Source organism: Spea bombifrons, chromosome 1, assembly GCF_027358695.1.
Source record: "Spea bombifrons isolate aSpeBom1 chromosome 1, aSpeBom1.2.pri, whole genome shotgun sequence".
Lineage (NCBI taxonomy): Eukaryota > Metazoa > Chordata > Amphibia > Anura > Pelobatidae > Spea > Spea bombifrons.
In genome coordinates this window covers 33,724,022-33,796,110 of record NC_071087.1, presented here as the reverse complement: position 1 = coordinate 33,796,110, position 72,089 = coordinate 33,724,022, and the positions used below count along the sequence as shown (strand labels likewise).

Here is a 72,089-nt window from a genome sequence, read left to right as displayed (position 1 = left end):
CAAACTATATATGGGCCACAATAGATGTCTCTTCTTTGTACACAGTGATTCCCCATGAAAAAGGACTACAGACTATTGAAAAAGTATTAAAAAAAGATGAAAAAATGGACCCTCTACAACGAGTTTTTATTTTAAAATGTATACAATTCATTCTCACTCATAATTACTTTTGGTTTCAATCGAATTTTTTCTTACAATTATGCGGTACCGCCATGGGGACCAGATTCGCACCCAGTTACGCTAATCTATATGTGGCGGACTGGGAACAAGAACATATTTGGTCTCAAAATCCTTTTTTTGCGAATCTGGTCCTCTGGCGTAGATATATCGATGATATACTTATAATTTGGAATGGTCCTTTGGAACAGCTAAATTCCTTTATGACGTATGTAAATCACAATAACTACAATTTACATTTTACCTCGTGCATACATAAAAAAGAAATCAACTTCTTAGACCTCACCCTCTACATCAAAGGAGAAGAGATTCATACTAAAACGTATTTTAAGCCAACCGATAGAAACAGCTATATTAACTATACCAGCTGTCATCACCCGAATTGGCTACGTAACATCCCAAGAGGACAGATTGGTCGTATTCGTAGAAATTGCACGGAGGATAAGGAATTTATGGCCCAAAGTCAAAAATTAATATTAAAGTTCAAAGACAAAAACTACCCACAAGATTTATTACAAGATAGTTTTAAACTCATTAAAAGAAAGAAGAGAGATGAATTTTTTAAAAATCAACAACATCCCAAGAAGAATTTCGAGTTTTCTTTCTGCACCAGGTATAACGATAAAGCATTCGAAATTAAGAGAGCCATCAAAAAGTGCTGGCCTATCCTGAGAGAGGACAATATTTTGAAAGATTGCTTACCTGCAAATCCAGACATTATATATAAAAAAACAGAAAACTTAAAGCTATTATTGGCACCTAGTGCATTACCAGAGACGGATAAGAAAAACTCAAATTTTCTCTCTATAAAAACTCCTGGGTATCACAAGTGCGGGAGATGTAAATTGTGTAGAATATGTGGCCCACAAGAGAAAAAAAGTTCGACTTTTAAGTGCACAAATACGGGGAGAGAGTATAAAATCAAACATTTTATTAATTGTAACACTACTAATGTGATCTATATGTTGGAATGTCAATGTGGAGCACAGTACATAGGGCGAACCTCCAGAAAATTAAAAATTAGGGCTCTTGAACATATAGGAGGCATTAGGAACAATAACCCTAAACATAGCGTGCCTAGACACGCAAACAACTGTAAAGATTTCTCTCTTGAAAATTTTAATATCCTAGGGATAGACATTGTCACCCCACATTGGCGGGGAGGAAATATTAAAGAAATGTTGGCTAAACGAGAGACTGAATGGATCTATAAGTTCCAGACACATAAAAAAGGGGGACTTAATATGGAACTGGATATTTTAGCATTTATGGATTAATCTACAAACCATTACATTATAGTTCCCTTCTATCCACCAGTCTTTTATTCATGTTATATACCTCTCATTTATATTATACAAAATATATTTTTAACTTTGTATTTTACATGATATATTTTAAATAATATTTTAAATAAGTTTATCCTATTTCTAATTAATTTTTTCTATTTTTATAATATTATATTTACATTGACGTAAAAAACATTACATCATATATTGGGGTAATATTTATTTATAACTTCCATATCCAATACACATACACCATACACTATAATATAGATTATAACAAATATTGTATATTAAATATCTAAAAAAAAAATTCATATTTTTATATTTATTTTAAATTTTATTTTGGCTATTTATAATATTGGATTAATCACAATATTTTATCTCAATATTGTAATATATAGTAATATAGTATATATTCCTTTATCTTTTAGTAGGAAAATACTAAATCCTCACTATCTTAATCTCTATATATATGTATAATACTTCCTCTATTCTTATTTAATATTCTTATTATTTAAATATATGTTTCATTTTTATCCAAAATATGTTCCATTTCTATTTCCATCCTTCTTCTGTTTCCATGATATTTTATTTCATCTTCTCCATGATATTGAACATCCAATTTATTCTGGATAATGATTTGGTCCTTTTAGAGGTAACACACATTTATATAAATATTCATAAATTTAGACACTTTATTTATTTATCAATTATTTATTTATTATATATACATAAAATATACGTAGACACTTCACTTTATTTCATTTGACTTTATTTTATCTGTATTACATCAGAGTCACTAATCATAGTAACAATTTAAAAAAAAAAAAAAAAAAAAAAAAAAAAAAAAAAAAAAAAAAAAAAAAAAAAAAAAAAAAAAAAAAAAGCATCACACTCTATGATATCTTTACATAAATAAATCAAATTAATCACATAATCCCTTTGAATAATAGCTATAAATACACGTAATTTTTTCAATTTAAAAGGGCTACAACATATCCAGGATATCCGTTCTTCTTCTGTATCTTTAAGTTACTTCTTTCCGTCCCGTTTTTTTCTTCAAATCGACCCGTTTTTTCGACACAGTGGTTAATTCACTTACCTGTTAGGTCACCTTTAACCATTTGCATCCTTTTATCCCCCACGCATGGAGAGAACCACTATGCGATCTTCCCAAACGAGGGCAAAATACATGAGACGTGATGGTCACTACAGAAAAGGAACGAGGGGTGCGTGATGACGCACACAACGTACGACGGAGCGTGATGACGAGACGTGATTAGACGGGTGGTGCGCGATGACAAATACAAGCGGCGGCGTAACGTGATGACGTGTACGGAAATTAGAGTATACACGACACAACTACTTTTAAAGAAAAGAAAAAACGGACGATACGTAGTACGCGATGACGTACACAACACGATGTTGTACTATTGGACGAGAGAAGGACGACGTGAGACAACACCTACCCGGATATACCGATATAAGAACTTTAGAGAAACAGGAGAAAACTACTTATTGAATTGAAAACTTCTACTGAAGAAGCCAACTGGCGAAACGCGTTTGGAAGGACTCATTCGAACTCTATCTATTCTGGAACCAGTGGTCTCGTTTTACATTTATGCACTAATGCACTTTGGGTGCTTGGACTTAATGTAAGTTCTTCTGCTGGTCAGATCAAGTTTTATTTTATTTATACTACAGATACTTTTATAACTATGTATATTTATATCTATTAAAGACACTATATTCACTTCAAGTTTTTTTCCCATATATATTTTTGCGCCCCATAACTTTTGTGTTCATTTGGATTATTTACACTTTAAGGAAGAGTGTATTTTATGTGGATAGCTGCATTTTTATTTGGGAAACACATATTTACTTTTCACTTTAAACACGTTCACGTGACTTTAGGTCTTCCTTTTTTCCATGGATTCTCTAACAGACTCGTCTAAACACAGATAAATAGAGAGTCTTATGGTTACCTGAATGCAGCCGCTTAGTCTATTATATATGTGTGTTTGTAATACATATTTTTTACTATTCTGTTATTTATTGCATACCATCTTCTGCTAATAAGTAATAAAAGCATCAAAGAAATGTTAGCACTCAGTGTCATTATGGTGGGGAATTTTCTTCTAAATGTTTTGAATACTATAAATATGTTCAAGATTGTACTACTATATAGGAATAAATACAAACTAATGGTAACTATGGAAACTGTGCTTAAAACTCTATAGACTTTAGAATTTCATCCCCAATAGTATTCAATTAATTAAAGTATCAGTTTAAGTCACCCAGTGTTAATCCACACTGGTTACACTAATAAACATTAATAAAAGTTATTATATATATATATATACACACAATAAGATAATAATACTCTCTGGCATAAGAAAAAAGTACTCAAAGTAAACTGTTTATTAGTTATTAGTAAATGTCTTCCTTCAGTAAAGTAGGAAGTAGGACATCCATAATGTTTACACACATGTTAGCAATTATCAGACATGGGAAATTATGTGGGAAGCAGTCAAAGGGATTTAAAAAAAAATACCTACAATAATCAAAATAAAACATGACCTTTAAAACTAAATGATATCACAAACTATGAACAGCACATGTATAATTCATGTACTGCTTAAATTAACCGTATTTGTAATGAAATCCAATTTTTTCATTTAACGTATAACAAGCCAGATGGGCACAATTTCTGAGATTTCCACTTAAGCTTTTTCTGAATTTGGAAAGGCGAACTAGCATTAAAACGTAATGATTTGTTCAACTTAAAAGTCATGTTATTTTTTTGACACAAATGTTCCTACATGTTATATCTGTACCAAGCCTTTCCATGATCGGGAGAGACATACCAATCAACATTTCCGATGGCCAAAAAAGTTACTTATATTAAGAAAACATTCATTTAGATAGAAAGAAGAAATATCTTCATTTAAATACTTTCATGTAAAACCAGACTATTTGGGAGATGATCTACCCCATACCGTTGCCTCTCTTAAGTATCTTAAGTATACAGCCATCTGTACTAGTGAAGGAGGCATGAGTACTAATGTTAGGTAAACCTGTCATCGCCATTGTAATAGCCATAATGTAAAGTCAGCACTAGAAGCTGATGATTTAGTAGAAGAGAAGGTTTCTCCCCAACTGAACATCAAATGACTGTGCCGGAATGAGTGAGGAGATGCTATAGTAGATAATGTACTAGCCACAACATATACTGACATGGTACTGCTATGTCTGTATTGTCTACCATTCAAGCATACAATTTATTGTTGTATAATTAGCTCAGGAAGATTAACATTTTTTGTGTACTTTAGTCTCAATTTGAAAAATTCAATTATCATTTTACACTTTTAAAATTAAATAAATCCCTGATAAAATATAATTATATGTGAATAATAGTGAGAAAATAAATGTTCACAGCCACCAAGGTTTTGGGTAGAATGCGAAATTGTTCATTTCATGTAAATATGTTTGTTGAAATAATTCTTATAAATATCGGAATAAGTTATGATAGTGTTTGTACCATGTCGTTTTGGTGCTCACTTATCTATGGTTAAAATGTGTAATAAATGAATGCATGGTACCCCAAAAAATAAACTGTACTGGCTTCCTCAGACAAGAGGGAGACCCCCTGCCACCTGCCAACAGTCACCACTGTGGAGATGAGGGAGACCTCCTTTCCAGCAGCAGCAGCAGCCACAAAAGAAGAGGGGGATACCTCTTTTCAGACCCCAGCAGCCACCAATGAGACCCCGATTCAAACCACAGCAGCCATCATGAAGGAAAGGGAGACCCCCAGCCGACACGTAGCAGCCGCTAAAGCAGCCATGGAGAAGAGGGAGACCCCCAACCTGCACTCAGTGCAGAGGTCCTCTTCTGACCTCACGTGCCCTCTAGTTGCCATGCCCTTTCAACAAGACCCCCATACTTAGATTCTTTTCCCCTCACAGGAAGGAACCAACATGATGCTTCAGCTATCTTAGTTAATGTTCCAAGATGAAGATGACCAATGCAGGGCTATGCTCAGACCAAGTTTCTCCTTTAGCCATCAAAGCACATATAACATTTATATTGCAGAGCTACATTATCAGAATTGCCCATGTGATACATCACTAATGAGACAGTGTATCAAGTAGCTCTAAATATCTTTTTATGTTTTTTTTTCACATATTAACTTTGTAATTCCCACTAAAGAGTAGAAAAGCAATGTTTTAATGAGTATGACGTAAAATTATATCAAGGGGCTATTCTCTAAATTACTGTTTCTGTTACACTAATTTCTCAGTGTGGTCCTGGAAGCAATCATGTGAACCAGCTGTTATTTTGGTTGTCAGACGCAATCACGAGAAAAAAAAAATACTGTAGTATTGTAAGATATCTAATGTAACTCTCTAAGGCGATCAAGTATTTATTTCTCCCAGGGCACTTGCTTCTTGAATATAGCAAACATTAGATCATGTAAATAACAACTGCAGATAAATGATTGGAGAAAGTCCTAACATAATAATAATAATATAGCGTATCAAGGATTTGGCTTCTCGAATGTCATTAATCCAATACATGCACACCAATGTTTTTCTTTTACATTTGACTCATATTTATTATAATATATTTCATATTTTCAAAGGTGGACTTTCATATAACTGCATGTATATAATATATGGACAAAAGTATTGGGACACCTGACCATTACACCACCAGAGACTTTTATGATTCTAAATACATAGACATTAATATGTAGTTGGTCCCGCCTTTGCAGCTATAACATCTTGCACTCTTCTAGGAAGGCTTTCCACAAGATTTTGGAGTGTTTCTGTAGGATTTTTGCCCTTCATCCAGTAGAGCATAAAAACAAATTGTTTAATTGGGGCATTACATATAGTAATGAGATGATGTATTCAAGAACAGTGCACTTTCTTTCATATTTTGTTATATAGTGTTACATCTTTACCGAGAGGGTGGTAGATAAGTGAAACAGCCTCCAGGCAAAAGTTGTAGTGGTTAATACAGTAATGGAATTTGTATTGTATATGCAAGTATTATATATATATATATATATATAGATATAGATATATATACATCCAAATATGGTCTAACAAAATCAGCATGACCCGATTATCCATTTAATTTGAGAGGTCTATTTGATGTAGATCACCTGCATACATTTTCCATAAGTAAGCGTGCAAGGTTGAGGTAGAAATTAATCACCACTGACGTGTTAAAAGTAGAATTTCGGTAGCTGACTCCATATTTCTTTTGTAAAAAATATTTCAAAATAAAAACGGGGGACCAGAAGTCATAAAATATAACGAAGCCTGGGAAATATCCTCTGTTCTAGTTTGTTTACATAGCCTTCATCACTTTTATTCTATGTTTGAGCTGCTAAACGAAGATGGTATTTTTAGAGCTTTCCAAGAAAACACAGTTTGTGTAATATCACAATGTTTGCAAAAAAAGTAGGATTAAAGGAGACGTAGTAATCATGGAGATATAGCTGTTGTCATATTTTATTGCGAAAAACATTTACCCTTTAAATCCCATGTCAAATTTTTCTTGTACAAACCTCCATTAGAATTCACTGAAATACAAAGCAGAAATGTGTCTTTCTGAGTAGCAGAATACAAGGAAGCAGGGGTGAGTGAGAGGACTGTAACAGGGATCAAGGTGTCAAGCTCAGTGTCCCGCAGACTGCCTCAGTAGTCTGCATGTAGTTCCCGTATGTCTTGCGCTAGTTTGTTTTTCTCTGTTCTTTGTATTTATCCTGCCCACCCGATAACTCTATTTGCTACAGGTAATCACCCTGGTACTGTTTTCCCTAATTTAGTTTTGGTGTTATGTTTTCTCAATTTCACGGATAGTGTTAGGAATTGCCTAATGTGAAGTACTGTGACATGGCGGTAAGCTTCCATCTTAAACATAAGCAAAATAAACCAATATCGGATGCATCGTGTGCATTCTTTGAAAACAGAAAGAACACATTTTACATGTACTTTGATGCATGTGAATTTGACAACAAAAAATGATTTTGCACGAGACAATGGTTGGATTCAATAATGGAGATAAAACTGCAACTAGTAATTTAAATAGGATTCTTTACACAGAGTGCATGAGATCAGTGGCTTACCTAGTGGAGGTCAGGGCGGTCCACCTCTGGTGCCACCAGGGCCACACTCGAGTATGCTCCACTCCAGAGACAAACTCTACTGTGCGCCACTGGAGGAGCAGTGCTAATTGGGGAGATCATGGATCTCCCCATAACTGGCCGAAAAACAAAGAAGCGTGAGGTCTGTTAATACAAATCTCAGTATCCTGCTCCCTTGCGATGGCCACAGGCTTCTGGTGCCGTGAGGCAGGATATGATGTCATATACTGGCCCCCAGCAGTGAAGCCCTGCCCACTGCCAGTTTGGAAGGCTTTGTTAACTCAGACAAAGACAAAAGAAGAGGAGAAAGGGCTGCAGGAAGAGAGACAGGGACTCGGGGGGAGATAGGGAGACAGGAAGTTTAACACTTAACACGAGAGAGAGTGTAAGTAAGTATGTAAAAAAGTGTGATAGGAGTTATGCTATACCACCGTCAATGTCTGTTTCAGTATATAGTTGTCACAAATCTCAACGATTTTCTTCACCGGAGTACCCATTTCTAGAAGGTACCTAGCCATGTTCACTGCCAGCTGCCCAAACCTCCTTTACTGTATCACCACTCTGTCTGCCCACATCTAAACGCGTACGCGCTATACCAGTTACCTTTATTGCATCCCCAGTGAATGCGAAGGCACATTACATTACATTTATTTATAAAGTGCCTGCAGATTCCGCAGCACTGTTACAGTCAGTAAGTGTGTGAATCTTTGTGTGTAAGCATGAATGTGTATGTGTGAGCATGGATGTGTGTGTAAGCATGTGTGTTTAATTGTGTGTGAGCATGGATATGTGTGTGAGCTTGGATGTGTAAATGCGTGTAACCATGAGGGTGTTGTAAATGTGTGATAGTATGTATGTGTGTTGGTGAGTGTGCAATGTGCAAATTTGAGAGTGTTTGTAAAAATTTTGCCAGTGCATACGTGAGTTACTAGAGGGGCAAGGGGTCTATGGGGGTTGCCAAATATAGGATCCTCCCCGGGTATCAAATACCCTAGGTACACCACAAATGGAGAGAAGAACCAATCAAAGTTCAGATTTTCTGAAAAGACAAATACATTTCATTGACATTTGTGAAAAAAATTGGTTTAGGAATCATCCCCCTTATGAATCATGTTATTGGGAATGAAAAGGGTTGCGTCGCCTTATGGGCCTGATGGTCAGCTGTGATACCTAGGGTGTCTGTGGCAAAAGTACCTGGGAAAGTGATCTTACCTGATACATTGTAATTATGTATAAAACCTAATAATCATGATGTACCGGACTATTCTATGCTCAACAAAACGATATGCATGTCTAATATTAATCTTAATATCAATGACTTGGAATTTTTTTGGATTGTTCATTTGACTAAATTTGGCTGCTCACTAAGATAAAATATTCCTTACAAAGTTCTCTTTAATGTACTCCTGTTTTCACTCAATGTCACGGTTATCTTTTCTTGTCTTTTTTGACATTCTTATGTCATACTTTCTGGCAATGTAACTTTATTGTAATGTTTATATAATCTTCAAAGAGTTGGGTGCACAGAGGCATAAATGACCAACTGGCTCAAGGCTGTCCATTTTCCTGTTCTCTCCCAAACAAGTTATTTAATACTTGGCGTTATTTCATGAGAAAAACGAACAAAGGAAGTGGCACTCTGAAAATAGCAAAAAGAAAAAAAAGTCTTGTCGTTTATGTAACACAGCTGAATGTGATCAAGGCTTTGGATACAACAGCATAGTAAAAATGCATGCTGAAATTTTATTTAAAAACATTAGATTTGTTAATATTTAATTTTAATACCTAAATCTAAGTAAAATCTACAGTATGTAACATTAAACTCTTAAACAGACATTGTGCCACAGATCCCTTTCTACCTTATGTTAGATATATTTCTTGCAACTCCACTTAGGATTTCTTGTACATAGTAGATGCAACTGCTGAACAATGACCCAATTTATGTCTGACAACATTAGTAGTTGGAGTACAACACATATGATTTGTTTTTTTTTTTACTTTTACAGTGCGAGATGAGTAGAAATACCATTAAATATCCCTCTTACATACAGTATATGACCAGTATATTTACCTTTGGCATTGCTCTAGGCCTAACCCACAGAAACACCACCAGCCACCCCCTTCATGCTGCCACCCCTGCTCCTGAGCGCCAGGATATGACACTTTGCCGGTGATTGATGTTGAGCGCCAGCATATGACACTGTGCCGGTGATCGATGTTGAGTGCTGGAATATGGCATCAGTGAAGCCGTGCACAGCGGGACAGAGCAGGGAGACAGATGCCCAGAGAAATCTGCAAGCCCTATGTGTGCAATCAGGATGCTGGTCAAGTCTTATTTGGGACGTGTGGCCTTTGGGGTGTGTGATCTGTGATCTATGCCTGTAATTTAGGGTTTCTATTGATTGTCTATTTGACCTATACCTTCCTACCTGACTCAGGGTTGCTTGGTACCTTCAAGTAATTTATACCCCAAATGTTGTTTACAAACACATTTTTGAAATACAAAAACAATCGCATCCTGTCCACTGTGTCCGCAGAACCACTGGCTACATTGTCTAGTATATAATATGGAAATGTCTGTGCTGCAACAATTCAAAAAACTTCTGTGGTTTGGTAATTCATTTTGAGCTGGTTCACATGAGGTTCTCATCCTAATTTGTCTCTCAAGCTGCCACAGTACGTGCACATGCTGTTTATATAAAATTTAATTGTCTTAGAGCCAAACAGACAGTAATCTATAAGCATTGGTTTTACATTATTTCTGGGTCATATGTGGTCCTATTGAATGTGTTTGCCTTATTGGATGTTAAATAGATGCTCACAATAATTCTCTTTAAAAGAACTGTGCTCAGTCAGAGTAGTTAATGACAGAGAGCAGTAGGGCCACTGGTAGTCCTCAAGCTCAACTGCACCTTCGATGATCCTCAGCCAGCATCAGGAAGCCAAAGGCTAACTATGAATGGTGTGACTGGTAGCTCATGAAAGCTTGCTGGCTAAAACCAGTAGCGGTGTTACTTTATGAGTTCTCTCACTGTAGCAAAACAATATATTTTTCATGACTAAAACAAGCAATGTACTCATATTATAGCAAGACTGAGAGATTCTGGTAATCCTGATCTCAATGATTTATGATCCTTTGTCATGCCAGGTATTGGTGTCAGATAAGGATTCGCAATGCAGAACTAGTATCATTTAATGGGAAAGACACGACACAGGAACAGCAGGAATGTGGTGCAGAAGAACAATGAAGGATCTCAGTCAAGGCAGGCTGATGTCAGGTATACTGGAGCAAGACTCCAGACATCAGTACACACAGATAAGGCAAGAATAAACGTTAGGGACACCAGAGGTCTGGTACACAGTTATTATTATTATATGACAAGACTAGAATTGACAGACAAACCAATACATAAGGTTGAAATGGCCCTGAGAATTAGTGTGGTGGTTGTATCAGTGACAAGTTCTAGCAACTAAGTTGGTATGCTTCTCTGAAGAAGTGAGTTTTTTAGATTTTTCTTGAATGTTGGGAGGGGGTGAACGCTGAAGGTTTGGTGGAAGTAGTTTCCAGAGGTATGGGGCAGCATGAGTGAAATCTTGTAGACAGGAAAAGGAAGAGCTGATAAGTGAGGAGGACAGACTTAGCCCATGAGAACATTAAGATCGAGTAGGGGGAGTATTTTATTACGAGGGCAGAAATGTATGGAGTAGCAGTGTTATGGAGGGCCTTATATGTTAGTATAAAGAAGAGTGGGGTGTGAGGAAGATAAGCCTAGCAGCAGCATTTAGGACAGAGTCGAGACAGTGGAATGCAAACCAGAATAGTATTGCAATAGTCAAGATGGGAAACGATAAGGGAATGAATGAGAGTTTTTTGGGATTCTTGTGTAACGAATGGGTGAATGCAAGAGATGTTTTTACTGTGCAAGCGGGAGGATCTGGAGAGGGTTTCAATGTGAAAGATGAAGAAGAGGTTTGCGTTAAGGCTAACCCAGTTTGGGATCCAATGTCAACAGTACAACCCGGATAAGATAACTCGTTATCAAGTCAAACATGGAACTGCCATGACGCGAGACCACGTGACTGGGGTACCCACCATTACTACTCCGGCAAGTGGGACTGGAGCAACAGGGACATGGGGTCGAGTATGACATCCTTATCAAATGCAGAACACAAATTTGGGATTACAACATGTAAGGGATTATTAAAGATACAGTATGGTGCAAGGTACTAAAGGTTGGGGAATTATCTAGCCAACAAATATAATGTCCCGGCTGATTGCTGTTGTTTGGCCTCTTTGTTCCTTGTGTATAAAATAAGCCCTTATAGGTTTATTTTTTTCTATAATCATGGTTGGAATTTTTCTATGAGGACTATAAAGTTAACATTAACTTAGATAATTCAATTTGGAAAACAAGTGAAAATAAAATACTTTTAGACTTCCAAAAATGTGTCTACAGATTGTCTGGTAAGTGACCAAACTAGGGCCATGTCCATTATTTATTTCAGGATGTATCTAACTTTTGCATGCTGATTACCATGCTAGGGAGGTTGTTGTGTCTACTTTAAAACAAATCTCCAAAAAGCTTTCCATACCAATAGCTGCTGGAAAAATAGTTGTACTCCATATTTCTGAAAAGCTCAGCCCAGCACAACTTGATGTTCATATGCATCTGCAGAGTTGTACATAATGGTTTCATTATTATTTCTAAAAAGCAACCAATTAAGTCTTTGTTTATTATTGTAAGCTTACAGTCGAGGGACATGACAAAATGCTGATAGGAAGGCTGATAGAAAAAGATAATGGACACAAAGGGGCAAGCTTCCCATTTGGGCCCCCTAGCCTAAATGTAGGTGGAGGCAGCTACCGAATGGTTCCCTCCCATAACGCTTCCTTTATAGTCTGAATGTCATCTGCTGGTCTCAAGCAGCTGTTGAGGAGGCCCCTTTTTTCCAGCAGTCCTGTCCTTTTTGGAAGTATCGCATGAGTATAGAAAGATTGAGTTAGATTCTAGAAGACTGCATTGTTAGCATCTGTGAAGAAGTGATTGGTTATAAGTAGGAATTTGCAGGTTTGCCATTAATTTATCAGATACTTTTTCTTTGATTTAAAAATGGCATTGTAGTTTTGGCCTGCTAAACATTAGTCAGTTTACTATGTACTGCTAGCACCCTTGACAACAGCTCCCAATGTTTGAGGGTGGGGGATTATCCAGTAATGTAGGTGGGTGAAATCTTTTGACAATATTCCAAAAACAGCTCAAAATACCCTTTCTTGCCCAGTAACATCATGTCCATCATGATATTCCCATCACAGAAATGTCGATGTTCACATCACTTGACATTTATGCATTGTGACATCGGCAAGTAGATATATATAGTTTCCACATGATTTATGAGATTCTAAGAAGAAATTATAGGATTTGTAGGGGTCTGAAAATATTTTCCATGCAACACAGTTAAGTTGCATGTAAAATAAGAAAAAAAATACTTTGCAAGTATCTTTCCTAGTCCAATTTAAAGAACAAATCTCAACAAAGTCTAGGCCAAGATCACAATGTTCATTAAAATGACAGTTGTTGAAAGCATTTTATACAACAGGCTTTAAAAATGCGCTATAAATGAATACAACTAATTGTAGATGGGAACATATGTCCAATTTATTTATATTAGCAGATTAGGCGACTAAAATGGCACTCACATACCAAAAGCTTTGTAACAACTGAAAAATAATAAAAATAACATTACAACTATAATAATATCACAAAGAGTTTTTAGAACACTACTTCAAACACTGAATTGCAAGATGAAATTTGCAGGCTAAAGTATAGTAGAGTATACACTAAAATGTTCAAAAAAGTCACTTTAGACAAGAAATGCAATTCAACGTTCCACATCACAGAAGGAAAGAGTTGAGCTACTTTTTGCAGCTAATCTTTCTGTTAGCATTTTAAAATCCAAGAAAAGTATGAATATTTACCTATAAACTAAACACAGATGTAATTGTTTAATATATGAATACATTTGCATTACAAACAAGGTGTCATACAACAAACAATATATAACATTAAGGCATTTTGGAAATGCTCAAATCATTTAATCTAGAGTTCTAGAAAAGGAATGTAGTAAATAAAGCTTTAAATATAGAATGTTTAATGCAGGAACATGGGAGTACAAAGAAAAAAAACATCTAACTGATTTAAGTCCTAATAAATACAATATATCAATAGTAAGAATCTTAGAAATCTTGTTGTCTTGGTGGCGTTTCATGAATCAAGATCATTTTTGGAATGCTGTCTACTCCCCCTCTGTGGAAAAGAAGAAAAGGAAAAGATGTATTACTTAAATGGAAAAAAGTTGTGATCAATAATCTAGAACACTATTGACTTCAATGGAGAATATTTATATAAGCTAAATAGTCAAACAGAAATAAGTTATTTGTTATAATACATCTGGGATATGCAATGTAGACAGTAACTCTACAAATAAAAATATAGTATTTGGAGGAAGGTTAATGCAGATATTTAAAAAATGCGTGATTTTACTAAACAGGGTGTCTTGAGAACTTGAGAACTTCGGTATGCATTCGGAATGGAAAGCCCCAGTATACTTCTACTGAAAGACTAAACTGACCCTGAATAATTTACAGTTAATAGGGGGAGGGTGGTTGAAAATCTCCCTACTGATTTACCTATGCATTATGCGAGAGCAGTTCAGTACCTTTTGCAGGAGAAGCTCAATTCAGCTGGAATGTTCAACTTTCTTGCAAACCCGTGCTTTAATGAATACACTCCAATAAATAGACCAACCTGATACTTTAACATTCAGTATTAAAACAAAAAGTCTCATAGTTTTAAACATTATTAACCCTGTGTATTTACTTGAAGAGTATCACTACTGTATTCCTCTTCATCGTCAGCATGGTCTTCCATGCAGTTCATGACCAAGACTACCCCTGCCTCCCATGGGTTGCCAGTCACCTAGGAAGATCAATTTAATTAACTCTAGCCTTCTAGAGTTACTCAGCGGTGTTGTCCCCTCACCACACTTGTTTGCTTTCATTCTCTGGTTTACTGACTTGATTATTTCTCCACCATGTACCTGGACTTCAGGGTTAAGAATATGACTAGTTAGAAACTGGATTTGTTATATTACTTATTAGATTTGCACATTTGGATTTGTACAAAGTGCAAATTTACAGAGTTTTAGTAAATTCTTTGTTTGGTACAAAGCCCCAAAAAGGAGGCTAGACCTACGAATCTCGGACGAAAATTCTGAGCTTTTTGCTTTGTATTCGTACGAAAATGGGTCCACATTCACTCATGCTCTCACTCACTCTCTCACGTTCGCATTCTTGTTCCACACTCTAAACGTTTCCCTTTCTTCTCTGCCGACCACTTCAGCTTCTGCCGTCCACTTCCGCTTTTACTGCATCTTCCCCCTTCCCTCCTCTATCTCATCTCCACTGACAGAACCCGTAACTCGGCATGAACTTCTGACAAAATGGTGGAGCTCCAGTGATGTGATCCTTCCTGATCCTCCAATCAGGGAAGAAGACATCTCTGAAAGCGCCAACTGAGGGCAATATGGAGGCGCTTGTGGTGACGTCCTCTCCCGATCCTCCAATCAGGGGAGAGAATGTTGCTGCAAGTGACGCCATATCACCACACTTTTGATCATTCTTCTAATTAACTTAAATCATTTGACATTTGGCTTGTTCCACCAATAATGTCTACCCTGTTGCAGACATTTTGGAATATTACTAAGAAAACATCAAAACACACAGGTCCCACAAATATCAAAAAGTACAGATCTCTGCTGTACCCCTCTAATAACAAGAACTTTCTACATAGTGTACAATAAGATATTTTTCTAAATATTTGTATTATTTACTTGTGGTCAAGCATCTTCCCTTTTGGGGTAACTAACAGAAAGTTACAAATGCAGCTGTCAATTGCGATTCTTTAGATCCTGGTTTTTGGCATCCATTCAATTGATATAAAGCATTACAAAATGGCTAGGTAGACATGCAAGTATTCTGAAGCCAGTCAGAAATAGCAGAAGTCCAATATTTCAGTCCAGGGCTTGAAGCAACATACATAGAAAATAGGCCCTAGGACTATCCTGTGTTTATCTCGGGTAAAATAAGAGTTTTTGCACTTAACTTTGGAGAGAACATTATTGTTATCATCTGATCACAATATCAGGAACTGTGGAAGGTAATTATGTTGCTCATCACTATTATGACGACACGTCTTCCCATCTTGAAATCATTGTTAATAGCAATTCCTAAAGAATTTACAAGCTATGACCCGTGAATGCACAAATAACCCTTTTTCTTTCTGATTCACTTAAAGCTAGAGTAAACAACTGGTCAGTAACATGTGTATTCTTCTACAGAAAAGGTAAAAAATCTACCACATTGTTTTGGCCATTTCATAAAATCTCTATGTATTGGCGCTCCTTTCCACTAACCAGTGAATTCCACAATCATCAAAGTATGCAGTTTCTCCAAATGGTTTTCATACTATAAAAAAGCACTGCAGTGAAGACCATGTTATGTCTTGTTTGTATTTTTAGAACAACTGTTCTCTATTGGCTTCAATTGTTCTCTACATTCCAGTTCCGCATAACCATAATTTAGACGAAAGTGAAGTATTTATAAAAAAGTGGTCTTGTGTTTAAATATAACTGAAGGATTCTGTTGTGTTCTAAATATAGTATGACACTGGTATAAAAGTATGCTTATAACAATATAAAGCATATAAACTACAGAAAGCAGTGGTAACATTGTAGTGTGTAGTATTTACAGTTTTCAGTTGATTTATTGTAAATGTTCTACATGGCACAGTGATAAAAAGTGGTCCTCGGGATCTGATTACTCTTCATCATGGATGTTTAAGATAATAATGGCTTCCTCCAAAGTCAAATTTCTTAGGTTTAAGATAGTTAGTGGGAAGTGGCTTTACCAGCAGGGTAGCATTGCTCAAAATATGAACTAGGGAGCTGGTCAGATTATGATTTTGAGTGAAAAAAATCTCAGGGATGCTTAGAAAAATCATGGAGTAGACTGGGAACTATGCAGAAGTTCCCAATTAATATGATGCAGTACGTATTGATAACAAGTATACACTGATCATGAATAGATAATTGCACAAGTATTTTTAAGACACGTGCTCAACAATATATGTTTTTGCTTCATTGATTTTAGCACCAGCCGTGATTTTTAAGTATTGATATGGAAGTGTTTAAAGCAATATGTCATTCATTTTTTTATTTAAATATATATTAATGGGCATTAACAACAGTGCTTTGAAATTGTTTTTTTTTGTACAAAAGAGAATGCTACTTTTGTCTGACCTTTGCGTTAAGAAGCACCACTGGAATGTTATACTAATATAATGAGCATGAGACTTTTTCTCAGATTTAAGTTTTATGTTCAGTATTTGACCTTTTGCCAGAACATGTACTATAAATAATATGCTTGAACATTCTGTTTGACTTGCTTTGTTTTCTGGCTTTGGTACAAACCCATCTTTGCTTTTTCATGGGAATATTGTCCTTTTCTTAGTTAAATATACATGCATCTAGGCACATCTGCACATGAAGGATGGAATGTTTCTAATTTGATATATTTACTATCAGCTAGCTAAATTATTCTCATTACTGCGAGGCAAGTGGTGATTTTTAATGTACTCTAATCTTTTACATATGTGTCTTTCACTAAAGGTTGAATAAATACAAGTTGGCAGTTGAGGAGATATTCTACGGTTTGATCGCTGTATTAAAGGTTTGTGTCAAAGTTCTACAGCAGCCAAGTTACATCTGTGTGTTGTCACAAGTATTAACTATAAAAAAAATACAACAATATATGTTGTATTCCCATGATCCCACGACATTCATTTTAAGGCAGGACAAATAATAATTCTTTAAACTCTTACTTCCCCCAGAGACTGAAGTAAATCACATTAACACAGGAACTACAGTATATTACCATGTTCCCATCATATTTTAAAAAATACATTTCCTTACTAAATCCCAAGGCAAAATGTTCTCCCTGACCATATTGTGGAATAACCAATTCATTTTGTAGCTCTATATTTACATTGTTGTGTGTGACCTAGGCCAAAATGTTTCAAACATACAGAATCTATGCATTATTATATGTTTAGTATTTTAAGTGCAGAGGAGTGAACCTATATATTGTACTACCCTACTTTGTTCTATCCAGTGTGATTCCAATCTACATTATCAGAGGTGCACATACTGTATAAACAAAAGCAGATATAGACATTATGACATTATGATACCTTGAGTAACAAACATAGAAAGATAGAATTTGATGTCAGATAAGGATAAGAGACCAACTGGTATGTGGGAGTTCATAATTATTACTTTATGTTGACTGGGGTGTCTTGTAGTAACAATTCACCAACTATCCAGTTGCACTACTAGGTGCTTCTTAAAGTACTGACATACTACCGGTAATACTATTTCTATAGGAATTTTCAATACTGTGCGGATTATCTGAGCACCATATTTCTGGAGCTTATGAGGCTAGTTGGCCTAATTAAAAAATATCCTGACACTACTATTATCTTATAATGCCCCCACTCCCTTTTATGTGCTACAAACACCCCATGCATTAAAGAAGGTGGTGCAAGTATACTTTTAGAGGCTTGCACAAAGTGAATTAAAGAATCACCCCTGACAAACTGATCTCCTACAATGTAGTGCCTCTCGCAGCATTTGAAAGTACTCTAAGCAATAGTCTTCACTGGTGAATGGATAATCCTAACCAGTGCCTACACTTTACAAATAACAAATGTAAAACATACAGAGCGTGTGGACACTGAGAATGAACGTTAAGGCAGTTACAAAATATAGTGCTATTTAAAACAAGAATCTGCAGATTGATAAAGCTCTGTGTCATTTTATGCATCCCAGCTGCCTTACTCAGCTGACAATTGGCTGGTGTTCAAATGTCAAGACAGGAAAAAATGCCTCACACTTTGGCTGGCAAAATGCATCAATTAATTGTCTGGCTGCGAAAATAGTAGTGTTAACCCAAGATGCAGATATGTTGGCAAGGCCTATCCAATCCATTTATATGTGGTTTCTGCATAAAACAAATACTAAGGATGTTAATGTTGATGGATGGACTACATGATCATATGGATTAATAGAGAGCTTTAGGTCACAGCACACAAAAAATTGTGAATTTAATATAATGATGCTATATGTAAAATGCCTCAGTTTGATTATATACAATATTAGTCAGCCACATACAAAATTGAGATATTTTCACAAACAGGAAATGTCAAATGGCTATAACACATTTACTTTAAATACCTAGGGTTAAAAAAAATACCATTTATTAGACATCCCATTGTCCAATATATAATTGTGGTATTTGTTATTCTTGGCAGACCCATCTTTTATTTATTGTTCAGCATATTACTTAATGTATATGGAGCAATATGGAAACAAGCAGACAGAATGGTTCTGTATCATTTGCTTTGTTTATCTTGCAGTTCCACCAACGGCCACGGGAGGCATTTGGAACAAAGTATAATTTCTACAGATATCGAATCCTTATAGGAAGTGTATCCAGCATATTGAAATGGAAACCAAAGCACTTGTCATTCTCTGGTGGGTGTAATTAAAATACATCTGAAAATGCCAGAAGTATCTTCCCAAGGGTTCACAAAAAATGTAAACCTCTCATTTCATACTCATCATGTCGCAGGGTGATTATCAACCAATAAATAACAATATATGCCCCCTTTACTTTCTGCCATCCTAATTTTCTATGGGAATGTTTAGCAGGTATAAGTATGTCATAGCACTCTACAGCCCTAAAAGTCACAACAAAAATGTTTCAGTAAATAATAAAACACAGCCTTCTTACAAAAATGTCAATAAATACAAGCAGGTCACCAGAATGAGGAATCTGCACACACACCAAAGGAACTCAGGTGGTTAACTGGGCCAGGAAGGGCCAGCTCCCCAGTAGATCAAAATAAATAAATAAAGGCTCCAGGCACTCAAGGGTTCCAGCTCAGGCAGATTTATTAAAGGAAGACAGCAACAACGTTTCGACCTCACAATGAGGTCTTTATCAAGTATAAATGCAAGCAGGTCTTAATTAAGGTCCCAAGTTATTAGAGGGAACAGATTGTGTTACACCCTGTATCCTAAATGGGCCTATCCACATCCTAACAGCATTTTTGACCATTTGTATTAATAGGAGGCATGTGATATATCAACAGATCATAGGATATGATCGGATCATAGGAGTAAAACATCCCTGCAGTTATATAAAAACTACCTGTTATTTCATCCGTAAAAAAAAATATTCATAAAAAGAACGTGTCACATATATAAATATATATATTCTTTTTTTTAAAAGTCCTGCTTATCAAAAAAAAAAGATATATATAATATATAGTTAGATAGACGAATGTTTTTCCACTTCTGATATCTAATCTATAAACCTGTCATTCTACACTTCTCATTTGCATAATGGAGCACAATAACCAGTACATTCCCCCATCTCTTGGAATTGACTTTGCTGTTGCTGCAGCAACAAGAAGAGGAAAAGGAACATGCCAGCTTTCCCCTGCAAAGCTCATTGTCATTTCAGGCATCCTCCGCCGATTACACACAGACGTCAAGCAGAGAGGGGTGAAGAAAATCACCATCATCTGAGAGGGGATTGGCTGAGATCAGTTGTCCATCAACCAGGGGCGGGGCTGCCTGTCTGATACCGCTCTCTAGCATAGCGAAGCTTCATTAGCGCTGCAGAAGCTTTCTCTAAGTAACTCTTTACATTCCGTTTTATTCCCTGGGATCGGCAGGATAATCTGCAGCCACAATGGTGAGTATTTTAATAACGCCCTTATCATGTTGGATTACAAAGCGGTTATATGAATCTGCCTTCATTTTAATTATTATTATTAATGCTGCTTCTACTTTCGAATCTCCCACAATGTAACACGGCGCACGCATTCTAAATGAATCCCATGATAATAAATCCGTTGCACATTATATATATATATATATATATATATATATATATATATATATATATATATATGCAAGATTAGGCTTTGTGGTTCATCCTAACGTTACGTGTGGTTTTGTGTGACCCTTTATATCCTCACAGTCTATATTTACACGTTATGTCTTCCCTTTTTTATTTATCAGATGTTTCATTGTCATATTGCATCCTTGTTACAGAAACATGACGTTAACGATTATTATTATTATTATTATTAAAGTAGATGTTAAATTAAAGGCGTGAATGCTGTATGCCCAGGCGGTGGTGTTATTCATATATATCCATGTATGGTGTGCAAATATTTTGATTTAGGTCATAGATTTACTCAAACTGAGTTAATTTATTGTGGCAATAAAAATCGGTGATAAAAACAAAAATAATCTGATATTCGCCATTACATGGCTTAAAATGTTATATGTTTTTATGCACTGTGGGAGATGCCAGGGGATTTTCTTATACGGTTATTATATATAAAACAATTATAGAGGTTGTTTATGTACAGTGTGTGCTTTAATATATTGCAGAATAAATATCAATTATGTTCGAATTATTTTTAGGGCAAATACATCAGTTTTCATGTTCAGAGTAGGATGATTTGGCTTTTTCTTGTGCGTTGTGATACTCTGACCACTTGTTAATACAGACATAGATCATAATGAATTGTGACCAGCTGGAAAGTCCAATCTGACACTCACCTGACTAGCTAAAGAAAACTCAGTTACTTTGGAAAAATGTCTTCAGCATTCTGATCATTTCTGGTTGTTGTCCAAACCACTGTCACTGAAACTCAATAGCAGTTTTTTTGCATTCTGGGATCTGCCATGCACGTTTAGTGATCATCCATCTTTATTTCCACCTTTGTACAACTAGCGTAGTTTTTTTTTTAAAACAAAGGGTGCAATTATTCTTCTTATGCCTTCTTGTATTATTCCTTTACCTAATATGCCTGTTATTGTTGCTTTATTATTAATTATATTATAGTCCTATTGTAGGCCATCAAATGATCCTGTATAATTCCTTTGCTGTCTGAAAAGCCCCCGCCATGGCCTAGATTCTGATTAACGCACAGACTTATTAACATTGGCTTGTGTGTGTGTATGTGTGTGCGTGTATGTGTGACATGTTTTCCCACATAAATCTTGTAGTTCTATAACCACTGCAAATAATTCTGGTTGCACTAGAAGGCCTGGAAGGTCCTTTTCTATTACAGCATGACAGTGCCCCAGTATACAAAGCAAGGTCCATAAAGATATGGTTGGATGAGTTTGGTGTGGAAGAACTTGACTGGCCCCCACAGAGCCCTGACCTGAACCCCATCGAACACTTTTGGGATGAACTGGAACAAGGATTGCGAACCAGACCTTGTCCTCCAACATCAGTATCTGACCTCACAAATGCTCTCTTTACTGGATTAATGGGGAAAGCCTTCCAGAAGAGTGGAAGCTGTTATAACTGCGATGGTCAGGTGTCCCAATATTCATACCTGGGAACTTCTTAGCTCCGGCTATCTGGAGCCTTTGGTGTCCCAATACTCATACCTGGGAACTTCTTAGCTCCGGCTACCCGGAGCCTTTCCTTGCAGGACGCGGCCAGGACTGCCCACTGACATCAGCGGGCTGTCCCACTGACGTCAGTGGGTGTTCCCGCTGACATTGGGGGCGTTCGGATGTTGACCCGGAGAAGCGGTGCTTCACCCAGAGATTCCCAGTTCCCAGGTATGCCAAAACTTCTGTCCATATAATGTATGTATACATATATATATATATATATATATATATATATATATATGTATATATATATATATACTAATAAGCCACAGCATAGAAGACACCTGGGAGAGACACTCCTGCAAGTAAGTTTGATTGATAGCAGACTCTAAAGTCTGTGCAATTACATTTATTACCTTAGAATTTAGGTTCTGTACAAACTCGGAGCCTCTGCTTTGTGATATAACATTTTGCAATGTGTATGCGTTTCAAAATATATGTTAATTTGTAGGTGATAGAATATTACCTGGTCCAACATTTACTAAAAGAGTGGAATGATATCAAAAGAAATGCTCGGTCTATTTAGTAACCTAGTGAAACAATAGCTTGCATTGATATTTTTTATAATGCTGTGGCAGGGTATTTTCATCTTATTTGACTTTGTGATTTAGTCTTAGAATTTAACTTATGCACCTGCGCGATACCTTTTAAGTGGGTTTAATTTAAATATGCACTGTGTCTCACATAATTTAGAATATACAACTCAAAAATGAATTGTAGCTTACAATATGAACACATTACATGAAATCAGCACTATTTATACAGTATGAATGTATATGTAAATGTATAATATACTATGTATATTATTCTTTAAAGGTTAATTTTGGAAAGTAAATATGATTTCATTGTTTTGGGCCAGCACATCTAACACTTATTTGTCCTGGTCGGTATAAGGTATATATTTATGCTATTTACCAGACATAATCAACCTAGATTTACCAGCCTCTCTAGGTTGAGCCAGACTTCATTAATTTAGGGATGCACTAACTAAGCGATGAAAAACATTAGTGGTATAGTAGATATTTTTACTAACATTACGTTTGCTTAGTAATTTCAATTATTACTTTACGGGTTAAAACGTGCAATCTTTTGTGCTTTCTTTTAGTATGGATTCGTGAACCATGCCTTGGAACTGCTGGTGATAAGAAACTATGGTCCAGAAGTATGGGAAGATATTAAGTAAGTACTAATGTTAATTTAATAGTGCAACAATATATAGGCCTAATCTGAGTGCTACTACCAAAAAGTTCCCTCAAATCAGTCCATCAGATACAAATAAAAACATCATGTATTTCAACAAAACACAATCGCCACTATGGGTTTCATCTTGACAAGGCCCTCTCCACGCTGAAATGTTTTGGTCTCTGCAGGTATCTGCCTTCAATTACCTTGGTACTGGTATGTATCCAGTTCTTTTTTTGCTATTGTATACACTGCAGTTTGTTGAAGTTATTATGTTGAATTCATATGCAGTATTTTTCTTTATATTTTTAAAGTAAATCAAGGTAAATGGCACAAGTAGGAGCTTTCAGTCATGAACTGTGAATTTTGGTCTCTTGGGTTTTGTTTACAGAACATATGTCCAGATTATTAGGTTGCCTTAATAACACGCATACATACTAACATGCACACTCGCTTCAAAACCTACTCACTTTGGCACCGTACACTTATATTCACACATTCTTTCTCCTGTTCCTCTTCTGACCCCCCCAGGTGCCACTACACTATAGGCTACCATTCAAAAGTTTAGGGTCACATAGACATTTCCTTGGTTCTGAAAGAAAAGCAAATTTTGTCCATTTTAATCAGAAATACAGTGCAGACGGTGTTAATGTTGTAAATGGCTATTGTAGCTGAAAAAGTATGATTTTTAATGGAAAATCTTCATAGGCGTACAGAAGCCCTTAATAAGCAACCATCACTCCTGTGTTCCAATGGCATGTTGTGTTCGCTAATCACAGCGTACGTTTAAAAGGCTAATTGATCACTACAATACCCCTTTGCAATTATGTTAGCACAGCTAAAAGTTTATTTGTGTATATACAGTATGTATATACATATTGACTCTTAACACAACAGTACAATACATACATAAACAACACACACCACTGCCTCTCTACTCAGTGGTGTAACAAAAAGTGCCTTAGCTCCCTGTAAGACATACAGTTGGGACCCCCATGCTTCCCCTACACACACACATAGTAGCATACGTATGCACACACATAGTAAAATACTTCCACACACTAACTAACATGTACTTACACAGACAGTAACATACTAACATACTCACACACGCACTGTAACCTACAAACACACTTACACATACTAACACACATGTACTCACATACTTACATACACATGTACAGCATCATACCTATACATCCAGAGTAACATACTTAACCACACTAACATATGTACACACATATACTAAGATATACCACACATTACACAGACTAACATCCTAGCTCACACATACGCCAACATACTTAAATATAGTAACATACAGTATTTATTTACACTCACACACATACAACCTACCTTTGTTGGCTCAGGAGGGGGTAGGCCGTTGCTTGCTCATATGCTATCTCTGGCGCTCAGACTTAGCGTCACCTGACAAAGTGTGGCCCACAGTTCCAGCCTGGTGGTGTTTTTATCTGGGGGGGGGGGAGCTGGTGCCAGGGCCTCACAGGGGCCTCACTTCCCTATGGCCAAGCAGGGACTGGGAAGAGTGTGAGAGTACTGGTTGTACCCTCTTGATGGCAGCCCTGCATAAAACCTTTGGTTCTGATGGCCATTTCGTGTGTGGTAGCATAAATATAATTGCTTTATTGACTTTAAAGTTAATTGAAGGATTCAAAGATGCAATATATTAATATATCGCAGGGATGCAGTAAAATCACTTGCAGGGTAATTGTTTATTAGCATCATATATCACACTCAGACTATGTTCAAGTTCAACCTTACCTGCAGTAAAGATATTTGAAGGATTTAAGCATTTCTTAGTAAATCTCATATAGTACTTGGGACTAATGGGATAATTATTTCTTTAAGCACAAGAAAAATGGGATAACAAAGTTCACTTTTGACGGTTATCTAAACTTAAAAGTAGATTAATAGGGACAGAACGTTGATCCAGGGATTTATTCTGATTGCCATATTTGGAGTCGGGAAGGAATTTTCCCCCTGGTATGGGGCAATTGGCATCTGCTTCATAAGGGTTTTTTGCCTTCCTCTGGATCAACACGGTAGGGACACAATATGTATATAGGTTGAACTTGATGGACTTTGGTCTTTTTTCAACCTTATGAACTATGTTACTATGTTACACAGATCTTTTATGCACTGTTGATTTTCCCTCGGGGTAAAACTGAATTATGTATAGAACATTGCTAAACTATGTCACTGTGCCACATAATATATTAAAACAAGCCCGGGTGGGCTGCTGTTGACTGGGAAGGAACATCTTATATAAACACAGTATCATTAACAGTTGTGGTTTTAAGCAAGTATAAACATCCTAATGGTTCCAGTGGCTTGTGAATTATTTTTGTATCTTCTTCTTTTGATCCTAGAATAAAACTCCTTCCAAAGCTCACACATACATAATTCTAGTTCCTAAGGCATTATCATTGTATATAGTATTGTGCAAAAGTTTTAGGCAGGTTTCGGATAATGCTGTAAAGTAAGAATGCTTTAAAAAATAGACATGTTAATTGTTTATTTAATTCAAATCAATAGTTGGTGTGGCTATGCTGCACTGTTTCACCCGCAAACACTCATTGTTGTACTGCTCTCCACCCCTTCGACAAACAAACTGCCTTCTGCTACAGCCAAATATTTCAAAAGAGCTTAGACAGAACATCTGGAAACCCTTGCCTACCTTGACATTTCTGACTGAGAGACCTTGCTGATGCAGTATACCTTGTGTATTATTGCTGTGCTCAGACTTGTCATGGTATATGACTTTCAACATTAAACTGTCTTCAGCAACCTCATTATACTCCAGCCCGCCCTCTAAGATCCAACAATGACCTGCTCCTTGCATCTTCACTCATCACCTCCTCCCACGCCCGCCTACAGGACTTCTCTCGCGCAGCACCAACCCTCTGGATCTCTCTTCCCCGTGCTGTCTGACTCTCACCAACATAAACATCAAAACTTCTCTCTCACCCACTCACAACCCTTATCTCGCCCTACATTAACATCATTCACTACCACACAGTCCTCACCTCCTGTTTCTCACCCCTTATCCACCTAGAATGCAAGTTCCTGCGGGAACAGGACCCGTCATTCCTCTTGTATCTGTATGTGAATTGCTGTATTGTACTTCTCGTTATCTGTAATATTTTCATCTTGTACAGCACTAAGGAATCTGTCGGCGCGTTATAAATAAAGTATAGATAGATGATTTATATATATACACACATTAAGGGCATCCAGATTGGTGTATGTATTATTTTGTTAATGGAGTTAGAAACTAAGACTTATGTCTTAACTTAACTTTAACTCCCCCCCCTCTACTGAATGCGTTAAGTGTAACCAGGATGTATACTTAAATATTCTTCTTGCTCATGATCTGTAGCAATCTTACTGCATCTAGTAGAAGCTGACTTTGAGTTATGTACTTAGCGATATGTAATCCTAGATATCTGTTTTCAGTGTATTTTACAGTCTATAAATGTTCAGAGGCATTAAACTTAGATCATGGATGTTTTAACATTATTAGAAACACAATAAATCCAGTCCAGTGGTAACACTGAAGCTTTCCAAGAGGTGTTTTGGTGCCAAGGTGTTTACTTATTAAAACAAATTATGGCCTTTTTAAGATATGAAATCTCGTTCTTGATCACATGCCGGTATTCTTCTAAAAAAATTAGATTAAGTGAGAAAAAGACAGACAAAGACTGTGGTTCTATAAGCTTTGCATGTATTTTTTATAGGTTTAAAAAAGCCAGGAAACAGTTCCAATTGTAATACGGGGGCCCAGTCCCTTTCTGTGTACCCGGGGCAGATCCTGTATGTGGCATAATATTTATTCCTCAAATTTTTATCTGTATGTCAATTGGAAAAAAATAGAAATCTGGAAAAATTAATTATTGACTCATATTTATTTAAACATATTTAATTTATTTAACATTTACTGAACAGATATGGTACAGTGCAATTCCCATTACTATACACTGACTTCTACGCTCTTATTATACACTAAGCCAGAAATTGACATGTTAGGCCTCTGCCCCTAAAACAGCCTGCCTGTACCACCGCTGCCCATTTAGCAGCCTAACTGTGCCACTGCTGCCCCTGAAACAGTCTGCCTGTGCCAACTGTGCCCCGAAACAGCCTGCCTGTGCCTCCTCTGCCGCTGAAACAGTCTGCCGGTGCCACATCTTCCACTGAAACATCTGCCTGTGCCACCTCTGCCACTGAAGCAGCCTGCATGTGCCACCTCTGCGGCTGAAGCAGCCTGTCTGTGCCACCTCTGCCCCTGAAGCAGCCTAACTGTGCCCCTGAAGCAACCTGCCTGTGCCACCTCTGCCCTTGAAGCAACCTGCCTGTGCCACCTCTGCCCTTGAAGCAACCTGCCTGTGCCACCTCTGCCCTCGAAGCCACCTGCCTGTGCCAACTCTGCCCCTGAAGCAGCCTGCCTGTGCCAACTCTGCCCCTGAAGCAGCCTGCCCCTAGAAAAAGCCTCTCTATGCCAAGTCTGCCCCCTGAAACAGCCTGCATGTGCCACCTCAGCCCCCCAAATCAGCCTGCCCATGCCACCTCTGCCCCCCTAATCAGCCTGCCTGTGCCATTTCTGCCCCTAAACACTAATTTACTACTACCTACATTGATTAATTCACCCACTCACACATTCACTCTCCCACACCCCCTTACCTCTCTTGCTGATGAGTGACACCCGGGGCGAACGACCCCCCTTTAGGTACGCTACTGTATTTCAGACGTTCAGGGATATTTTTATTAAAAATATATCAAATAAATGTTTTGATGGGTTAATAGAATCATAGGTGCCAGCAGATTTATAGCAGATTTAAGAATTAAAATAATTTTGCCAAACAAGAGACCACAGTGAAAATTTACATTAATCAAATGAATTCTGCAGTGCATGCAGAACGTGTCTGCCCAACACAAAAGGACTAGATTGAGGACCTACTGACTTATTGGTTAACATGAAGTTTAAAGGAGAAGCGTCAATATTTTTATCACAGGAGGCTGCTGGGCAAATTTCCTGCTTTAAATATTTCCATGAGTATTTTGTGTCCCTGAGCTGTATGTTTACTTAATATTATATGAAACCTTCCCCTGAAACAGATTCTTCCGCTTTCTTTTTTTTTTTTACAAAACCTTTTTTTTCTTGAAATATAGAAAACGTACATTATGTATACGTTCTTTAAGAACAATGAATAAACGTTTTCCAAGAAAGTATTCCTAGATCCCTAGCGTTTTCCTATATACAGTATTTACTTGGTTATAAGACTCTGTGATTATAAGACAACCGCACAAGCTTTGGATCTTAACGAAAGCCCTGAATATAAGACGACCCTATTGGGGGGAAAAATCAAAACCACTGTTTGCATATTGGGAACTCATTGGCAGTAACACCTTATTTTGTTATATTTCATCCAGTTTAAGAGGCTTTCAATGTTCACTACTCATTATAAAATATTTGCAATACTGTTTTTCCCTTTTCAGGAGAGAGGCACAGCTTGATGAGGAAGGACAGTTTTTGGTTAGAATAATTTATGAAGACTCCAAGACCTATGATCTGGTAGCAGCAGCAAGCAAAGTGCTCAGTAAGTAAAAATTCATATTTCTGTTACATAATGATAATTCTAACAGGATGTTTAAAAGTGAATAAACATCCTTTGCATAGTTATTATCTGATGTTTAACACCATGTCGACCACAGGAAAACAGAAAAAAATGTTAAAATACATAATTCATGGGTGCTCATAGCAGCCTTTACTGCTGTTTCTGTTTCTTGATTTAGTATTCATCACACTGTAAATATAAATGATTATTAAATTAGGAATTTGAAGTAATGTTATAATGAGTTATGATGTTTGGGTAGGAATGTTTTTAAGTTGTATTAGTATTCAGTGGGTTAAAAATCACTGGTATACTGTGTTTTTTAGCTCATTGTGAATGGTGTTTGTTTCATCTTTTTGTGGTGCATTAAATTTCTTTAAGTTGTCTAAACAATTCTAGATTAAGTTTTTTATGGTTTGGAATGTATCCATCTTTGACATGCTTCTCTACGGCCCCTATTAAATAGCTTAACCTCATGAGGAACAAGGACATAATGTTAAGTCCCAGGATCTCTGTCCCTTTAGCCCAAGAACATAATGTTACGCCGTCTGCTATCTTTACTTATCGCTACAAATTTCCCAAGTGGGGGGGTGCAGGGATTAAGCGCTGCTATTGGCTACCCAGAAGTCTGTGCAAACCAGCAACAGTGAAAGAAAGCCCCCCCTCTGAGCCTGTTTTCGCTCATACGGGAGACATCATGAAGGCTTAACCCAGCGACCACCGGTTTACTGGTGCCCACATACCTTGGACAAACCCTTTAGTTTCTTTTGTCCTCTAAACCAGTTAGTGGGAACTCAAAGTTGAATAAAGACATAGCATAAGCGCTAACAATATTTGGGGTATTAAATGTAAAATCACGTAAAATGGCCTTGGCCCTTAAGGGATTAATTGACTTTTTTCTCTGTTGCTCTAACTCTAGTCTTTTGCAGTCTAGTATCTTCAACCATATATTTAAGTTTAGACAGGGAGCTTATTCAAACCGTGCATTTCCCACCACTGTTAACACTAATAGAAGTTTAGACAGGTCCTTGGATTATTCTCTTTTGAGAGTTCAGAACCTTTGGGGTGAAGTATAAGTGTATCAGAGTTCTGCAGCCCTAAAAATCACAACAATCACATTGTGTATAAATAAGTCATGAAGTCACATTAAAAAGTCATAGTAAATCTAATGACACCTCTAAAACAGAGTGTATTTCTTTTGCTATTTTAAATGTTAGAACATACGGCATGTCCATTTTTTCCTTAAAAGGTCAGTCTAATGGCCTACCAACGAAGAATGCATATTAAAGTACTTACATAAAATGACACACACAAGGAATGCTATATTATTGCCCTCTATCAGCTATTTTGTAAAGCACAGTACTTTTCAATTACCTAACTAGCAACATGTTTCAACTACCATACGAACATCAAACTGGAGAAATGTGTGAGTTTTTTGGCAAATAAATGTAACCCAATTCCCCATAGCATTGACTAGAGAATCAGGTATTTTCCCTGAGGCCATGTTAGGCTCTTTCATGAACCCTCTTGGGCAAAATAAGTGAGTTCCCATGTGCTACCTGTTGAAAGTGTCACCCATACTTATTTGTCTAGATTTATCAGCACTTTGTGTACTTTTTCTGACCCTTGTGAATGATAGTGTGAGTTTTCTTTCACAAGATACATAAGATAAATAAAGATATTGTTTTTGAAATGTTTTACAGATCTCAATGCCGGGGATATTCTCCAAATGTTTGGAAATATGTTTTTTGTTTTTTGCCAAGAATCTGGTTATGACACAATCTTACGGGTCCTTGGATCCAATGTCAGAGAATTCCTGCAGGTCAGAAAGCAATTTATGATTTCCAACTGTATCACCGTTACTAAGAAACAAACATCTGTAATGTATTTAATAAAGAAAACTGACACATTTAAGGAAATCTGTGATAAGTAAAGCTGCCTTTAAAGTAACCTTTCAAAGTGCATTGTGTAGCTCAGTTAAATCAAATATTGAAACACCACTACTCATATCTACAGTGGCAAGAAAAAGTCGATGAACCCTTTAGAATTACCTGGTTTTCTGCATTCATTGTTCATAAAATCATAAGTATAGACAAAGACAATGTGATTTAGCTAATAAGCCACACACAATGATAATCTTTAATGTCTTTAATTAATCCACCCATCAAACATTCAAAGTGTTGGTGGAAAAATTAAGGAAAACCTTGGATTTAATAATTAGTCAAACCTACTTTGGGAGCAATAACCTCAAACAATCAGACATGCAGAAGGTGTAAGAAGATTTTTTGAGACCATTCTTCCTTACAGAACTGCTTAAACTCATATTTCTATGATGTCTGGTGTGAACGGCTCTCTTGAAGTCATTCTACAGCATCTCTAGTGGGTTACTTTGATGTTTAGGGTCATTGGCCTGCTGCATTACACAACGTCTACTGAACTTTAGGTGACGGACAGCCACCCTGACATTATACTGTATGATACCCTGATAAACTTGGGAATGCATTGTCCTTTTGATGATGGCAAGCTGCCCAGGCCATAAAGTAGCCCTAAACCACGATGCTTCCTCCACCATACTTCATCATTGGGATGGTATTTTCATGTGGGTATGTGGTGCCCTTTTTACGCCATAGGACGTGCTGCATTTGCTTCCGGACCAATTCAACCTTGATCTTTGGCAAATTTCAGGTGACCAATAATGTTAGATTGGAAAGCAGTGGCTTCCTCCATGGTGTCCTGCCATGGACTCCATGCCTGTTCAATGTTTTGCACATGGTAGACTTATGAACAGAGATGTCAACCAGTTCCCACAATTCCTTCAAAGCTGTTACTCTAGAGTTTTTTTTTACCCCATGGAGCGTTTTGTGTTGTGCCCTTGGAGTAATCTTGGGTGTGCTCCTACTTCTAGGGAGAGTCCATTTAATAACATGGACTGATGAATATCTTTTATTTTGTAACCCTTTCCAGCATTATGCAAATCAACAATTCTTCTGAGAATGTAGAGAATTCTTTTTTGTCAGGCATGATTCACATCAGCAGATGCTTCTTGAGAATAGCAAGCATAAAAGTTATTTTATGTCAAAGTAGCTCCAAAACTCACCTCCAATCCCATTTAATTGATGGACACATTTTGTAACTCCTGACTCTAATTACCTTTTACTGAAGTTATTAGACTAGGGGTCCACATACTTTTTACAGCCGACACAGTGAATGTTTGAATGATGTATTTAACAACAATATAGGGCTGCAACAACTAATCGATAAAATCGATAATTATCGATAATGAAATTCGTTGGCAACGAATTTCATTATCGATTAGTTGAATCGATTATTATCGATTATAAAATGAGGGTTTTTTCAGAGCAAACGCTCTGAAAAATCCCCCTCATTATATAATCCGTTTAGTCTGACTCACCGTCTCACAGCAGCAGCTCCTACTTACTCCCCCTCCCTGTAATCACTGTGACAACTGGCCCCGCCCCTTCCTTCTCCAGGCCAGAACCACATGGCTGTGACACTCATCTAACTGTAAGTATATGTGTATATATATATATATATGTGTGTATATATATATATATATATATATATATATATATATAATGTGTATGTGTGTATATATATATATATGTGTGTGTATATATGTATGTAATATATATATATATATATATATATATATATATATTTGGGCTACTGAAAGTTAGGGGAGGTGGGGGTTAATTTAGGGCCAGTTATGGTTAGTGGGTTGTTTAGGGTTAATTTAGGGGCAGTTATGTTAATAGGGTGTTTAGGGTTAATTTAGGGGCAGTTATGTTAATAGGGTGTTTAGGGTTAATTTAGGAGCAGCTGTGGTTAATGGGGTGTTTGGGGTTAATTTGAGGCAGTTGTGGTTAATGGTGTGTTTAGGGTTAATTTAGGGGATGCTGTGGTTGATGGGGTCTTTAGGGTTAATTTAGGGGATGCTGTGGTTAAGGGGGTGTTAAGGGTTAATTTAGGGGCAGTTATGGTTAATGGGGAGTTTAGGGTTAATTTAGGGGAATCTAAATCCTGGGGGCAGTGAAGTGACATATCTGGGGGTATAAGGCATATACAGTATATAAGGCATATGTGGGGAGGGCAGTGTGGCATGTCTGGGGAGGACGGAGTGGTGTATCAGGGTGTATAAGGCATATCTGGGGATAGAGTGGCATATCTGGGGGTAGAGAAGTGGCATGTCTGGGAGGCAGGGTGGCATGTCTGGGGAGGATGGAGTGGGGTATCAGGGGATATAAGGCGTATCAGGCACAGTGGCAGATGTGGGAGGCAGCGTGGAGTGGCAGATGTGGGAGGCAGCGTGGAGTGGCAGATGTGGGAGGCAGCGTGGCATATGTGGGAGGCATTGTGGAGTGGCAGATGTGGGAGGCAGCATGGCGTGGCATATGTGGGGAGGGCAGGGTGGCATGTCTGGGGAGGATGGAGTGGTGTTTCAGGGGGTATAAGGCGTATCAGGCACAGTGGCATGTGGGGGGTAGAGTGGAGTGGCAGATGTGGGAGGCAGCGTGGCGTATGTGGGAGGCAGCGTGGTGTGCTGTGGTAGGCAGCGTGGCATGTCTGGGAGGCAGCGTAGCAAGCCTGGGCTCAAATGTGCATATATTGGGGGGCTGGTTGGGAAATAAAGACAAGAAATGTATTATCAAAGTTTTTTTATTCTGCTGTTTGTATTTAACATCATTTGTTTAGTAAATTATTTTAAATAAATGAAAAATTTACATTCATTTTTTTTATCCGATTAATCGATTAATCGAAAAAATAATCGGCCAACTAATCGATTATTAAAATAATCGTTAGTTGCAGCCCTACAACAATACAATATTTTGTGTGTTATGAGTTAAAACAGATTGTGTTTGCTCATTAATGAAACATCACATTTTAATACTGGTAATTCCACATGATTCACTTACTTTTTATTTCAAAACCATTGTCTCTGTACTGGTTCTGTTTGCTGTTTAGCAAAGAATTGTTGAACCCATTAATCCATTGGATGCATGCATGATATTTCTTGGCCAGATAGCCAACATAAACAATGTTAGATGGAAACTATGGGGTTCAAAACGTGTGGTTCTGCATACTGGAGACCTGGAGGTCCCAAAGCCCGGGCTCAAAATGCATTGTTTTCAATGGGTTTTGGGACCGCCCATTGTCCTTAAGGGGTTAAATGTAAGTAAACTAGCATTGTTTGTAACTCCCCTGTATCTCTAAAGAAAATTTTAATGTTTGCCTACTTCTACTCCTGCCAGTTTGAGTCAGGAGGTAGCTGCTGAGTAAGTCTCTCAGCAGTACTTCTCACTGAAACGAAGCTTCCATTGCATTGTTTTCTTCACAGATTCTTGAGAAGCAAATTTGAGAATGATTGCTCATTTAATAGTTTTCATTTCGACCGCAGAAAAAATCTATAACGAAATAGCCAAGCTTTTAATTCTTTAAGTATTCAAAAAATCAATAGTGGCTCCAAAATGACAGCCATTAAAAGGTTTTGCTTTTAAGCAGTCTCTTGGGCACTTTTAAACTTTGTATAATAGAAACTCAAATCAATTGAGTTTAAACACAAACTCAAATGAATTGAGGGATGTGTGTTAGGCATTGAAATGTGACAGTGGTTAGATGCCTTCATTTTAAATTCTTAACAATACCAGTTTTTTTCCGGAGGAACGTTTGGGTTATGGCACTAGGTTAACGTCAGCTTTTTTTCAGAATTGGGCCAGTGCCACAAAATCCATTATGTATCATTGAGTACTATGAACCATTAAGGAGGATTGTATGACAGCCACTTTTTATTGTTTTTGAGAGCTCTGTAATTTTTAAACAAAAGCACATGTGAGAACATACAACAAAGTCACCTTATGTTTCTACAATCATCTATTCAGAATTATTTTAATATCCACTACAGAGTATGGATACTTTCTTGTGTCTGTGTAACGCATGTTTTGCTTTATTTATAGAACCTGGATGCATTGCATGATCACCTTGGTACCATATATCCAGGTATGCGTGCACCATCATTTAGATGCACAGATGCAGAAAAAGGAAAAGGGCTTATATTGCACTATTACTCAGAAAGAGAGGGACTCCAGGATATCGTTATTGGAATTATTAAGACTGTTGCTCAGCAGATTCATGGGACCGAAATCGACATGAAGGTAAGCACACGTAGAAGCAAACTTATTTAACACACAATTCAGAAAATAATCTACGAGACCAAAGGTCAACATTTAAAAATAGCCCGGCATATATATATACTGTATTGTTCCGATTATAGGCAGCACTTTTTTCCCGCTAATTCAAATCTTTAAACTAGAGGTGCAGCTTATAATTCTTTAGATATTTTCATCCCTTATCCGCTGACCGCTTTCGTGCCCCTGGCCTCCTTTCCAACAGCTCCACTCCTTCTTTTGCATTTACTTCAAAAGAGGGGAGTTACAGGGACAGCCTCTAGCCTGTTCCTCCAATCAGAACAGTTGGTGTTCCCAGAAGCTCCACCCTTTGCAGAAGTGTGCTGGGAGGCCTGACAGAACACCAAAGACGCGGGGGAAAAGCAAACAAAGACAGAAGATAGAAGAAGAGGCAAGACAAGAAGCGGAGCTGCTGTGGAAAAGGAGACAGGGACACGGAACCAGTCAGCCAAGATGGTAGGGAGACAAGAGAGAGCATTAGAGAGAGAGGGAGTAAAAGTGAGGGAGAAAATACTATTATTGCCTTCTTCAAATTGTCACCAAACTATATGGATGCAGCCTCAATTGTGTGCACATAAATGCGTATATACTATATATATATATATATATATATATATATATATATATATATATATATATATATTGCAAACCTTATATAGTATCCAAATAAAAATAATAAAATTGATAAAACTACATTGATAGTTAATTAAACCAAACATTAATGCATTTGACATATCTAATATGAGTGCTGTGAAAATATTTAATGCCAAACAAAATTTTAAAAAACACATCACCAAAAGGCATTATATTAACATATTATAATGGTAAATGATTTTCACAATTTTCAAAAAGGTAAATAAATGTAGGTTGCAGCTTCTAAAAAATATGAAATACCACATTGACATGACATACCACATGTAATACACATTTGATACATAAAATACAACACTGAATAATGGTGAAGCATACATACATATAAATATCAATAACGCCAACTATATAAAATTAAACAAACAACATTTGTCAGAAAAATGTAAGCACATCCATGCATCCCCAAAATACAATATAATATATCTAAACCAAAATTTGAGTTGGCATAGCATTGGGATTTATTTAAAATTAATCAACTTTCTAAACCAATAGGATTTTAAGCACAAAATAAACAAATTGAGATCCTCCTCTAGATTAACATCAACTGGTTGCCTAGTGCCTGACTTGAAAATCTGAAATACTCTATTTACAAAGTTTAACTTCTTCTAACTAAAGGTGAGTTGGCAGGAAAACACACGCTTAAAACTGTACAGTGCTGCAGAATATAATGGCACTATGTGATAAAATATAACATAAAAAATACATTAATATTCAATGGCTCAACTGAGCCCCAGGTTGGTATAAGTTATAAGTTAACACTCATGCTCAACCCTAGGTGACGTGACTCAGAAGGAAGATATTGGAAATAAAATGGATGTACAGTATCATTTTTAAACCGGCACCATCTTTGTCTAAGGATCAACTAGCATGCACTTGTATTTGAGTTTTTCAAGTTGTAAGCATATCTACACAGCTGCACTTTTTTATGTGAATTTCACAGTTGCCATACAAGTTTTTGTGACTTAAGTTAAATTTATATAATTTGGGTTAAACAAACTCATCTATTTATTAAATCAAGTAGCTTACTTGACAGATTTAGGACTCTAAGCTGCTATTCTACATACTATGATGAATTTAGCACTTTTATAATGAAATACATCACCAGTAGAAATATAATTCACAATCCTGTTGAATGCTACTATGTTACTACCATTACCAGAAATAATTATTTAATCATCTGCAATGTTGACTCATTTATAATCTTTGCCAGGAACAGTTAATTGTCACGTGACACAAAAACAGACACTAAAAGGTTGTTACCATTAAACATTAAAAGTTTATTTTTTATGTGAATGTTCAGAGACCCTAGATGTGGTCCTGAGATTTCTCAAAAACAATTGTAGAATTTGTAGAATTGTTTAATAGTGAAAACCCTTTTATGTTCTGTACAGTGATCTCCAATGATTTGACTATATTGATTTTTTTTTAAAGACATTTTATTCACAGCATGTATTGGTTTAATTTAGAATATACTTAAGATGTTATCCCTCTGTGGAATTATGGATGTTGCTATGCAACTCGCCTGATACAGCGGCCATCAGATACAGACATTGTCGAAAACCAAACGAAGACAAAACAAGCCTGGACAAAAAGATTAGGAAAAAGATTTATTGCAATATAGACAAAATGTCACCAGAATAGAGTATGCATTGGCCAAAAGCAGCTTCTTCTTCAACCTCCATCTCTTGCAATAACTCAGTCCTGTTTTTTCAGGTAATACAACAACGAAATGAGGAGTATGACCACACACAGTTTTTGATTGAGGAAAAAGACACCAAAGAAGAAGACTTTTATGAAGACCTGGACAGATTCGAAGAAAATGGGACTCAGGAGTCCCGCATAAGTCCTTATACTTTCTGCAAGGCTTTTCCATTTCATATCATGTTTGACAGAGACCTTGTTGTCACACAATGTGGAAATGCTATCTACAGAGTTCTGCCCCAGGTAACATTCACTGCTGTCATGGTCAATGTCAGATAAATGGCATGACACCCTTCCCATTGGATGAAAACACACAGACCCACATATATAAATATATATATAGTACAGGTATAATGCTGTAATTAAGTAACTAAGTCAGGAAATATGAAAGAAGTGATATACAGAAGTATTGTTATGGTGATCTGATAAATTCATATGATATATATATAATGTAATAGTTATAATATAACAGATCAGAATGATTCATGTTAATTTTGACTGAAAGTACAGATTATTATATTTTAGGAATGTTTGTATGATTGTTTCTTGTTATGACTGTATATTTATCTAGAACAGCTTCTGCTTGTTGCTGATCATACTGTGATGATTGCCTTTCTAACATTACTGTCCATATAAAAACTGTGTTTCCTCTATTTTTTTATGTTCATTTATAGCTCCAGCCTGGAAACTGCAATTTGCTGTCAGTTTTCTCCTTGGTACGACCACACATTGACATTAGCTTCCATGGGATCCTATCTCATATCAACACAGTGTTTGTGTTAAGGAGTAAGGTAATTCACAGTTTTAAGCATCACAATCCAATGTGTTATAAAGAGATAAGCTTTGCTTCCTATAGACAAAGAGATGTACTGAGAGGCAGCTCATGGGAGATACCGCAGAAGACATTTGTGAGGGATAAAATTAGAAGTTACACCGCATCTGTTGTCCAGAATTTGATAGCCCGTTGTCTAATCTGTCACTAGAAGCAACATTTTAGACGTTTACTAGTTTTTAAAGGATGTCGTTGAAATTGCTAGGCTACATATTGCAACGTTTCTTGTAATTTGCTTAGCATATGGATTTGGGCCTGGATTGGGGGAAAATTATATTAATCCCAAAATTAAATAAACAAGAAAAATATAAAATTAATATTGGCACTTAATTATGTTCTTATTTATTGAACTCAACAGCAATATTAAAAAGAAAGTACACAAATCCATGCCCAAAAATAATTTTAGAAAACTAAAAATATTAAAAACAAAATATAATAATCAACCCTTTTGGGTCAGAGAATAATAAGCCTTGGTAAAGAATAGACCTCATCTATACCTTAGTGGAGAGGGGATTCACTAAGGGAGGTACAGATCCCGTCCTCTGCCTCCCTCTCACCCCCCCCCCAGGGGAATTGGATGAAAGGGAAAGAGGTACGGAATGGGGTCTGTACAGATGAGTGCTTGCCGGGGGCAAGAAGATCCGTCCCAGGGCAGCATCCTTGTGATTCACTAGTTTGGCTTTAAGTTGGTATCTAGTGGTGTATAGACGGATGCCGGAAAGATGTTTCATCTCAGTTACAGACTCTGACTTTACAGATCTGTCCCTGACCTTGTTTTAAACATTAGACAGGATAAACTAAATTACTGTCATTGTATCTCCTCATCAGATTGCAAAAGTCTGATTACATTTGTGTAGGACCATTTTTGCTTGGTTATTTGAATTTTCTCAATGTAATTAATATTTTTTCCTTATTTGGATATGTTTAAACATATTTCAGAGGTCAGAGGGAAAGAAATACAGAACTGGAATTACGTTTTTAAAATATACAATAGCGTTTTAGTAGTTCTACGTAATACCGTATTAACCCACAATGCCAAATAAAGACTATTTCCCTAATGTTTATATAAACTTTGCACGCACATACTGTCAAGCCAGCTTAATGATGTGCCCTTTCCTTTTATTGTGACGTTAGCCTATTAACTGCTCATGTTCCCTTAACTTTGGAAATGAAGTGTACCTTTTCAAAGGGAAATCAAGGTTATAGCTTATAGTTTGAATACATGAACGTATTAAATCTACCTATAGGTTTTTTTCTTTGTATTACCTTTAGTAATAACATTTAGTTGAAAAGTAAAGGCCTCTTTCGCCTTAGGGAAGCTGTTACCTAGTGAGTAAAAGACATACTTGTTCAAGTAGAGCAGTGGACCCTGTTCTTGCAAGCTTACACTATTATTAGACAAAGAGATATCTTATAAAAAAATCAACATTTTGGGCCAGTCACGCCCATCTCTTTTGGTTATTCGATTTGATGAGTGAAATTTGTATGGACAGGCATACCATTAATAAATTAAGTTACCTCGTAGACCCCCACCATATCCTTTATCCAATATCAATGAAAGATCCATGTCAATTGGAATTGTCTGGTCACTTGAGCATGTACCATGTAAAAAAGTTTCCAGTTCATTGCACAACAGACCCAATATTTACCTAAAGCAACTACTACTGTTAAGTAGTAACACTTTTCACGAGTCTGTAATACTGAATTAAAACACCAGATAATCAGTTCACCTCTGTCCATTTTCACTAATGTGGAAACATATCTGAACTAATGTAATGTCACTTTGATCTAAGGAAGGTTTGTTAGATGTGGAGAAGTCTGAGAGTGAAGATGAACTGACTGGGACAGAAATCAGTTGCCTGCGTCTGAAAGGACAAATGATCTACTTGCCTGAAGCTGACAACATCCTATTCCTATGTTCTCCAAGGTATTCCGGGAGGCATGAATATTTTCTGCTTTGTTATATTATATTTTTTATGGTACAAAAATTAACCATATTTTAACCTAGTAACCACAAGAGCAACCTCACAACAAAGTAGTCTGATTAAAAATCTATAGATGACATAATAACTAGCACATATATAATTTCATCACTGTGCATATGTGTTATTGCTACTGTTTAATTTGTTCAAACTGTCAGGTATTCACTAACTTTCCTAATAGACAATTTATAAATACATATATACCTAAACAAATAAGCAAATCAAAAGCTGATGTTAAATTACCAATTAGTTATATACTGATGGCCGAATGAGCTAGTGAGTTTACCAACAAACATACACACAAATCAAAGGGTATTTTATTTTAGCATTATATTTTTAAGCATGAATACTATTTAACCCCTTCAGGACCGGGATTTTGATACTAACGTGTCGCTAAAGGACCGGAGCCGTTTTTGTGTTTTTGCCATGTCTTTCTTCAACTGTAATTTCTCTCTTATCAATTGGTGCACCCACACAAATCATATATTGGTTTTTTTAGGACAAGTAGGGCTTTCATTTGAAACCATATTAAGCTGGGTAGTACATTGTTTTGTTTGAAATAAACTGGAAAAAGTGGTGAAAAAATGAAAAAAACGCATTTTTTTACAGTTTTGTATACATACAAATTGTACACACATTGAACCAATGGGAAAAAATTATCCCAAATATATTCATTAAGTTGTCCTGATTTGGAAACCACCCAACATGGCCAGGATTTTCATCTATTTTGACCAGTATAGGGCAAATATTGCTAGGCATGCATCGTGTTTTTGAAATGTAATTTTTTGCAAATTTGGCATGGTAGTCTAATAACTGCAATAGTTGTCACAGATACTGATTATCCCCCCAAAATTATATGTTTATGAAAAGTAGATAAGTCAAGGTGTACAACTAGGGTCATTTTGACACTTTTCAAACAGGGATTTTATCGCCAGTTGCTGCCAAATTTTGAGGTATTTTTATATTTTTTTGGTTTTTTTTGCATATGTTGCAATGTTGCTTTAGATTTTATATTATATTTTGTATAGAATATGTGCAACTGCAGAAAAAAACACCAAATTGTGTTCACCAACATCCCCCGGTTCCAACAAGGCCTCACATGCATGGTTCATGCATTTTTTGAGGAAGCTATGAGGGCAAAACTGGAACATGTGCATTTTCGTTTTCATATTTGGAATTTTCAGAAATTGGTTTCCTGGGCCCATATCCCATTTGGGACATTTTGGAAGCCCCCCACTGTAAATTACCCCATAAAAGTATATATTTATGAACAGTAGACAAGTCAAGGTGTTCAACTAGGGTAGTTTTGACAGTTTTCAGCTAGCCATTTCTTCACTGATGTCTGCCAAACTTCACAGGGAAATTATTTTACTGCTTTTTTAACGCATACATTTCAATGTTGCACTGAATTTCTTGCACACCATAAGTGCAACAGTGGAAGAAAACACCACATTTTGTTCACCAAGATCCCCTGATTCCAACAAGACCTCACATGCATGGTTCATGCATTTTTTGAGGAAGCTATGAGGGCAAAACTGGAACATGTGCATTTACATTTTTTTAAATATTTTTTTATCAGATTACTTGTAAGTGACAGGTTTAGGCCGCTGACATCAATCAGGGAGACCGATCAATAATCAGCGACTTAAAATGTCACCGACAAGTGATCAGGTAATAATTATGATTATTTCATTTATTAATAATTTGTGTTTTTTCATAATTACCCTAGATGACCCCTCTCTCTTTGTAGAGCAGGGTCATCCGTGGGCTGCCATAATGATCCGATCACTCCTATTGGCCAGGAGCGATCTGATCAGCCCAGCCCAGCATTTGACCTGGAAGCACCCTGGACTTTCAGGTCAGTGCTGTTATTTTTTTTATTATTATTATTATTTTATTAATTTTTTTTAAATTTATTTTTTAATTTTTTTTATTATTATTATTATTATTATTATTATTATTTTTTACATTTTTTTTAACTCTTTCAATGCTGATGCTCCATTGAAGCACAGCATTGACTGATATTTAGTCCCCACAAGCTTGTGGGGACTAATATTAACCCCTGCAATGCTGCGATGGGGGTCATACACAATCGCAGCATTGAAGGGGTTAATTGAGGAAGAGGGGGGGGTAGGGGTTAACTGAGGAAGGGTGGGGGGGGGTCTGGTCTCCACACTCATGTGGAGACCAAAGAACCCTGTCTCCCTGTCCCTGAAGCTGCCTCTGGCAGCTGGGACACAATCTCCAATAGACTGGAGATTGTAGGGGAGGAATCTCTCTGATCAGTCCTACAGGACTGATCAGAAGACTTCTGGGGGGTCGTTTTTGCTGTTGCTGGTCTGCCTGGGCTTTCAGGCAGACCACCAGCAGCAGAGCCCCCTACAAAACGGGAATTAACCCCTTCTATGCCGCGATCGCGGCATTCAATGCCGCGATCGCGGTATTGAAGGGGTTAACGCTGCACTGACGCTCTCATGGAGCGATCAGGCAGCAGGGGGGTGTTGGATCAGGTCCCCACACTTGTGTGGGGACCCATTCAACACCCCCCCCCCTTCCCTGAAGCTGCCTGTGGCAGCTGAAACCGCGATTGCAGATCTTTCTGCAATCGCTGTTTCTGCCTACAAAATCACTCCGTGGGAGTGATCGTAGGCTTGGGGGCGGGCTTAGACAGGCTGTGCTGTCTGCCCAGGAGTCCTGGGCAGACAGCAGCAGCAGCGCCCCCGCGATCACCGCGATTGTGGTGATGTGGGGGCGTTTTTTGGAGGAGGTCTACCGGTCTACCGGTGACTGTTAACCAGGAAGTACCAGGTACGTCCCGGTACGGAAGGGGTTAAGACATCATATTGTTGCCATTAAACATATTCTGGAGGTCATATTTCATCAAGTCATAGGTTTCCACCATAGATCAGCACATTTGGGAAGACTGATGGTGATGAAATAAACTGTCAGTTGGTGATTGTACATTCAACAACGTCTACTTGATTAGGACAGAACACATTATAAAATACAGATATTAAGATCATTTTTTTTAAAGGACTCAAACTACAATTTACAATTTTGTATTTTCAAATAAGGTTAATAAACTATAATCTGTCTTATATCTATGGTTTAAAGGTACTGACTAAATGGTATATTTATAAAATAAAACAATAAAACACAGTAAACTTATTTTCAGAATGTATATTTAATGAGACGTTTTGCTTCATTAAATTAATCTGAAGAGCTGGGCAATCCCTTTGTTTTTCAGCCCAGGGCCTGGCTCTCACTGGTTTGTCAGAAGTGGTATGAGCTCCAAATCGGCTAAAATGTCTTCTCTCCTTTGCATTTTTGTGTCCCCTTGCAAGGACTATACTTATACGCCTAGGTTTTGACTCTGGCCTGACGTGGCTTGTGCCATAACGTTGGCTGGCTAGACTACCGCTGTTACTCTTCCATGAAGTAAAAAGTAGGTAGATGTACTGACTGATTTAAATGCCTTTCAGTGTGATGAATCTTGATGACCTGACAAGAAGAGGGCTGTATCTCAGTGACATTCCCCTACATGATGCGACCCGTGACCTCGTCCTCCTGGGGGAGCAGTTCAGAGAGGAATATAAACTGACACAGGAATTGGAAATCCTCACAGACAGGCTGCAACACACTTTAAGAGCTTTGGAAGATGAGAAGAAAAAGACTGATACGTAAGATACCTCATGGGTATATAATACAGGTTATGTTAGTCAATGCATTATTAAAACAAAAAATACTTCTCTCGTAGTGGGTGTATACCGGTATATGTTTAAGTGTTTCATTGTCCAAGCGTCGTTGGCCAGGCACTCCACAGCAGATAGCATTAGTGCATATTGACTATGCAATATGATTAGCATAGTTTATCTTTATCATTTAACAACATTGGGCATCAAATTCAATTAATGCCTTTAAAAATGGCCAGGGTGATTTTTTTAAGCAAAGAAGAATATAGAGGCATGTTACTGGTTATAAGGACATAATTAGTTATAACTTGTTGATTCAGTGAGAAATCAGCTTGACGTTTCACCCAATTTGAGGACCAATATCTTTAGTATGGGTTTTTTCTTGCTTTCTTTTGGGTCAACAACAAGGTTGAACTTGATAAACCAGTGTCTTTATTCAACTATACTATTATAATATTATAAATATTACTATATTCTGTGGACACACAGATCAATGTGAGAGCGTTCTGAAGCCCATTGGAATCTACTGCTTTATAATGCACCACGTTCTGGTGGGGTGGGCCGACAAAAAAGGAAACATCCTTAGGACAGATTTTGTACGTTGTCCCAGTTGAAAATATTTAATATAATGGTTATGTGTCCAGGTCCTTGTTTGAAAAACATGTTGTGTTCCTCCCTGTCGTTACAGCTTGTTATATTCTGTTCTTCCACCTTCTGTCGCCAATGAACTCAGACACAAGCGTCCTGTTCCAGCCAAAAGATATGATAATGTCACCATTCTGTTTAGCGGTATTGTTGGATTCAATGCCTTTTGCAGTAAGCATGCTTCTGGAGAAGGAGCCATGAAAATTGTCAATCTTTTGAACGATGTCTATACAAGGTTCGATATATTGACTGATTCCCGAAAGAATCCATATGTTTATAAGGTAGGGGAGTGCCTCAATAAATGTTAAATGAAATGCATGATTTAATATTAATTTACTTTGGATTATTCCCCCCTAAAAGAAGCCATATATATATATTAATCATATGTGACATAATTATATTTAATAAATATTATATAATTCATATTCTTTTTATCTAAAGTGATATGGCTTGTTTAGCATTTCATGAGACAATGGTTAATTAAACGAAAATATTCACTGCCATTAGAATTGGTTCCAAATAACCGAATGCATTTATTTATACTGAGGGATGTGGTTTAATAACACCACATGCGTCAGCACGTTAATCTCATTACACTTGGTGTTGCCTGCTTGGAATATAAATGGCTCCTGCACGTAAAATATGTATCTGTTGCTATGGTTTTGTGGTAGAGGGTTCTACGGCGAAATATATTGAATTATGGTTTGTGTTTTAGAAATAAGATTCCAGAAGCGGCTTCAATAAAATATAATTTTTATAGGAAAAGCGTCACAAAAAGAAAGATAATATACTAAACATTTAATATTTGTTTTTGTAAACAGCATGATAAATGCAAAGTTATTTTTATTTCCATTTAATTATATTCAGTATGTATATATATACATATTTTATAATAGGTTGAAACAGTGGGAGACAAGTACATGACAGTGAGTGGTCTTCCTGAGCCATGTGTCCACCATGCGCGGTCTATTTGTCACCTGGCTTTAGACATGTTGGAAATTGCAGGCCAGGTTCAAGTTGATGGGGAATCAGTGCAGGTGAGTACCTAGAGAAATTTAGCAATATCATTTGTAAATATTATCATATATGATTATAATATATGCTAGAAAATATTTGATATATGAAAATCAAAAATAAAATATTACTGTGCTGCATCATGTGTTTTTTCTTTGTTTAACACCTTCATGATAATACATAGTATGTCAAAGAACTGAAAACAAGAATATAAAACATTTTTTTGTAATTTTACTTAGGGTTTCTTCTGGAAGTTAGGGGCAACTGATAAAAGAAAAACCTGATTTATGTGCAGCAATATCACCTGAGTAGAATAATCCCCCCAAATACATGTGGGTTTTTTAAATAATTTATATGGGAGCTAAATATTCCATAAATACTACATAGTTTTTGGTTAATTTTTGACTTTTGTGATGGGTGCAGGGACGTTTTTATTTTATTTCGCTTTTCTTTCTACCTTGAGGGGCTTCTATATTTACAGTTCTTTTTGCAAGGGGCTGGTCAGACACCCCAAGATTATCTGGCAGCTGTTTTATTTGCCATGACGATAAGATTGAAACTGCTGGCAGAAAACGCAAAAACTTCCATTTAGGCTTTCTCCTTATTCAAAAAAACCCACACTTAATGTGTCTCCCCAGGATGTCTAACAACGGCCTGATTTCTCCACCACTGCAAAAAACCACTTAGGAGGGAATAGTATGTCTCAAGGTCGCTAAGGGGTTAATGCGTTTAGAATTATTATAAGGGGATTAAAACAAGACCTGTGAAACAAATGTGCAGACTTTGTATTTTTCCCCATTCTAGATAACAATTGGCATACATACTGGAGAGGTGGTTACAGGCGTTATAGGTCAGAGAATGCCGCGCTACTGCCTGTTTGGGAACACTGTTAATCTGACAAGCAGAACTGAGACTACAGGGGAAAAGGGAAAGATCAATGTTTCGGAATATACATATCGGTAAGTAAATGTGAAAGTATGTAAAAGTTAAATTGCTTATGATTAAAGCCATAGATACGGAAAACCCATTGTTTGTTGTTCTATGTACAGTATATATATCAATTACTCCTTTGGAACTAATAAAATATAGATGTTGATGTGCCTAATGGTCCTGGTATTGACCTTTATGTTAATGTTTTTCTAGAACACATATATATTACACATAGTGCTGTACAGCCCGTATAAAGTGCTGTACTGCAGTATGTGTGATGTGTAACGGATTCATTCTCTTCCATGAGTTTGTTTGCCGCCTCCTGCTGGGTAGAGCTTTATAAGTGTTCAGCATCATTGGAAAAGTATATTTGTGGCCAATAGGGTCACTCCAATTGTGAGTGTGAGAAATGGGTCAGTTCACTAAGAAAAGGAGTGGTCTGTTATGGGTTACCTCAACTGATTCCACTAAGGTCGCTTACTAACTATTGCCTTAACTGATACGCATGTTTTCGAGCGTTTGTGATTTTTAATGCTTTTCCCAACTTGCGTAAACTCAACTTATCTGTAGTCGAGACGACTGCAAGTTGTGGTTAATGCATGATGAGTGCGATTGCCAGTTGGCTTTTGTGAATTTGTGAGTTTGCTGCTGAAAACTGGCAAGCACTTGTAGTTTAGTGAAAAGACTCCTTTTTCAACCATCTCTCACAAGCTTACAAATAATTTCTGTAATACAGTGTGAGTGACTTTGTCTGATCCTCTTGAATTCCATAAACAAATCACAATTAACTGTGCATTGCTGCTTTATTACTTTTAATACTTTTCCCCACAATCTTGTGTGGATTACATTTTTTCCGTATAGTTAAAAAAGTAAATCCAAATATGGGAGACGGACACAGTACAGAATAAAATCTTGTACTTTAAAGGATTTACTGCTAATGCCGGAACATATTTGGGAAACATATGTAACAGGATATGTGGTATATCAAACTTGATTTATTGCTGATTTATATAAAAATGTAGCTGTAGAATATATACAGAGCAAAATACCATGCAGAATACTTTACTTAAAAAAAACACATTTACTGTAAACATATTTGTTGCCTGATTAACCCCTTCAATCCCCTATAGACATACCGGGACGTCCAAAAAACGCCTATTAAGAAACCCCTATGGACGTCCCGGTACGTCCAGCCCTTCGTGCAGCGTCAGGGACACATCCCTGCCGCTGCACGGGAGACCAGGCTGTCGTTTAAAAGCCTGGACTCCCCACTGACAGCAGAAGCCGGCATTGCCGGCTTTCTGCTGTCCGATCTCCTGTAACAGCTTCCGGCATGAAAGCCGGTAAGCTGTTACACTGTTTCAAACGCGCGCTCTGGCATTCCCTTCCAGGTTGCGTCACTGCTGACGTAACCCGGAAGGTCATCGGAGTACAGGATATCCCCTGCCGATATATCCTGCCCTCCGATGAGGCACAGAGACGCTGCGATCTCACAGATCTGCATAGAGATCACAGTGTGATCGTTGCAGGGGTATCGTGGGGAGGGGAGTGAGAAACCATGTCTCCAAGTTGGAAAAAAAAATGTATTCATTTAAAAAATAACATTAAATAAATCATTAAAATAAAAATATAAATAATACTAAAAAAAATTATAATGTGAGCTGTGATGTCATTGTGACATCACTGGCATGTTCAGGAGGTCCCTAGGAGGAACTCTAACCATTTCTGTGTAAAAATAATATATAAAAAATACAAAAAAAATGTAAAAAAATTAAGATAAAATAAAAACTAAAAAAAATATATAAAAAAATTATTAAAAAACCTTACTTCCCATTGCCCTAGCATAACATCTAGCCAGTATAACCCTCCTGCCCCTGTTCACAACCCCCAAACCCGTTAAGCCATAGGCATAAAAATTATACAAAATTGTACACCTTATAGTATGCTCCCTGGTGCTGGGAAAGTCTGGAAAATCTATATAAATTAGGTATTTCTGAAATCAGGACACCTGAATTGATAAACTTGGAGGGGATTTTCCATCACTTTACCTAATTTTGTGAGGATTCAGAGGGAAAATGTAAAAAAAAAAAATAGTTTTTTTTTCTAATTTTCTCTAGTTTTTACTAAATTTCTCATTCTAAATTCTCAGCTAATCATCCAACTATGGTATCAAACGAAAGCGCTATCTCTCCTTGAAAAAACAATATATAGTTTACATGGGTACACTATTCACAGGAAAGGAGAATAATCGCTAAACCGACATACCCCAAAAATGGCAAAATTGCTCCGGGCTTTGAGGTACCAAAAACCTGGGATTGAAGGGGTTAAATAAGAGAGAGCCTCACATGTAAACATAAAGAAATTACGGTCAGAAAAGTTTTTAAAACGTGAAGGAGACTAGCAAGAATGTTGAACCATAATACTAAAATGAGTTCTATTTATATTCTATTTATAACTGAGGCTCTTGCTCATGTCCATTCATTTGCTTCCATTAACCCTGTGAGTACCTGAAGGAAATCATGAGGTTAAATAACCAAATAAGTATAGATTTGCAAAAGCGCTATTTTCAGAGCCTATTAATTGAGACACCAAAAGTGCAAACCTACATACAATTTGGGGGAAATGAGCTTATGGGTTGTATAGAAGAAAATATGACTGTTTATGCGAGCAACAATAGCTCTTCACCCACTGTTTCCTATTCCGTGGTGGAGTATTAATATATTACGCTCTTTTATCCTAAGTTTTCAGCAACAACAGTCAAGAAAGACTCTAAAATATAGGTATTACTTCATTAAAGAAGTATTTAGGAGAGTTTCTTATCAGCTTCACTCTTCCTTATTAAGGATGAACCCCGTTGAGCTTCTCCTGCAAGAAGAGTTTGGTTTTAATGTATAATACTGGGTTAAATTAATGACATTATTAATTCAACTATGTATTATACAGGGATAATGCCTTTCATGCAGGAGACATCTGCCAGTTGTCGAAGACGTTTTTAGTGTAGATGCTGCTATGTTTGGGCAGCGGGCATTGTTTTGAGGTACATGTATACAATATGTTTAGTGAATATTTGCTTACCAAGGAAGCCATCAGAGAAAATTGCTTTCTCTCAGTGTGGCCTCTGTATGACCGCTATCACATTACAACTCCAGGGTTAGGGTGTGTGGTTGGAGGACATTGAAGTAAAGCATGTATCTGTCACGAACCGGGGGAGCAGGTCTGATAGGAGCCCAGGTGCAGGAGATACGAGGGGCTGGACTAGATAATGACTCTGAGTGCTTCAGAGTGACAAGAGCGGCCACTAGAGGTTGGAAATGGGAATGAGCCACACAAAGTATGAACAAGTCCAGCCAGCGAAGGGTGAAAACGTGACAGTATCCATGATCCCATGATATAACAAGACCTATGATAACCATAGGCAATCTTGTAACATAATGTTGTCTTTTCTACAGATGTCTCATGACTCCAGAAAATTCAGATCCTCAATTTCTTTTAAAGCACCGAGGTCCAGTGAGCATGAAGGGAAAAACAGATCCAATGCAAGTTTGGTTTTTATCCAGGAAGAATACAGAAACAGAGGTATGACTAATCAGGGCATAATTAAAGCATAAACATAGCTATTCTTATCTAAACATTCAGCACAATTTCAGTTTGTATTTGCTACAGTGTTATAAATCAATGTCAACATGATTAATTTCTAAATTGTGTTCTCTGAGTCCTGCATCATTAAATTTTAGTTAACACTTGGACAAACTTTTGTTTTTTATCATCACATGTTCCTTTGGTGACATAAAAAAAAATACTTTTCCATAGATTATACCAAAATAAATATGGAGTTAATCCTGAGAAAACAATACATTCTCTTTTTCTCTTATTTTATAATTCTGAATGATAGTATGTGTGTTACGTATCTGGTAGTTCATCCATAATTGCGTTGACACCTTCTTTCTCATTCACCCAGAACCACCTAATAGACTGTAAGCAATACCTGTTAACATATATTCATGTTATTGTTAATTCTATATATTGTTAATTTGTACTTTCTACTATTATAAGTAAAATGTAATAATCATGGTATGGGTACATGCATAGTATGATGATATGATGCGTTTCAGCAATGGCCACTTAATCTTTAAACAATAGCGAAGGCAATATACAAAAATTACATGTATACTCTTCACAATTAGCATATTTACTGTTTAAAATTTCTTTTTATCCCTTCAAGGAATAACTAAAGATTTTTACTTAAACGAAGAAGTGAAGATCCGTGTGAATCAACATTATGTTCCATCGTAACTTTCAAGAATAAAAGAGCCAAACACTTTAAATCCAATATGGGTAGAAAAATATACAGTGTTGTGAAAAAGTATTTGCCCATTCTTGATTTCTTCTATTTTTGCATATTTTTCACACTTAAATGGTTTATATCATCAAGCTAGTTTTCACGTTAGACAAAGATAAACCAAGTAAACACAAAATGCAATTTTTTAATGGTGATTTCATGTATAGAAGAAAAAAAGCCCTAGCTGGCCCTATGTGAAAAAGTCACCCCCCCCTAGTTACTAAATCAACCAAATTAAATTGATCATTGGGTTCAATTTCACAAGACATACCCAGGCATGATTACTGCCAACCCCGTTGAATCTAAACATCAATTACTGTAAATAGAACCTGTATTACAAAGTGAAGTAGACTTAAATGTCTCAAAAAGCAGCATACGATCTAAAGAAATTCAGGAACAGATGAGAAACAAATTCATTTAATTCTGTCATTCTGGAGAGGGTTGCAGAGCCATCATTGAACCATGGTGAGCACCATTATCAATGGATCAAATTGGAACACTGGTGAACCTTTCCAAGATTTCTCAGTAGTGCACTGATGATCAATCCAGGAGGTCACAAAAGAACCCAGACTAACATATAAAGGACTGCAGGCCTCACTGCTTCAGTGATCCCGATTCCACATAAAATACCATGCCTAAATTACATCCGTTGGAGTGTTGCAAGGCGAAAACCAGTGCTGGCAAAAAAAGAACACAAAGGCTCATCTTACATTTGGCAAAAAACATCTTGATGACCTCCAAGACTTATGGGATAATATTCTGTGGACTGATGAGTCCAAAATTGGAACTTTTTGAAAAATAAGATTCCCGTTACTATGGCTAAAGCTAACACAGCATTCCACAATAAGTACAACATACCAACAGTCAAGCACTGTGGTGGTGGTAGTATGATGGTCTGGGGCTGCCTTGCTGCTTAAGGACATGTGTGACTTGCCATAATTGATGGAAATATGAATTCTGCTCTGTACCAGAAAATCATGAAGGAGAATGTCCAGCCATCAGTAGGGGCTCATTGTCAGTTATCACACATGTTTGATTGCAGTTGTTGTCGCCAAGGGTGGCACAACCAGTTATTAGGTTTAGGAGGCAATTACCTTTTCACATGGGTGATATAGGTTTGAGTAACTCTTTACCTTAAATAAATGAAATTATCAATTGTTTACTCATATTCGGATGATCTGAAAAATTTAAATGGAACAAAATAGCAAAAATAGAAGTAATTAGGAAGGGGCAAATACTTTTTAAATACCACTGTGGGTTTGCAATACATAGATTGTATTTCCCCTTGCATTCAATCACTTAATCTCACATTAACATGCATAAAAGGAAATTAAACATCCTGGTTTTGTCAAGTTTCCCCTCTATGATTTAATGTTTTGTTGTATATGTGTTTTATAATTATTATAATAGTATAGTGTATGTTGTTGCCCTGGTGGCAAAGAATATAACAAAATTTGGCAATATCCAATGCATTGTAATTGTTAGTTAACAGTCAACACAGTGTGTATGATCGTGAAATTATTTTTGAACTCTTAAGCTGATAGAATCCGTGTTTATTAGCATTAAAGTATTTTAAGAACATGGTTGCGAGAAAAAGGTGATGTGTTTCCCACACTGTTACTTTGTGTGCAATACTATTCGGTAGCATTAAGAAACCTTGCTTTCAAGTTGTGCATTCTGTAATATATAAATACAGTAGGTCTTGTCTGAGTGCAATACAGCTCTACATGTAGCTTTTGCCACTCAAAGGATTTGCGCAGCGATCTTTGATGTCCTGTTTCAGCATGATGCCCAGTGCCAATAATAGTTGTCTATATCATATTAAAGTTAATAAGTGTACAATATTTATGAATAGAATGTTACTATTTTTAATACATATTCTATGTTATATAGCAGTTCGGGGGTATTAGTTTCTACTACTACTTATATAGGCTATTTGTATCATGCTAGTATTGCAAATTATTGCTGTATATTAAATATGTGTGTATGCACAAACATAATATTTAGGATGAAAGCACTTTCTGAGATAGAGTCACTACCAAAATGAAAATTGACAGTCACAGGGTAATAACATGTTTATTATATACTATTGATTACATTTATACAGTATATGTCACAATCATAGCAAGTAGCATTTCTTTTATATGGTATATAGTGTCCATTGTTAACATAGTAAATATATAGTAATATGAACTTTGTTGTACAAAGTGTAGTGTATCTAAATATTTATTGTATAATTGCATAATATCTGTAAAACGGTCTATAATAAATTATTTTCTTTTCATTCTATGCCTTTTTTTTAATGTAAAATAAGGATGATATGCAGGGTTGGTAAGTGTTTGTACTTTTGTGGCATTACAGTACACTGATGCAGGGGTTGTGTCATGCCAGGTTTAGGTGCCAGGATGAGGAATGCAGAGCTGCTATCACCAGTTGGGCAAAACCCGGCATGGGAACAGCAGGAACGTAGTTTAGAAAAACAAGGCAGTATCTTCATCAAAGCAGACCAAGGTTGGGTATACCGGAGCAGGACTCGAGACATCAGTACACAGGGATAAGGCAGGAACATGGTTAAGGCCAAAGCAGAGGTCTGGTACACAGTTCAGGATCCAATGGTAACAAGGACAGTGAGACCATGCCCCTGGGACCCCGGAGCAGCGGGCGGCCATGACAGGTATGTCTAGAAAACTAGGTGGGAACAACCTTAACAAAAGCAATGGAATGATCTAGCAACTGTGTGTTATGTGAGGTGTGTATGAGATTCAGGGCTGAGACAGTAAGAGTTTATGTACAAAAAATGATTTTGAAAATATTGTCTTATCACCATTACTTAATGGAAGGATACACATGATTGGACCATCAGTTACTATGGTGATACATTTTTTGTACCAGAATACCCTTGTACCAGAATACATTTGAAGCATAACCCCATATTGTATACACCTATTCTGTAAAGGGATATCCCTATAATTATTTGAGGCCTATATTTTGTCAGTTTACATAAAATCTCAGTATCCAGTATCCATGGAAACAACTAAGGGAAGGCTGCTTGTGAGACACTGACAAAGTTTAACCCTTTCTCTGCCTCATTGAATACTCCATTGTAGCTTAATAAACTGTGATTGACAGGCAGTGCAGTATTTTATTTTAAGCCTGTCATTCACCTTTTCACTTTTTTAGCTGCTTTTAATTAGATTTCAGAACATGCCAATATGCCTTCTACTGCAGCTAGTTCGACGTAAGAGGCAATCTATGAGTAATAGAATGTCAGCCTGGAAATAAATCAATATTGTATTAGTCTGTCACCCTGGATTTGATCAGATTGTAATGGCTTTTTGAACTTAACATCCATTTTCATTACTCTAAACTTTCTCTATCTGACAACATATACACTAACATTTCTGACTCTTTTGTCACCATTTGCTTCATATTTTTCACTCTAGGTACTAGAGTGAGCAATACTTTATCGATAAACAGGACTTGAAAGGGTTCAATCTGTATGGACGCAAGGGGAGTAATGGTTTTACATTTATAGCATACAGAAAATGTAATGCAAATTGGAATTAGACATAAAGATACAAAGAAAAGACAGCATATACATTTGTGTTAAACATTCTGCTTCTTAAAATAATATACATCTAAGACCTATTATGGTATTTCACTCTGATAAGACTACAACTGGACAAGTTACAGAATATAACCACCATTCTTGGTGTATGCCATTAATAGTATCCTAAAAGGTTTAATCATGTATTCTTGTCTCATGCCTGGCTCCTGCGCCCAAAGAAATAGCATATGAATGTGTGATAAGGCTTGGATCTTCAAAGCAGACAACGAATCAAGTCTACCAAAGGAAAGACCTAGGAAATATGGACAAGTATCAAAATGTTCTCAGCTTGGTTGGGACGATGAGGGTTTTTCAAGTCACTCTTAACACATTTTACAGAGACAGGATGGGCTCATATGCACAGGTATTCCAGTATAATGTTTTAATATACTTTTAACATGACCTTCACAATACACAGTACAGCCAGCAAAAGTGTACAAAAACTGTGACATGCCTTTAGACATGACACAAATCTTTTTTATGTTGTCTTCTACATGTTTTTAGGAACATCTTTGGGGAAGAACAGAACACATATGATTACAAATATATACAAAATATTAGAAAAATATGTAAGGGTATGGACACCCTGACCAACTGAGAGCACTATCTTACTTGATTTGCCTAAAAGACAATGAAAACACATTTTTATCCATGACTTTACCACTGAGATACTATGATTATTTCTGCCATATATACAGATAGTGGAAGGAGAAAATTGTGTTTGAACTTTTTCAACTTGCACCAACTTGACCCTCTTGCATTGTTGTGTTGATTTCTACAATTGCAACGTGGCATTAGTGAATATGCGATCTGAATTTCAATGTAATTCATGTGAGTTTGCTTTTATGAACTCCTGTTTTCTGCTAATTCACCTCTACTCTCTGTTAAGACCCCGTTATGTGGTCTACAATCAGCAAGTCTTAAATTGTGTCAGTGTGGTTGTTACACACAAGTACAAAAGCCTATTGCGCAATCTAAATTCTATAAAACTGACAATTTTAGTCTGTTTGCTATAATGGTATCCAGATCCATGTGATTATATTGATTGGTCTATGACTGTATTTCTTAGGGTGTAGAGGGTCCTTTGGCAGCACCAGGAGTAGAAAATTCCCCATCACTAAGTGTGAGTCTCTAATAGCGTCAAAGCTCAGGACTGTCTATAGAGTAAAGATGGAGGTTACTGCCGAGCAGCGCAGCCCTGCTTCATATCACACTACAAAAATGTTTAAAATAGCATTTTCATAAATGTATCTTTTTGGGGTAGGGATGAGTGCCAATGGGTTCCTTAAAATAAATTCAACCATGCATAGGTAACTTATTAGCTTTTAGTATTACAAATTGTATTTATGTTATACAATATCTAGGTCATGCATCTAGAAAATACAATTTGCATAATTTAGCTATTATGTAGCATTCAACAGAATCATGGCAGATAAAAATAATAAAAAAGACATTGCAATATATGTGACGTGTTAGTCTCAACAGCTCTGTTAATTCTTTACAACACAACATTAATTCATAGAATTTGAGATTAACACATAGGAGAGCATAACAATAACAACAATGACAAAATGTAACCTTTGCAATGACACGTGCTCAGCATCCCTCCCTCTTGTATCTTGAATGGTTTACTGTCCATTGGGGCATTGTAGGTGCTTTCAGAATTAGAAAGATGCATACCCAGTAGACATTTGTACATAGATATTCCAAAATCTCTATGATTGTAATCATACTTGCTCCGCAGAATAGACCAAGCTGTCCGCCAACATCAGCTGAAAAACATTTGTAGAAAAAAATATATATATATACAGTGACCAACATTAATATCCAACAGAAGAGTAGAAAATACAGATATTGCATGTACCAAGTATAATGTTAATTAGTATACTTTTCCATTCTTGACATGCAAGTTATTCCGCTGACTGGTAAATTATACTCATCTTCTTAAAATAATCATACAAATAAACCTCTGCAAAAAACTTACACAGTAGCTCTGCGGCTGTCAGTGCTTTCTGTTGCTTAGTTATTTTGTAGTTGAGTTCATGATATTTAATATCAATATAAACCAAATTATTCCTAAAGAAAAAAGAACAAGAAAATAAACTGTAATGTAGACTTCCGTTTCAAATATTAGTAATTAGTAACGTAAGTGTGAAAATAAAATACACCTTTACCAACTGCAACTTTTATACAATGTATTAAAGTTGTAATGTTTATATCTTTATATTCTGGTTGGCAAAACAAGTATATAGTATGTTGTATTCTCCACAAGTCAAGGAAGTCAGAAAGGACTATCTGGGAAACTGGCATTCAACAAGTCAGGCTTGAGCTAAGATTTTCTGGGATCAGAATCAACATACTGTATCTACAGGTAAATATGGTCCTTAGCATTCCTAACATAATCCAAAAATGCCTCAAAACTAGCGGATAATGTCTGGAGATCCTTAAAATGCAAGATATGATCTGGAGTCCCCAAGTGAGTCAATGTTTCCAGAGTCTCCAGGTGATTTTACTGTTTTTCCAGGCAGGAGAGTAGTATGTGGCTGTGCCCACCCTCTGCCGACTTCCCCCTCCTAGCTAATTTATGGTTACTTGGGGCTAGCCACTTTCCTCACATGGTTAGTCTTGCCTCTATTTTAAGCGACCCCCCCCCCGAAGATGGAGATGTTTAGGTAGCCTACCCTAAGAAGTTAAACTCCAGGCCCCCAAGGGCTACAAACAGCCAAAGGTTTTAAGCTTGAGTACATAAATAAGAATACATGGAATTCCTGGCCCATCTGTGGTCCTTGAAGCCTGGAGATAAAAACCACTGGACTATACTGTGCCTTAATAATGAATCCCTTAATAATGAATTATCCATTTTGTTATCTAGGAAATAATTCTTTAAAGACTTGCTGTCTGCCGGTTGCATGTTTGCAATCAATAGACAACTCATTTAGAAAATGGCCACTGATGTCCACCTGCAATTTTACTTGATTTATATTGCTTAAACACTTAGTGATAGAGTAATGTTTTCTGCATTAACTTGTTTGATTGTGTAACGAATTAAGCTTCCTTTATTTACAGATGATAATGTCACTGCCCTGAAAAAAAAAGGAAGGTGAGTTCAGATATTTATTTATATATAGTAATCAATAAATCGGCTACAAAAGGAGAATTAAAGGCAACAACAGAAGTATGTCCAGTCTGGATGCTATGGGTGCTTTGGTAGTGCGTTTACCTCATGTACTTAACATTCTTCCTCAGTTTTGTGGAAAGGTACTCAGCTGCCTTATCGCTTGGGAAAGTAGAATATGATATAGTAGCAGGAAAGTCTGTCTCCTCACATGGAACGGGACAGGTGGAATTGTAAGTACCCACGGTACAAATATCATGTTTTTCAATCTTATCTAAAAATTAAAAAATATATATATATTATTAATAGAGTATGATTGGAGGTTTTTTTTTGTTGAATGAGCTACAGTATAAAATATTTTATTAAAAATATAGTGAAAATAAATATAAATGAGAAAAATACATAGCAAAGAATTTTTTTTTTGCTTACTTACAAAGTGCTTGGGAAACACATTTATACAACTGCAGGATGTCACATTCCTTTCCATTGCCTGTTTAAAAAATTAAAAAAATAAAATGAATATATAACAAAAGATTGTTGTACAAGCAAGTCAAGTCTGTTCATTGGTTGCTTGTGTAGCCTTTATATAAATCCTAATTCATGGGGTTCTGTACATATCTTAAGTAAATTTCCATTTCCCCTTACAATTAAATGAAATAAAAAAAAACAACATTGTTTTAAATAAACATTATATAATAATACAATTAAAGCAGATGTTTCTGGCATTACATAGTAGAAGGACTATTATTCTGTGAATAATTACCTGGTAGGAGAAATGGTAAGCACCCACATTTATCTTGTATATAACGAGATTTGCACTCTTGTAAGCAGCCATATGTACTGTATACCTCATGAAAGTTCAACTTCAAATTAGGGTTGCATTCACCCCAAGGGTGTTCCTGGGCAATTGTCTTTTAGAAACAAAAAGTTAGTTAAAACAGGGAAAATTTATTTTTTATATATATATATATATATATATATATATATATACCATATACATACACACACTATATATATATATATATATATATATATACACACACACAGAAAAATCAGAATCCACCCAATGCATTTGCCTTATTTCCCTGTCCCCAGTGACTTGGCTCGCATGAGATGTATTCAGCTCTAGAGCTTGTTGCGTGAGGAACCAAAACGGGCACACAAACCGGACAGTGGAGGGGGCGGTGTCCTGCAACTCTGGAGCTACAGCTTCTGCAAAAGTTACTTGGCTTTGATTCCGCCTCCACAGGTAGTACTTTAATAGGTATTCTCTATCGCTAACTGTTAACTATAGACAAGTCTACAATGTGGAATTGGAGAACTGAAGTATCTTCTTTATACCGCAGAACGGCTTCACTACATAACAAAGTACAAAGTTATGCTAATATTTGAATGTTGACATTTACTAGGTCTGTATCTTACTGTGTTCATCTGGAGCCAGATGTAGAGCATCTTGTGTTCAAAAGGAAAATTAGGCACTTAAATTTAATTAGAACAGCTTACCTTTAGCCACATACATTTATTTATAAGGTGTTTGAACCTATGGTTTAAACATCAATGTTATAATCACATTTGCATTTTGGAAATGGAATATAAAAAATAAACTTTTCTACCTTGAAGTAGCGAATTGAAGCATGTGCATGCATTCCCACGGGACTATGTAGACCAAGGCCATCAAATCTAGGATTCAGCTTTGGCGAATGTATTACGAATGTGATTCCAGCATCAACATAACCTAATGAAGGATCATCAGTGAATTCTGGCTGAATTAAAATAAAATGGGATTGTTTTTTAGAAGATGCTGAAAATTCAAGCAGCAGCAAGTCACAATTACAAACTGTATGAAAAGCACAAATATAAATGTATACTAAACTTAGAACACCCGGATCAGGGTATCTATGTAGAATGAGGCCTTATGTAAAAAAAATATAGACTACCCATCCACCAACCAACTCACCAATTTGGAACAGCTAATGTATTTATATTGCCTCCTCAAAGAGGTCTAGGGGCTGGTAGATCAACGAGGCGCCACCAAAGCTTTAATGCTAGTTCATGATTTTCCTTGGACTGTACTAAGTATGTTGCTTGGGCTATTTTGAAAGCCTGGCTTCTGACACGATTGTAAATAAGTAATTGTGTTTCATTATGTTATAGCAATGTTGAATATATTACCTGCTATATAAACATTGATTATAGGATGTACAATTACCTGTTTAATATCAAAGAGTATACTTAGTCCACTTCCTGGTGAGCTGACCTTTTTGTTTGTGGAACTATCATTGTGATTAAATGTATAGCAGTTTCCATATTCGGTGAAAATATGCTCAAAGTCCTATAAAACAAACAAGATGTTCTTAAAGACAAGACCATTTTAGATGCAATGTAAGTCATACATTTTACTTGTGGCTCATTAATTCTTGGAGAATAACAGTGGCCACCACCCTCACTCAAGTGAGTGCTAGCTTCTCATGAACAGAGCTAAATGTTTAGAAGGTGGCTATATGATTTAGTCAATATCATTTGCAGGGTAAGTTAACAGAGCTGTTGGTTCAAATATTTGTCTATGTTTGGTCAGAACAATAATAATTGTTGTTGCATGCTTCCCAAGACCACGTCTTTAGAAGGCAGAGTTCTTCTTCTGGGCCCAATTCTTTCTTTTTTACCCCTGATGTCTCAGTGTTTGCTAAGTACAAGTGTATCAATGTGCTATATATTATTCAGATATCTTTTGAACATATGATCTTCTTAAAGGTACATTGATGATTAATATAATATTCTGCCCATTAATCAAAAATGCCAAATAGTATAACTTATGTTACATACCTTTGTTGGTTATTTGCTGTTTGCTTGTGCTTAAAATCTTAGAATACAATTACTATACATCACTAATAAACTTTTATTGTTAAAGAAACAAGCATTTCATACCAAAGCATGAGATGGGCCAGTCTGTTCACTAAGGATTGGATTATATGTCGAGGTTGAGGCATTACAGAGGGTTCTTGGATGAAGAGTGGGAGGTTAAGCAAGTTTGCAGGTTAGGAGATGGCATTGAGACATAGAAAAGTGGGTATAAAATCAGAAGATAGTACAGAGGGATGAGGACAGTAGGCCAATTTCGTGGTGTGGAGATGTTAGAGGTGAGGGAGCAAAGCAATCAGTAAATTGGAATGTAGGTTCACCAACACATGCATGTCAAGTATCGATCTCAAGGTTTCCACAAAAAAAGGCTACCATACCTCTGCATTACATGGAACACCAAAGTAAGTGCATTTCAGCAGAGTGCTTTTATTGAGATAAAAGCCGCTGTTTTTTGTAAACTCCTTAATGCTGAAGTTTTGGTTTAATCGTAGAAAATCAGCCACGTCTTGTAAATCTTTCTCAGGATTGTTAGTGTTGGATAAGTGAAGAACTGCAGACACAATATTCCACATAAAAATTGCAATACTAAGGTTGGTCACAGCTTTTGTTTGGAACCTAAGATATCATATAAAAAAGGATATTAATGCACTGGTTTGGACATTTACAATATTCTTCTAATACTTTTTGTGCACCTTGTACACCATAGTAGGAATAGTAATCTAGAAGAGACTCCAAAAAACCCTAAAAACGTAGTGCTACACTAATATGTAGAAAAATAAATAAACACGACTTAGCAAAGCAATCACTTAAGAACTCAATGACAATGGCTCTTTTGCCAAAACTGGTGTTTTGGATAAATACAAATCTTATCTGTGCGAGTTCCAAATGTTGTTTTTCATCAATTCTCACAACTGGATATAAATCTGTTACGGTGAATTCTATTGTGAGTTCTTCAATGATTGCTTTGCTGATATAGTATTACCAATCAACATATATATATATATATATATATTTATATATATATATATATATATATATATATATATATATATATATATATATATATATATATGTGTGTGTGTGTGTGTGTGTATCATATTTTAAATGGGTTCCTCAGTTAGTTTTAAACACTTACTGAGCAAAGTGTCTATTTCTCTACTTTTCTAACGTCATTACATTTGGCAAGGGAATTTCATAAATCATGTAAGAAGGGGGAAAAAAACCTATTTGACCTAGAAGTTCAGACTCAGAGTAAAATGCAATTGATATAGAGAGCCAAATATTGTACATAGAACACCAGGCATACCAGGCAGCTGCCTTGGGTGGCTGAATCAGGGAGTGCCAGGCAGCATCAAATTCTCAAACAGGATAATGTTGAATTTGATGCCTTTCAATGTGTCTTGGAGGTGTCCAAGCAAAGTTTCTTGTAGATATTTTTTGCTATTTCTTTCTTGAAGCATGAGCATCTGGACCTGATTCGCAGTGTTCAGCTCCATTAAATCAGGTGAACCTCTAGGCCACTTTGGCACAACAAAACCTTATATTTTAGTTATCCTGAAACAAGGCACCTTGACATGAAAAAAAACTTCGAATTGAGTGTGCTGTTGGGATCTCTTAAAAATGTGGCATTGCTGTAGTATTTGTCAAAACACAAATATGTTAAAGTCCATAATTCCAGAGCATTTAATGGAATTTGCTGGGAAAGACCTGTCTTATTCTGCTTGCTACTACTAAAATGCTTACAAATTCTACAACATTCAATTTCCCACTATGCCTCCATCTGTATGCCAAAATTCCTGCACATTTACCTTTATCTGTAATGTTAATGAATGCAAATAAACTTCAATACAGAATGTATGCAGCACAATATGCCTTTTATTACCCAAATTATTTACAAACTACAAATCTCACCTGTTTAAATTGCAAAATGTCACAGAGGGGAATTCAATGTTGTCAACATATTGAACTGTTACCGAAGTAGTAGTTGGCCAGCTGAAATAAATAATGAATCTTGTGCAGACTTGCCAAGAGGCCATAATGATGGACACTGTAACAACGGACATCCATATCACTTTCCGGATCCTACTTCTGGTTCCATTGCTATTGTCGTTGACCAGATTATGAACGCCGTGAAATGAAGTAGAAGCTGCAAAATCATGATGATATTTCTTCTGTTCCTCCTCGGATGGTGTGCAATGTGTTCTAAGATAGGATTGTACTTTACACACAAATTCTGAAAGTAAAAGCCAATTAAAGTCACTATACAAATCGGATTTTAAACAGGGGTTTTATATGTATGCATATATACAAACATTAGTATATCAGTATATTTGCTTACAAAAAGTTAAGTTATGTAACGTTCCTTATGTAGAACAATAGGGTAAGTTTAAATACAGAGATTGTTCTAATAAAAAAAGACTGGATGCAAAAATGCAATATTTTGCCAAAAAAGTTTTGTAACTAAAAAAATATATTAAGTGAGACCAATCTATATATATATATATATATATATATATATATATATATATATAAATCTTGAAATAATTGTGATACATTTATTAGAAGCAATATATATATATATATATATATATATATATATATATATATATATATATATATATATATATATATAATTTATGTATCACAAAGCAGGAATATGGTGTATGATACATACCATCTTTCCCTGGTATATTGGATTTGTCTTGTTGGTCCATTGTGTAAAGTGAGAGTAATGGATTTTGCATGATTAGATGAAGATTTTATGTTATAACCAGTGGGTGGAGGGACTAATGATCACACATAACACACTAATTAACCTGCCTGTGTTGCTAAGTCTCAACATAGAACTGAGTCACAGTTAAATACTTTTAGGGAACATTAACCGACTGGAATCGTGATGTAAGATCAATACTTAGAACTGTTTACTTCAAAAGGTGTGATTTGCTCAGAATCCTCGCTGCTGAGATCACATTGAAAGTAAATAGTCCATATGGTAATATTTACCAAGTATCTTTTTATTTTACGTGAGAAGGTGTTCTGTTAATGACACGCCATGGAACCCAGAGATACAGGTTTTCAGTGCATCCCTTATTAAAAGGGTTTATGGGTAATCCTAATTGTCAAAAATTATATTGTTAACAGAGGTTATGATGGTCAAAATTCTAAAGTTCTAAAATTCTTCTTCAAAATTCTATGGAAGAATAAAAACATAATCTGCCAATCATTGTGTAATGTGTACAACATTGTAGAAAAATACTTAAGCAGTGTCTGTACATTTGATGACCCCGGAAAAAGATTATTAAAATGCAGTGGGGGATTTACTAAATAAAATTAAAAAACTATAGGCTGTGGATAATGTTTTTTTTGATCAGTATCCAGATTTTAAAATATTGTGTGTAATTTCCTACAAAATGCACTTTCCTATCCTTATGTTATCTTTACCCCAACCTGGATCAAGAACAATCTGCAAGTTAAGAACAATGGAAAGATAGAGAGTTAATAAACATGCAGATCCTACGAACAGGAAGTCAACATAACATGATGGCCGTATACATGGCATGGGTTTACTTATTAGGCGTTTTCTATAAATAAATTGGGGAATAACAGTTGCATTTAGTGGGATAACAGCTTTGGGAAGAAGAGGTGGAAGTGGGACTTTGTCAAATATGATTATTTGAGAACTCTGTTAAGCACATTTATCACTGGTTATGTCTTGTTTTTTTTAAATAAATGTATATAATATAATGTAATATTATATTATTATAGCTTTTGTCATATATATATATCAAATCAGATTCCCCACTCTTATTTGTTTGCTGATATTAAAAAAAAATCACTGCTTATTCATAAATACATTAAAGTCACCACTACATCAACCAGTTTTTTTTCCAAACCAATCATAATCTACAGGTTTTCATTGATTGATTCTATATTCAGACATTTGTGCTCTGGGTTTTCCTTTATGAGATTTGATTGATTTAGGTGGCAGAAAAATATTTCTATAGTCTGTAGGTAATCTACAGCTCAGCAGCCTTTATTTGTCAATGTGAAAGGTCTCCATTTCTAATTCTATATATAGGGGATGTTAGTGTTCTACCACCATCTAGTGGTCGGAAATGTAATACACACTGTGAGAGGTGCTTTACTGTACATAGCCACTAGAGTGCACCAGGGAGCTCTGCTTACTGTCATTCTAGACAGGCACATTGTAAAATAGAATAGGAGGAAGCTGGGGACCTAAATGATAGATTATACACTTGTCGTCCACCCTCATCAATGACAAAGAGCCCACCAAAAATTAAAGGTGTTCTTCCGCCGTATTTTCTATTTAACTCTTCCCTAACTGCCTTTACTGAAAGAAGGGAGCATTTTGCAATATGCACCGTGTACATGTTCAGTGGAACATCGATGGGATTAGCAGCAGCCGTGTATGCTATCTGAACAGTGATATTTTGCCAGCATACTGTACATGTTATCGGCTGCAGCTTCAGTGACTTTCGTGACTTCAGTTAGAGTGCTACCCAACATTGGCAAGAAATATTTATACCAATAAATCCTGGTTTTAGTATAGGAAATAGCATTGTCACTTTAACAATTTGTTCTCCAATTTGCATACAGTAAAATGGACTGGAGTTTCTGCTAAATGTACTCCAGCATGTTTTACAGAATAAAAATAACATTTTATGGACTAAACGGATCTTTTATGGTCCACATGTAGAGTTTATTTGTACCCTATAAGGTAATGGAAGAACAAGAGTTTAATAGAGTTGTGTTGGGGGTTGTAGAAAACACACAGTCTCCTGTCTTGACCTGTGTATATCATATAAATATCAATATATGTCATCACATATACTGAAGCAATGCTAATAACTATTTGCTGGGTAAAAAGACATTCACCTTGTTCCACTCCCTAGCCAACCCTAAAACAATTTCACTGTATTCTACCCGCTACACAATTAAAACAATACATATTCGTTTATATTTTTTAGTTTTTATTTCTCTTATTTTTTTTTCTCCCTGTTTTACACTAAGCCCTATAAATTCTACCAACTAAACTATCCAAACCATAATATAAGGCAGGGAGATAATCAGACCACAGACAAAGCCAGTGCTTTTAAATATTGGCTTTATCGTGTAGATCCTTGCCACTTTGTCCTTAAAAGAGTTTAACCACGTTGTCATCCTGCCATGACCCGGCAAAGGGACAATCCATGTGACAAGTGTGACATCAGTAATGAATCATTTTTGTCAAAGATTAGTGAGTACATAGATGTCAAGCGCGCCAATAGGTACATTGGCAGGTACATGACGTACATAAATGAAAAACTAGTGGAGTCTAAGGATAGTTTAACATGGAAATTCTAACCTTTTACTTGCCAAGTTGAATGGATATATTTTAATACCCCTTTTACTCCACCAACATTGCAAAGGTTGTTCTTGAAAACCCTTTGCTATTTTGTTTACTAAATATTTTTTTAAAAAAATAGTGGCCATGTATAGCCAAGCTTCGGCTGTACTTATGTTATCATGCGGCTGTTGCCCTCATAGTGCCAGGGCCACCACCTACTGAGAGGAGATGTCGACTTACATTTATTAAACCTAAATGTGAGTTTGATCTGTTATTGCTCTTTAAAAGGACAATAGTTTGGATAAAGATAATCTAACAGGGCAATTAGTACCTAATGGTAGATCTGTTTAAAACCTCTAACAATTGGCATACAGATTCAGTCAAGGGATCTATTCTATATTCAAAAATACCTAATGCCTAACTAGTGACAAGACACCCATGGTTGGTAACCCCCTTAGGCAGACTAGGCATTTTCCTTAATTGATAGACCAAACAGGCAAGAATATGGTGAATGAAAAGGTGAAATACAAGGTGAATGAATTAGCTCATCCCATTTCTAACCATACTTCAACTATTTTGACCATCTGTCCATTGAGCTTATACATTCATAGTGCTTCTGCTATGTTATTATTGCTCTGGCATAGAGGGACGTAGCCAAGCCTCTACAGTAGCCCACAGAGATGCTAATGTTGGGCACTAAATCTTGAGTAAATTCATTCATTGAATTGTAAAAAATGCCAAAAATTATGTTTTCCTGTGGTACTGGATTTGAATCTGTATGATTCTCCAGTTGCCTAGAGGCGAGAGGCACACTGACACCAAGGCCATTTTAACTCGTGACATTGCAACCTATGCAGAACTGATCCGTAAAGAAAATTAGTTAATGTGTTGCGAAACAATATATACACACAAAGAAATCACCAGAAATTTGGTTATGGACTATCTTTCTCCATCTTATCTACATGCAGATATGTGTAATAAATAGCTACACAGCCACTTACAACATAGAAATATTTTTCGATTTTCATATGCGTTACAGGTAAAGGACACTTAGGATATATTTTAACTTCTCTGTTTTCTTTGAATGTTACTGTGATTCATTTTGCTGTAAAAGCTAATTCATTAAAAACCATTAAAGTTAGCAACCAGGGTCTTCAATCACGTGAATGAAAGAATGACATTTTGGTGGAAGAAAGTATTTAAATGTTTCAATCTACTAACAGAAAATAAAGCTTTCTTCCACAAAACTGAAAATCTTTAGGAAAAAAACATAATTTGTTTATCATCAGCATAAACAGCAACCTTGCTGGAGCACCCATCAGTGACAAAATGAGAAGAACTTGCCATAAAGAGGAGGCTTGGTGGTACCAGCAACAATTATGGTGGCCAAATGCCTATCATGAACATGTTGATGTGGATACCATCAACAAGAAAATCGAACTTTCCTCTGTAGTGTATGTTCGCAAAAACATATTTCTTATAGAAATCCTAATATTCTTGACTTTAAGGATGCTGGTCGACATCTTTTATATACTGTAGTTAGACTAGCTACCACCACTATGTGATTTTATGGTATTTAAAGTTGAGCAATATTTTTGCTGTATATTACTGCATTAGTCTTTGCAACACCATTCAACCTATATTAAAAGTAGAGGAACATATAACAGTGCATGAGACACGTGAACAAATAGTATCCATGGAGACATTTCTGGGGATAAATGTGAACTTTGAGCATAGTTCTTAAATATACCTTGAAAATGGTATGATTCTTATAATTTAGCACGTACTTCGGTTCAATGAGTTCATTAGTTGCATAAAAATATAATCAAAGAAATCTACAGAAGACATATCTTGTGCCATCTTATCTTATCTAACATGTCATCATGCATAATAAAACATATTATAACACATTTTGCATTGTAAGCAAATTATTACATGCGTTTTAGCAGAAGTTCTGTGACTATTGGCCAGTATTATAGTGAAAGCAAAAATAAGGAAATTGCCCTTTATTTCTTTTATTTTAAGGGATTAAAATTGCCCTGGCATTTTTAAAGGCGTGAAAATAGGGATTAAACAGGCAAAACTGTGATTTCCCCAATGTATAAACAATACATTTACTAGAAAGCAGCAGTAATCCCAATAATTAGATCCGTGAATGGAAAGTTACGCAATCATATAACATACACGTACAATCCATGCATGAATATTTGTTGTCTTTTTGTGCTAAAAAATATCCAACAAATATAACCACCACATCCAAAGTAATGGTGATGAATCTGCAAAAGAAATATAGATAAATAAACTTTTCTCCATAAATTGTTAAGGCTATAGATATACTGATGTATCTTTGAATACATTTTCCCTGCTATTTTGCAGTTTTTATAAATTAACATGTTACTGTTAATTTTGGAGATTACATCTATGGATGTGAGCTGGATTTTGTCCTTTGTTATTACACTTATATTATCCATATATCATAAATTACACTCTTCTGATTTTAGTTCTGAAGAGTGCAAAATCCATGGTGAAACACTCATTTTGCTCAAAATGGTTGAAAAAGTTGAGACTTTTCTTGGTCCAATTATATACCTGCATTTATACTAATTTATTATATGTTTTGTAGTATATTTTATTATAGTTTGTACATTGTATATGTATTTAAAAATCTACACATATTTGCTGAGTTCTCTGGATACTTGTTTTGATGAGTAGATTTCAGATTACTGGAAATTAAAAGGGAATGTGCTTCAATTATGTTAATATAACTTAAACACACTTTATCATTTGTTTATAATCTACTGTTTTGGTTCATAGGGGATTGCACTTGAGGTACATGCACTTGTGTTTGGTTTGTGTGACATTACTGCTTTTTACATATGATTACCCTTTGAACTATTTTACTTACAGTCATGGGATTGCTTCATAAGGTCATTAGTATTCGTATCTCAAAAGCTCAATGTTTAGCAATAAGCAGAAACATATTGTTGATTTCCATTAGCTCCCAAACATTTTGCACCTTGTCGGTATTAATATAGTCTTAGTGCCCTTGTTCACAACTAGCTTTGAAGCATTTTTTTAGTACCCACATTTGATATGTATATATATATATATTTCCAGAATTGTACGCTATTTTTGAAGTTGGAGAGTAAAGTCATTACATTTTAAAATAAAGTTAGGTTTCATTTATTAATATTCAAAATGCTATATTTAGCTTTCTGATTCAGCGTTCATTTAGAGCTCAAATGAATAGCTGTTAAGGATTAGTCTAAACTTTTGGATGGGATATTCACTAAAAATCTGGAAAAAGATATTTGGTAAACAAGATGCACATGGTACTATTTTTATAATACATACAGTATAATGTTTGCGATAAGAGAAATCCGTACCTTTTTCTGTACAACACTGTATTTAGTTTTATCAAGTCATGTAATGTTCATACACCTCAATCCAGCGATTACCATAGTTCATCCAATATAAACAAATACATTCTGACTTCTCTGAAATGGTCCCATGCAAACCTAATGTGACCTACTGGATTACGAAACAGGACAGAAATTAAACAAAACGTGCTGTTATGTCCTAACTCAGAAGGGACAATGTGCGTATGTAACTGTTGAGTAAGGGAAAGTTCTGGAACCACTATATTAGAACATCAATTAAATATAATATGAAGACAAAGCAAGAGAAAAAATGCTCGAATTTTAGAAACAATTTAAAATATCACCTAACAAAGAAGAATGTTTACATATGGAGCAAATGTGACAATGGCTTACTGGCAGTTGTAACATGCTTAAAAAAATGTTAAAACCATGTAGTGTATGAATTGTGTAAGTATATGATGTAACTCATATTTGTGTGTTGTGTTTTGTCACTGGGTCACAAGCCGAGCTGAGTCAAGGTCCTATGGTAGACACATGGGGATTTCATACAATGTGTCCAGAGTTTGTTAGAGGGCAGTGGCGACTCTAGAAACAATATAATGGGGGGGGGCACATATGATACCACAGTCAAAACTGGGGGGCATTAATAATTTCCACCATTAAATTATATTACTGAGAAAAACATATATATACATATACATACATAATACCTGGTCATTCAATATGGGAACCTGTGTTACTCAAACACACACACACACCAGGAAAGGCTCTGCAACACTGACACCCAAACACACACACACCAGGACAGGCTCTGCCAGACCAACACCCAGAGACATACAGCAGGACAGGCTCTGCCACAACAACACCCAAACACACACCCCACGACAGGCTTTGCCACACCGACGCCCAAAAACACACAGGACAGGCTCTGCCACACTGACACCCAGACACACACACCAGGACATGCTCTGCCATACTGACAACCACACACGCATACACCAGGACAGGCTCTGCCACACCGACACCCAAACACACACACCAGGACAGGCTCTGCCACACCAACACCCATACACACACATACCAGGACATGTTCTGCCACACTGACACCCAGACAAACACACCAGGACAGGCTCTGTCACACCAATACCTATACACACACCAGGACGGGCTCTGCAACACTGATAACCAAAATCAAACAAATCTATGGCACAGACATCTACACCAGGATGGATTTTCCACACTGCATTGTCGTTGATACCCCCTTTAGTGTTTTTGCCCCTTGTGTATTGATGCCTCAGCCAGAACCTTTTTAGTATAGATTAATGTGGTGCCCCATGTAGATACCCCCCCTAAATTACAGGCTTAGATCACAGGCTGCACACCCCAAAGCCAACCCAAATTATACACATAGGACTTGGCCCAAACAGCCCAGCACGAGTCAACTTTTTCCCCAAACAGCCCGGCCTGTGCCGTCTTTGTCCCATAAACACCCTGTCTGTGCCATCTTGGTCCCCATGGCTCCAACACCCTGCTTGTGCCATTTGTGCCTTTCCATAATTATACACCTGATACACACAAACACTTTTACAATCACTCACTAATTCACACTTTCAGTCACATAATTCATTCACACAATCATTTATTTTCTCACACATTCACACAAATCATTTACACATATTCATTAATACATTCTGACAAATTCATTAATTCTCTCCCTCATTCAGACAATTCATCCACACATGAATTCATTACGTCTCTCCCTCATTCAGACAATTCATCCACACATTAATTCATACTCATTCACACTTTTTACTTTTTTTCAATATTGTTACTACCCTCTTTCTCACTATCTACCCCCTCTCCCTCCCTTATCACTTTCTTCTCCCTTTCCCTCCCTTATTACTTTCTATCCCATCTCCCTCCCTTATCACTTTCTACCCACTCTCCTTCCCCTTCTCACTTTCTACCCCCTCCCCCACCCTCCCCCACCCACTATCTACCCTCTCCCCTACCCACTATCTACCCTCTGAATTTTCATCTGAAATATGGTGGTGTTTTTTTTAATGCTTTGTGGCTGTCCATGTCCACGGGAACTTGACATTTTGTTAGGATACATGGAATCATGGACTCATCCAATATAGTCCAAGAGTCTGCTCTGGTAAGTCGGGGGGGGGAGGACAGAGTGGCAGCATATCTCGGGGGGCGGGGCGGGGAGGACAGAGTGGCAGCATATCTCGGGGGGGGAGAGGACAGAGTGGCAGTACATCTCGGGGGGGGAGAGGACAGAGTGGCAGCATATCTCGGGGGGGAGGACAGAGTGGCAGCATATCTCGGGGGGGGAGAGGACAGAGTGGCAGCATATCTCGGGGGGGAGAGGACAGAGTGGCAGCATATCTCGGGGGGAGGACAGAGTGGCAGCATAAATCCGGGTGGGGGCAGAGTGGCAGCATATCTCGGGGGGGCAGTGGCAGCATATCTCGGGGGGGGAGAGGACAGAGTGGCAGCATGTTTTTTAGGGTGCAGCCTATATACGGGGGCGGCCTATATCCGAGCCAATACGGTATTTATCGAGCCATGTGATTGCATCAGAATATTTTCAATTTCTAACCATACAGATCTTTACTATCAATAATATTTGGATGATTAGTATTTTTTCTGGGATCTACTACCTAAAGGTATATCTATATTAAAGAGAAATACATGAGGGAATTGCTAGTAATAAATGGAAATCATTCAGAGTTGTAAAAGTT

At 36.5% G+C, this 72,089-nt stretch overlaps 2 protein-coding genes across 2 annotated transcripts; one reads left to right on the top strand and one right to left on the bottom strand.

Annotated features, from left to right (window-relative positions):
- The first annotated feature begins 20,381 nt into the window (after window positions 1-20,381).
- Window positions 20,382-51,084, top strand: GUCY1B1 (guanylate cyclase 1 soluble subunit beta 1). Its single transcript, XM_053460302.1, has 14 exons — window positions 20,382-20,500; window positions 23,336-23,409; window positions 28,927-29,027; window positions 30,746-30,864; window positions 35,015-35,212; window positions 37,610-37,840; window positions 38,272-38,388; window positions 40,223-40,356; window positions 43,894-44,091; window positions 44,792-45,029; window positions 45,645-45,785; window positions 46,567-46,721; window positions 50,142-50,268; window positions 50,915-51,084. The coding sequence occupies exons 1-14, from the start codon at window positions 20,498-20,500 to the stop codon at window positions 50,918-50,920; spliced, it is 1,842 nt and encodes a 613-aa protein (XP_053316277.1). The 5' UTR covers window positions 20,382-20,497; the 3' UTR covers window positions 50,921-51,084.
- A 5,150-nt stretch (window positions 51,085-56,234) lies between these two features.
- Window positions 56,235-63,326, bottom strand: ASIC5 (acid sensing ion channel subunit family member 5). The gene is made up of 10 exons (XM_053458411.1): window positions 63,287-63,326; window positions 62,524-62,845; window positions 60,990-61,227; window positions 59,963-60,085; window positions 59,367-59,516; window positions 58,517-58,664; window positions 58,187-58,243; window positions 57,859-58,027; window positions 56,623-56,714; window positions 56,235-56,410 (listed from the first exon to the last, which is right to left on the bottom strand). Exons 1-10 carry the CDS (start codon window positions 63,324-63,326, stop codon window positions 56,235-56,237), a joined length of 1,515 nt encoding a protein of 504 aa, XP_053314386.1.
- Between the last annotated feature and the right edge of the window lie 8,763 nt (window positions 63,327-72,089).

Coding starts and splice junctions, on each gene's coding strand:
- GUCY1B1 (XM_053460302.1), top strand. Junction 37,841..38,271: donor TCTACAGAGTTCTGCCCCAG/GTAACATTCACT, acceptor GTTCATTTATAG/CTCCAGCCTGGAAACTGCAA. Junction 38,389..40,222: donor TGTTTGTGTTAAGGAGTAAG/GTAATTCACAGT, acceptor CTTTGATCTAAG/GAAGGTTTGTTAGATGTGGA.
- ASIC5 (XM_053458411.1), bottom strand. CDS start 63,326: ATGGACCAACAAGACAAATCCAATATACCAGGGAAAGATG. Junction 62,846..63,286: donor CAATATACCAGGGAAAGATG/GTATGTATCATA, acceptor TTTTACTTTCAG/AATTTGTGTGTAAAGTACAA. Junction 58,028..58,186: donor ATGTGTTTCCCAAGCACTTT/GTAAGTAAGCAA, acceptor TTTAATTTTTAG/ATAAGATTGAAAAACATGAT.